Source organism: Phalacrocorax aristotelis, chromosome Z (genome assembly GCF_949628215.1).
Source record: "Phalacrocorax aristotelis chromosome Z, bGulAri2.1, whole genome shotgun sequence".
In the NCBI taxonomy this organism is placed as follows: domain Eukaryota; kingdom Metazoa; phylum Chordata; class Aves; order Suliformes; family Phalacrocoracidae; genus Phalacrocorax; species Phalacrocorax aristotelis.
The window spans coordinates 64,205,244-64,277,332 of NC_134311.1; the positions used below are offsets into that span (position 1 = coordinate 64,205,244).

Genomic DNA, 72,089 nt, shown 5'->3' on the forward strand with positions numbered 1-72,089 from the left:
CAGCAAATGTCCTTCACTTGTTTACCCCTAAAGACCTGTGCTCTGCGCAATTAACTAATGAAGCATTATGGGTTTTTTTTTACCCTTCCCTGCTATTTCAATATATCAATGCAGATTGTCTAAAGGCAAAATATATTTTGTTTTCTTTTGGCAAATGAGTATTTATGGGGAAGCTGTAGACTTGTCTCGTGTTTCACCTTTGTGAATAAAGAGAAAATAATAAGATGCTAAAGAAGGAAATTATTATCATTTAATTTTTCTTAATGATTTGTGCAGGACGTGTAAGAAGACATGCATAAAGAAGACAGAAAAAATATGAAGTTAGGTTCAGTATTATGTCAACTGAGAAACACTGAATATGTAGTTCAACACTTTATGCTACCTTTGTGCTGGCTGGACTCTGGATAGCTGCAAGAATCAAGAGAGGATTGTGTTAAAACTGTAAAAAGGAAGTATTTATTAAATCACTTAGGGATAAATAATGGCCTTAGAGTATACATATGAGGTGAATATCAGTATTGCACAGTATATTTTAATCCAGTATATAGATCAAAGCAGCCAAAATGTATTAAATGTGTTTGTTAGAAAGAGAAGAAGACAGAAAATGTCTAAAGATAAATAATAACATTTAAAGAGAAAGCTACAAGAGGACCTATTTTTGTTGGTCATTTCATTGCACTGAAGTTTCTATTCCATTGCAGCTATTATTAGTGCCACTCTCAGTACAGGGCAAATGTGGGTATTCACAAATAAATACACAAGAGAATCTTCCAAATTGCTAGCAGATTTTCCTGTAATGTGTAGTTAAATGTATCATAAAGGCAATTTTAAAACTAAATTTTCTCCAGAAGAAAAGTTTGGTCTCACTCTAAATTTCTTTCTTCTTTAATGTCTATGGTTCCTCACCGGTACCTGCCAATTCTCTCTACACCTTAATTCTTCTCATTCTTCCTTTCCATGACACATTCCCTCTGCTTTGTTCTGTGTTATAACCCTTAGTTCATTAGTTTCTGAGTATGCCTTTCTTTTTTACCCATATTCTTATTCTGATGTGTGCAGGATTAATGCAGTTATCACAGAGCTGCTTTGGCTGACATGGCCCACAGCTGCCTAAGGAATTTTTGTGTGAGATTTTACAGTATACACAGCATCAGTAAAATTTTTTATAACAAAGGAGGAAATGCAGTTGCAAGCCTGAACTGAATTCTGTCATGGAAATTTATTAGTACTAACTGTTTCTTTTCTACACTTTAAAAGAGATTGTGTTCTATGGAGACATAATTTTGTGATATTTTCTGAAGTTTTATGGGTTCTACTTTTTTTTAAACATAAATGTTAATATTGGAAATTAAATATGACAACATTCCTATTCTCTGTTCTGTAAAATAGTTTTAACTTTCTGTTCAAATCTGTTCATTTATTCACTCCCATAAGGGACACCAGCTCTTCTGAGCTTATGTGAAAACATATAACTTCTTGCTGTGCTAAATAAGCTTTGTTTCTCATCCTATTTCTCAGGCCACTTTCTCCACTTTACACTAAACTGCCTTTGGATGAAAAATGTCCTACCTTGGCTGGTATACTGCCGGAATGGATCAGGGGATATAACTAGGTATAGTGGGCTGCACAGGAGGGTCCAGTCTGTTTCAATTACACAAACTCCTTTCTGCTCAGGGTGCAAAGAACCAGGAGAAAAGATTATATACCCTTCCCTGTACCCTGATTTTTCTGCCTATCACTAGCATTAAAATTATACAAATGGTCTCTGTAGTATCCCAAGCAGATCTGCTCTCCATTTCTTTTGATCTACTAATCTGATCAATGAGAAGTCATAGAGCCAGAGGAAAGCAGATGAGATGGACTCCGGGGAATGAAGCAACCAGTCCCTGGCAACAGGAAGAAAAGGGGGCTTATCCTGCTTCTGGGGATGATCTGACACACAAGTCCTACACTTTTCAGGGAGCTGTCATTAAGCAGGATTAGCAAATTAAATTTTGTGATGTTTTCATGTGCCCTAGCAATAAGAACTGCGCAAAAGGTAGAAAAACATTCCAGTTTTTCCTTATTTACTCCAAGTTTTGAATGCATATCTATACTGATCCTGTATTTATTCTGCTTAGTCTTCAAAAAACCACAATTTTTCAGAATATTTTTTCATTTATATTATTCACAATTATAAAAGAATCTTCTCTGTTTCTGCTAAAGAAATACAGTAACAGTCCACTAGAAATACTTATTCTAAGAAACAATGGAGAGTTTGTTACTGCTGACACAAAGTGCTCATGTGGGAGAAATACATAAATGTTTGCAAGTGCTAGGCATTAATAACACAATTGATGAGAAAATATGCAAATAAACATGTTCATATGAAGTTTCCTATTTCCGTATCAAATCATGTTTAGGAGTACATGGCCTTGGGTACCACTTTCAAAAGCCTGATTAAGGTTTTAATATGTAATTGAAAACAAATATTTAGAAATTCAACATTCTTCTATTTTTATAAGAAAAGTTTGTTTCAGTGAAACTTTTCTGCCTTCTATTAAACAATCTTTATTCTTGAAATGCAGCATACCGTGGCAGGCAGATAGTAATAACAAGACATGGGACACAGGGGACTAAGAAAAAAACCAAACAATTTTCATTTAAAACAAGGTTTATATGGATGTACTCTGCTCTGTATTGTGCCAAACAATGGTATTAGCACTCCCTTAGGCCTCATGGTAAGCACTGGACATGTGGCTTTAGATAAAAGAAACTTCTCTCATCCCACTTTCTCCCAGTGGTGCTTTGTTTGTTCACAGCAAGGGTCTGACTTCATGTCCTGATCCCACTTTAACAGGAAGTCCAGCTCAATTCAATTTACCTCTCCACCTTTTAGTAATGAGACAACATGCATGTGAGCAAGCCCCATGATAATGCAGAACAGATGGGCAGATTTTTGTCTTATTAGATTCTGGACAGCTAGTTTGCTTGTAGTAAATGTGTGTGTATTTAGAGATTTCACACTTATTATAGAGACAACAGATTAGTCAAAGACAAGGACAGAATGCTTTTGGGTTTTTTCTGCTTAGTATAGGTGTAGGTCTACTGAAGAGAGCTGGTTGATAAAACCAAGTGTAACTGAATTGTTCTTGGCTATCATACTCTTCATGGATCAAATATTGTGCACTTTGATCCTGGAAGACAATGCACTGTATATGAATTCTTCTTTTTTAATAGACCACTAGGAAAATAATGGTGTCCAATATTTGTGTCACTTATATTTTGCAATATTTTGCCAATCTGTTCCAATTACTGTACAAAGACAATATCTCCAAAGAACATTTCATTAGTCATTTAATTTTTAAATACATATTTAGCAGTCTGCATTTTTAAATGTTTCCATTAATATCCTCAAAGCATTTTGAAAGTTTGCTAGCAAAACATTAAAATGTTCTTGGGCAAAAATCATCATTATCTGTGGTGTTATATTGCCTTATGAACAGAGTGCTCAAAATGTATTAACTGCAAAATAATATTGCAAGACATAGAATACGCTGTATCCAAGGAAATACATGGTACCAGCATTCCCATTGAACCTAATAAGGTTTCTGTACTTGTTAGTTATTCACCTAGAATACATCTTCTATTCACATTAAAATCTAATTTAAGACAAAAAAAAAAGTTATTGCTACTTCTTAATATAACTTGAGTTAACATATGCTATATATCAGCCTATTCTCTATTCCTTATCTGTCTACAACTGACTTTGCTTTTATATATATATTTAGATAGATAATTAATTATATATTTAAAAGAGGAATTCAAGGAATAGTGTGTACAGAAGCCCATCATCCTCATGAGTCAACTCTTAGAGCATCTTAAATGAATTCATCCTATTTTCCCTTCACTTCATGATCTAGGCATGGATTGGTGATGAAATGACACTAGCCACCTTAACATGGATATAGTGATGACATTCTTTTGGGTATCTTTTTTTTTCATAGGTGTGACTAACTCTACTGCAGGGATCAAAGTGTCCAGTTAGCAACAACTGATATGACACCCACCACCTTATTTCCGATTAGCTCAGATTTAAACTGTGGAAAACTGAAGTAATGCTGGTTAGAAGGGAAGGGTACTTTGAAGTCTGAATTCTCTTCCTTTACCATTTCTCTCACTCTTATATATTAGTCTGCTCCAAAAGAATTGATGGCTAATACTGAATTTTTGTGGAATTAAGATACTCCCCCCTAGAGATGGAGGTGCCTAAAGTCAGGATCTGCAACATTCAGCCCATGTTCCTTCCGTTTGTATGAAGCAACTTTTCAGATTGTTAATGGAGCAGATTCCACTTCCATCAGTTACTGAGTCTGCATCTATGACCCACCTAGACTGCTGCACTAGTTTAGAGAAGACAGTTTGCAAAACCCCAAAACAGGGTGAAGTCTAAAGGATGGTGCAGGTTTGAAGTGGAAGACATTTGATTTACCCAGAATTTAACCTTTACTAGGGGTTATTCCTATAGTGTTTTGACAAGACTTTCTCATTTTTAATGACATAATAGTGAAAATAGAAAGAAAATACAGCAAGATTTATTCACTCCTCAAAAATCCCACCTCTAAATGACTTATTCTGTATTCTTCTTCACTGACTCTGTAAAGTCACAGAGCTCCCTTTACGTAGGGTTCACGTTTTCACCAGGTTAGGGAAACATGATTAGTTTATGCCACTGTTTTATGGAATTAAATACTCATTGGATTTTTCAAAAAGGAGCTAAAAGTCACTTTTATCCCATTTTCAGTGTTAAAAAAAATTTATTCTAAATGTTTTAAACTCTGGTCCCTGTTTTCCACCATTCTTTGTGTTACAGTTCAGAATTTAGTGAAGTGCTTTCTCCAGTCAAGGTTTCCTGTATGTTTATAGCAGAAAATGTCCTGTAGGAAGTACAAAAATATTGTTCTTCTTCCTGTAGCATATGCTGGTTCCAGATATGTGACTGTATGCTTACCCTATAATTTATCAACAGCTAAGTCTCACAGGAAGAGCTGCTTTTCCTTATTATGTGACAAAGTGAGTTTAAAGAAATATTCATTATAATAGTAGTCTTGCTGAGCCTATGCTTTTCTTTTCCCTTTACTCATTTAATACTGTGGACCGTTTTCCTGTAAGTGTCCACTTTCTTCTGAAATACGCATAAGAAATACTCACCCACATGGTCTTTTTGTTGCCTCCTAATGCCATAGTACTGTCTTCATAAGCCCAAAGTCTTCCTCTGTAAATTCTGTTAAAGCATCTCAGTAGAAGCAAGCCAAGTGGATAGGCCATCTGACTCCTGCCAGTTTATCTGTTAACCTCAGAACATTTCTGCTTTCCTGGCACCCATGGACTTCCCAGCTCCCTTCCTCCTGCCAGCTTGCTCATCCTTCTCTATCTTGCCCACCCCCTATGCCAAGTATATTCTGGGTAGGCAGTAGGGAGAGGGTTCTGGCTGGCACTTGGATTACAGCTTTCTTGTTGTCCTGGCCCTCAGGGCTTCCTCAGTGAAGGACCTTCACAGGCCAAGTGGGCAACTGCTTGTTCCTAATCTCCTAAATCCTGTAACAGACAGCTGGTGAGTCTTCTGATCATCTTTGGAACTAGCCAGGGGGCTTATGCACCATTTCCAAAGCACTGTAAACATAGCTTTTTATCCTAATTTGTAATTTCTTCTTTTAAAGGAGAATTTTTCTACACAATGGAAATATTTCTCTCACAATTATACTATTGTTCTTTATTGTTCCAAAGAAGGTAATTTTACTCAAGCACTGAAAGAAAAGACACTCCTCACAGCTGAAATCTGATTGCAGATGTATCATAGATTAGACCTGGAAGCTATGCTCAGAATGGCAAACACTCCTGAACCACGGTGGTGTTAGAGAATTCAATAGCAAAAATACTTGATTGTGTGATTGTGTGGTCTTACCACTAAACAAAGCAGGAACTTTTACTAAATTGTGAAAAGTTATTATCTTCAAGATAGGGATCACTCTAGATTACCTTATAAAGCTGTAGAACAGATCTGATTTATACCCTGTGTGAATAGTCCAGCTTGAACAAAATCACTCGTGACTTATGATTGAAGTGTATTTTTTAATCACTTTTCTTTTTTGAGTGGGTCGTCAAACAAACTTTCTAACCTTTTTTGCTTTTTATTTTTTATGTATTTCAGCTACTATACTTGCTTTTCTATTACATTTTGAGTTTAATACCGTTTGATTTGGATAGGTCACATGGGAAAACTCTTATGGTACTTTGTATACATCCTGATTTTCTGCTTTAGCCACATGTGACAAAATAGGTTACACTAACTGGCTTCCCAGAACCTAGAGATTTAATTTTGTTTGAGCTTTTTATTCTATTGGGATGGTGTTATTCATGCTTGAGAGACCTGAACATATTACTGCCCAACTTTTAAATTTTAGACTATATTTATTAATTGCTTGCTTTTATATCATTGAACATTTCAGTCTAATGCAGTGGCTCTCCCAAGTAGTCAGGACATGACCCTTTCTTCCCACTGTAACTGGTTTGGGACTTCACTAAACCTGATACAATATAGGTAGGAGGTATCTTGTGCTGCTGCAATCATTATCATACTGCCTTTGTGGAAGAAAAGCATAATTCAGGAATTAACACAGCCTAGCACTGAGCTTGGGGATAATACAAACTGCTCCGAAGCAACTGTGTGAGCATGAGCTAAACGAATCGAAAAGTGCTGGAGAGGGGAAGAAATCAGCAGGAGCTGAATTATAGGATCTTTAATGGAGCAGTCTCAGTAACAACTAATGTTGTTTGTGAAAAGGTGCTAAAACTTTGAATGCTTGGGAAACTCTGAACAAACCTCACAGTCAATTAATTAACACTAACCAAAAACCAGGTTGTGATACACTGTGAATGATTCTGTGTTGCTCCATCACAGAATTAGTCTGGTTCTGATTGGAATATGAATGAGCCCTGGTCTTAACATAAGAAAGCCTGATATAAAATAAACTCATTTACAATGGCAGGCTCTGGAGTTTCTTTTCAAAATAAGCACCCCCATTTTTAACAACCAACACAGTATTAGTCCTCTGGATCCTATGATAATTAAAGTCTTGGGAAATAGTATAGAGTTAGAGGAGCAGAGAGACAAAAGAAAAAGTATGATATTTGTTGACTATACTACTGGTGAACATGTAGTCAAATACAGAGGGCTGGCAGTTGCCTCTGAATGGTGAAGCTTTATATAATTGTATCTCACATTAATCTTATTTTATTTTACTGTTCACATTTAGGAATTTTGCAGCCTTAAACATGTGAAATTAAAACCATGGATGATTTCTTAATTGTGCAACTCCTCAGTACTCAATTAGCATCGTTCTCCTTTCCCCTAACAACGATGTAATATTGTACTAATGAAAAACAGGGCTTCTTTATTTGCTATGGCCTTGGGGTCAATTATCAATTTATCATTGTGTCCTGCAGGTTTAAAATAAAATACTCTGTGCAGTGTAACCATTGTACAAAATTGACATTAAGTAGATTCTGCAAGTATGGACTTAATAAAAAATACAAAGACTGCTGCCTAAAAGGGTTCTACTCCTATAAATTCTATTAGGTTGCCTTTAATATAGGACAGTAGGAAACTGAAAAAACTAATATAAAGGGGGTGGGGGTTCTTTATTATCTTTGTGTGTTCTGTATAAGAATAATCAAGAAAGAGTTAAATTAAAAATATCTTCAGTTGTATTTTAATGATTTCTTATGACTTCAAACTTAGATTTGGTAATAAAAATGTTGCTTTTATTCTTAGCAAATTATTAATTTAGATCCTCTGTCTTATGACTGTCAAATACTGCTATATATTAATGTATTCATAAGTCAATGAGAAATTACTTAAATCTATGAAGAATTAAAAACATCCTATTTAAATTAGACAAGCAGAAAGCAATTAATTAGAAATTCTTATTGAAGCAAGCACCTGGTTAGGAAGTTCATTTGTAGGTCACTTACTGTACAAATTCCATCCCTATAAGGCCCAGAATTGCCCTTTCTTTGTTCAGCTCTGGTCTGGGAAGGTGGATTGATGTGCTACTACAAGAACTTGGGAAAAGAAACTGAAAAATTCAGCATGTTCCTCATTTCTGTCACTTGGGTGTTTCTTCCACCAAAAACTGTTCCCATAAATAGGTCTTAGTGTTGTAGGCCAATGCTGAATCTTTGTGGGACTCTTCTCACAACTGTGACATTATGCCTGGGACACTGTATTTCAACATCTAGCTTGTTACTGTATATCTTCATCCAAATTTCTGCTCACCTTTGCTTGCTCTGGGAAGAAGAACCTAATTTCTGGCCTCTTAAATCTCAGGACAACGCATATTCCTTTTTATTTCATAAGACAGCAGCAAAACCTGATCATCACCTTAGAGAAGAGAAGCACCAGAGAGTTTGGCTCAGGACTAAACCTTTAGACCTGACCCTGTTATCAGTTTCCCTCTACTCTTTCCTGTTATTGACAAGCCCGTGCCATACCATTCAGCTTGTCTTCACACAGTTGCATAAAATACTCAGGTAGTCATGCTTAGATAACCGGTGAAATATGAGCCCAGCTATGACACCAGTGTGGGTGTCACTGTCTTACTCTCCACTGCACACTGAGTCATTTATGGGTGACAGTGGTTTTGTGTGTGTCAGGAATGCTTTCCCAACTGTGTCAGAGCTGAAAGACAGAAAGCAATAAGACTTTGTCACGCCTTTCTTTTCCCCTTTCCTATTTTTAATCTTGGAGCCAGTGTTAATTAATCCTGCTTTCCTCCTAGTCTCCCGGGATGCTTTTCTGCTCCTTCATTATGCTATGGCTAACTCTCAATAAACTCAACAACAGCCCCACATGTACAAATAGGTGGTGGAAGACAGACAATACTAAGAAGTAGTTTTTCACACCAGACAGTTTTTCCCACCGTAGTCTCATGCATCTAATTCAAGCCTCTTGTGGCAACAAGAGCTTGAAGTGTATATCAATATTTTCACTCCTGAAACTAAACCAGCAAATATTGCAAGGGGAGAGTAATTTTTCAGCTGGCGCCTTCTTCTGTGGCAGCACAGAGGGTGGCATGACTGAGATACGGCCTGTTTAATTGATTAGTGCACTTGAGAGAGGGCTGGGTATGGTCCAGTACAGATCATTCTAAACATTGATAAATTACCACCTTTGTGTGAAATGGTTGAGGTGGGACCACTGCCCTTTGACAAACCAGAAAATGAAATGATTACTATTGGATTCTATTGACTTGTCTGGTTAGAGCAGTTGTGCTTCTTCCCAAAGGTTAATTGGACTTGAACTCAAGAAATTAAGAGGTCAGCTGGGGTCACAGTGACAGCAGGCAAACTTTTAACTTACCACTAATATTTGTCAGGGAAAGGACATGCTGGAGTTCTTTAGCCTGTCTCTGCTCAAGGATTTACTATATTAAAAAAAAATTGTATGTCTACGTTATTATATAAGCTGTAAGTGTATGTAGTAAATATGCTCATTAACATTCTGATTATCATCAGATACTGTACCTTAAAGATCAAGAATAGGACTGGGCTCAAGACAATTTGTTCTGATAACTTGCATGGACGTATCAATGTGTATCATGAAAACTTCCTTTTAGAAATGTGAAGAAATTCACTGCAAAACGGCCTGAAAAAAAATTTCAGTGGATATAGTATCTGTGGCACAATTTTAAAGGTCTTTACTTTTGCAATACTTATATTAACTTTGATATTGTCTTGATTTTTTGTGTTTGATTCTTTCTGATTTTAAAAATGCAGAGTAGGAGTAATTCTAGTAATTCCCTGGTGTTTCATTGGTAAAAAAACACAGCATTATTTAGGAGAGGATTGACCTCTATATCATGTAAGAAGGAAAGAACCTCAAAATATCTTCTTGGATTTCCTTCTTCTAGTTATTGCAAAGATTGGACCTTATTTTTGTTTCTCATGTATTTTCACAGTTTTAAAGTAATATCGTATTATTCACATATACTTCTACATCTACGTCTTTAATTGTCTGTGTATATATATGGGATTTGGCATGTATATACATACACTTCTTTTTCAAAAGATATTATATATTGTTTATATTTCAAGATAACTGAGCATTAATACTATTTAGTGAAAGGTCAGAATTATATCCTGATGCATTTATTTTAATTTATCAGATAAATGGGCCAGATTTTTTACTTCATCAGTTTATGCTTAGTACAAGAAGAGAAGAATATAACTAAGTTTTGTTGACTTCACATGCTGGATTTTGTTGTGAACTGGAATAATTGTAAGACTTTTGGCTTGTATGTGTTCTACATATAACTGTAGAATATTTTCTTTGTATATTAGGCTGAACTAGAGAATGGGGTAAAGATTATGACTGAGACAGTAAATGAGTATGTTTATTGTCAGAAAAATCAAATTTATAATGTACTTGAATATGGATTTCATTGCTTTTAAGTATGAAGATTTCATAAATGGCAAGGCATGGAACTATATTCTATTGCTTAGAAACTAACATAATACTGTGCTGACTTATTTTCCTGGATATACATGTATTATAGGCAATGAAACAGTGAGTTAAATCTGGTGCAATCTGACACCATTCCATTGAGAAAATTGACTCAGAGATTTTCAGATAATTCTCTGAAGAGGCAAAAATGTCATAAGATTGTTAATTAAGAGAGAGTATGATGCTCACCTGCATAGATTGCTTCATTGTATATACAGCTCAGGAGACACCTGCATTTTGAGTGCTCGTTGATTTTTTTTTCGTATCACAAGCCTTTTTCTCTGTGACAGATATAGGCAGACGTTACTAAAACCAACAAGAGGTGGGGACAAAACAGGTGGAGATGGTAACAAAGAGCTACTCAATCTCCTTTCAAATTGAATATTAAATCATATCCACAGTTTTACTTTCTACATACCTCCAGAAATGTTGTAAATCAAGGCAGGGGAAGAAAATAAAAAGTTGAAAAAATAAATCTGATAACTAGAAAGGTGTAGATTAAATTTGGACACTAGTAGTGACTGCTGCGGTACTGCTGTGGTACTGATTATAATCGACTTTTCTGGAAATCTAAAGGCACCAGAAGAATTTGTTAACACTTGGCCTTTACTTATTTACTGAAAAACCTAAGGAAAATATTTGTTTTCAATTAATGGTTTTAATGCCTTTTTCAGCAAAGGTCTTTCAAATGTGAGAACATAAGGACCTGCAAAACAGGCAGAGGCAATCAAGTCTGAAGATACTTGTTGGAGTGGCAGTTGCAGGCCGATCACACACCTACACTTAAGTCAATGAACTGCAGACTAAATGGAAACAACTGATTTGGTGAAAAGGCCTTCATGTCAAAATAAAACATGTGTGTCTGTTTCCTCAAGTATATAGACACAGTGGAGCAGACCACATGCAATAATTACAAAAACAGAGATAGATGGAGCAAGAGAAAATTTTTACACATTGTGAGACAGGTTCACATAAGACCAACATTCCTTGGAAAAAGATTTTAAAGAAAAAACAGAAAAAATCCACTTCAAAAGCTGTGCTCACAGACCAGAAGAAGATTGGCTTCAACGTGAAAAAAAAGAGCCTTACCAAATCATTTATACAGAGACAATTTTTATATCATTTTCTTCACAGACACAAAACTAACAAATGATCAGATAATTATCATAATACAGCAAATATTTTTAGTCAGTGAGTAGGTACCAAATGGATAAATCCTTTGGTTTTTAACCTAAAATTTCTTCTGGCATTATTTAATAGTTAGAAAACTTGAATTAAAAAATTCAGTTTAAAAAGTCTTTGTAACTGCAATAATCCTATCGGAGTACCCAATGTCACTCACATTATAAAACATATCATAAGAAATCATAATGGGAAACATCTAATACCACTTCAAATGAATCCCTTGTATGACCAGAACCACAAATAAATTATCTGTGTCTTGAATTTTGCCGTTCATAATTATGCACCACTTATTTAATAAAGAAGGCTTTTTTGAGCATATCCAATATTGTCAAACTTTCAGCACCTACTATTTACCTCTGTTTCTGATATCATGAATGTAATCTCTTCAAAGTATCACACAAAGCACCTAACTGGCACTTCTCTTCATTGCTCAGAATGAAGCTTTAAAGCTGTCTTATATTGTCTCCACAATATTTACGATGAGATGACCTATTCTCAGTTTGAATTCTAAAGTAGGAAATGGGAATATTCCTCTCTTTTTTCACATAGGAAGGTGCCAAACATCAAGAGAAAAAGTGGGTAATATATACCTTTTGCTAGCTCTACACAGTAACATTAAATTTGAAAAAAAAAAAAAGTCTGTTAAAAGGGTTAGTACTTCAGTTCCTGAGTTATAACCTTGGTTTCTCTGTGTTTAGAGAAAAATCAGGTTATGGCTACATGGGGAAAAAGTTACAAAAGTATTCTTATTATATCAAATTGTCTCTGGGTCAGCACTTAATGTAATTTACCTTTGGAAAGAAGTAGAGTTCCTTTAACCTAATTTTCTATTTGGGAAGCGCAGTAAAACAGCCCTGCTGGAGCTGATGCATTAAAGAGTGGAAGAAGATAGTGGAACAGCTGTGAAAGAGAGTAAAAAATAGGATTTTTCCATTTAGACAGCATAGGAAATTTTACTGTATTTGGTGCTGGCATTGCTGGGTCTTATATTAGAAGGAGTTCAGCATCTTCAAGTAAAAATAATGGCTGAATTAATTGTTCTTGTATTTTAGGCACTTTGTAAGTCTTGATATTAATAGAAACAACAAAATTCTGTCACATTTCCTAAATAAATACTAAGATTAGAGAGGTCCAAGGTCTGCCTATCAGAAATGTGTTCTGTTTTCTTAAAACACATCCAAAGTCTTACTCTCATATTTTGCTGAGTAATATTTTTCTACAGAAATTTGGGTAAGGCTTTAATTTGTCAATGTAAAACACAGCCTGTTGCATCATACAAATGGCAGTTAGTGACCAAATTATGTCTCCTGATGGTGATCTAGGAGATAAGATTAGTTTGCACACACAGAGAAAAAAAAAAATCTGTTTATATACAATTTAGTTTTGCAAATCTGACACAAGCAGCAAGAAAAAAAATAGTTCGTTTTAAGCTTTGTACAATTTAATTGTAAAAGCATGCCTGAATTAACGAAAGATAAAACAATCATAGCAGATTGTGAGTATTCTGCTCATGTGTAACAGGATTTTTTTCTGACTGAAACAACATTGTTAGCGATGAATAGTGGTGAATTATTTATGTATTTAATGTGACTTCTGCTACTGTAATTTTTTGATAAAAAATAGAAGCCTTCACTGTAAAAGAATTTTTCTTCATTCTTTCATGAAGAAATTTGGAGATATTTCTTGAAGAAGTTACTTCCTTATTTACATCTTTTCCCTTTTCACATCCTGTCTTCTTTAAATTCCTGTTACCTCAGACTTTCCTGAATGTTGGTCTCATGTCCAAACTCAGGTTTAGGCACATGAAAACTGGGTTGTTCCACCTGGTTTCAGTTTGTCCATTCCCAAAAAAAACATTTCTTACTGCACTTAAACTAAATGAAACTGTTATATCAGGGATTGTGCTGTGAATGGTGGAAGTGTAGTCAGAAAGGAAAGCTAAATCAAGGTCTTAACCCTGCTATTCTTGTCATCTCCCTGGACATCTTTTATAATTTTGACTTTGCAAATCGTATTTCCAAGTTATAGCTTTAGGATTGTTTTCATAGCCAAATTCCATGAACACTTATAAGATGCTGGGATGCAATGCTGACACACAGGAAAGAAATTACTAAAATTATTAATAAATATAGCAACAGCCATGGGCCTACTGTCCAGCTTAGAGCAGTAGGACAGGTATATTTGTTCACCAAACCTATGCATTGCAAATGTTTCATGAAATATTTTAAAATATAAAGTTACATTAACAGTACTCTATAGAAGTTAAAATACAGCTGTGTTGTCATTTAAAAACTGCGATGAAAGACTACATCTGTGTGCCTTTGGTGGGTCAGGTTCTCCCAGCATGCTGGTCCTAGCCTATCCACATCTCCAGTGACATAGTATGCTGTTTGCTTCCTGCTGCAAACCACAGGACTAGCTGGAGCACACAAAATGGGCAGGCCTGTGCCACATCCTGGTAATGATTTTGATTTGATATATGTAGCAAATATTATTTCAGTGATATCATGAACATATGCCAATGAAACAAGGAGAGTAATAAGCCTCATAACTGAGCCTATTCTTGTATTTGTAGGGTTATTCTTTCATGTAGTTGAAGAGTAGATTTAAGAATGGACGTTATTACCCCAATTCAAAAAAGAAAAAAAAAATGAAAGCAGTAAGGATGTGCTTCTCTTTAGGTACATATAAAAATTCATTGGTCCCCATAGTTTACTCAGGCAAAAAGACAAACCCTTGCTTAAATGTTTTGCTGTAGTCAAGACATTAGTGACAATTTGTAAGGTAGCCTTAACAAGATTAAAAATATTCTTACTGGTGAATTTCAATCAGCCTGATAGAGCATATGTAATTGTATAATTTGTCTTATTCTTTCAATGATTTCTTTACTGGTTTAGTTGGATAGTTTCCCTCTCTACCTAGAGCTAAAATTCAGTATTTGGAGCAGTTATTTTTATACAGAGCAGTAAATATTTTAGTGCCCTTGCATAACATCCATCTGAATGAGTTATTTCTAATTAGGTTTAAAACATAAAAGCATTTCAGGCTGAATTTTTTAAAAGCCTCTAGATGCTAGATGTATGTGCCATGTGTAATGCAACTGAACTCCAGCCTGGAGTAGGGCTTCTTATGAGCCTGTGAAATGTTAATATTAAAGGCAAAAACACAAGTATGGCTATACTGATTCAGACCATAGGTTCATGTGGTCCAGTATGCTCCAAAACTGGATGGGCGGATCTGGTGTCTATGACAGTAGCTAGCAGGTAGCTGTGTGAGGGGTGACCTTTGGAGGACACTAAATGGGGTCTCTGGCACTTGAATGTTATGCTGCTCTGGCTTATGCTGGTTGGAAGTGGTACCCTGGAGTCTATTTGTCTGCTGGAACATAATGTGGCCGGATATTCCCCTCTTTTTCATTTATTCCTAGTCCTGACTCTGGGACCCTTTTGGAGGTAGACAGAGCAGCAGTTCCTGGTTGAATCCCTCTTGTCCCTCACCAAAAAATCTCAAATGGGAGAAATTCCTCAATGTTTGCTCCTTTTGCCCTGCTAAGAGGCAGAGTAAAGAAACAAGGTTTTGTGTGTGTCTTCTCAAACAATGCATTCAGTTGAAACTGCAAATTTTTACAAATTTTCAAGCAATATATTTTCATATTCCAATTTTCCATCATCAGAATACTTTTTGAAAACTACATGGAAAGTGAAAACTGTTTTTAGAATACATCTAGACACTTGTGTTTTTTAAATATCATACCTGTCTTGGACCAAGTTAGATCAATTTTTTGAAATATGGGTGATGGAACCCATATATAGATTCATAAATATCTGAGCAAAGCACTGGTACTAGACACCAATAAAAGGTAGACACCATCACTGCTCAAAGTATTTTCTGAAGGATTGAACACTTAGTAAAGCCCACCAAAAAATTAGTGGGTAGCACTGCAGTCAGAACTTTTCTGAATATCTTGTCACTTATTAGAAGATCAGTGTACGTTTTGGAAATCTTGGCTTAGAATGTAGGAAATACAAACTGAGTTCACTGACTCAAATGAAGCCTACTCCAGACTTTTCTTTTTAGAGTAAAAATTTCTCTAGCCTATAAATCTCCATTCCCTGTTGCAGCAAAATGTGTAACAGTCTTCTGGAAAGGTTATACACAATTCGCTGGCATTAATGGTTGTTATTCATGAGAAAGCACTTCCAAATCTGGATATTGCATATATTTCTGAGTATTATCTCTGGCAAAATTTGTGGGGTTTAATCCATTCTCACTCTAAGAAGAGGTTTATTGCCTTTCCCATTCCCAAGACAGATATATTTAAAAATTAAGAGGTATATTAAATTTTTTCCTCTTTTTGCATTGGCACTTCTGCACTTCCTTGGCAAAGTGTTTCTTGCAGTGCTACCTGTCCTGGTGTCAGGCATATCATTCTTTTCTCAGGACAGGGAGAGGCAGTCAGAGCTCTGGCAGGAGGATCAGGGGGTATTTCTTTTTTGCTCAAATCTTCCTCCAGTGCCATGTGCAATCAGACTGGGGGCATGTCATTTCAATCTGTCAACATATACCAAGTGCTACTCAGTCAGCTGTAAGGAAATACCTTGTGTGTTGGCAGAGGATGTCCTTTAACAACACCCAGTCACTCAGTCAAGCAACCTAAATGGGGCAGCAGACAGCACCTTCACACCAGTGTATGCTAACTGAGCTCTCTGTCGATGTGTCTTGACCTCATAAGAAGACAGAGCAAAAAGACCAGAGTGAAGAGCAGAGAAAGGCTAACCTTGCCATGGCTGCTAAAAATGGCAGCTTCCTTTACTCCACTCAGTCAGAAACAAACATCTTTTATACACGTGTGTGTATTTGTGAGTGTATATATATATCTAACTAAAAGTACACACACAATTTCCTTTTTGCAGTATGGGAATGTAACCACTAGATGACACCAAGAGATAGTTCCTATAGACCTGATTTTTTATTCTTTATTCATCTGCCTGTTCAAAAGGTGACATTCTTGCTGAGATTGTAATTAAGATTACAGAGGTACGCAAATTAAGTATCTGGCAAGTATTAATAGGTACCTTACTTTAATATTAACAATTACTGTCCTAGAGTGCAAAGAGCTTGGAATTTATGATCGTTTGGACAGTGGATCTCAAACATTACCTCTCCTTCCCTGCTGTGCATATCTTTAATTGTCTGTTACAGAAGTATCATTTGTATTGTTACAGCCAAGAGTCCGCCAGTGCTCCTATAACAAACTTCCCGCTTGTGATGGCTTACAATTCATGTCTGAGAATCCATCCAAGGTGAAAACTTGGTATCGTCAAACCTCGGTGCAAGACCACATATTTATACCAGGCCAGAATTAATGGTTTTGCCCTTCTCTGCTACTTTCATCGTTCTCTCAAAACGTGCTAAAGCTACAGGGTTTGATAATAAAAACTAAGAAATGGTTTTCCTTGCTTGAAGGAATGTCAAAATTGATAATTTGATATGAATTTCTGAGAATTAGGTTTTGGTAATGGAAAAGAAGAGGCAGGTTTGAAATTATCCTCTTATGTTATTTTAATAATTGACAGTTACACTACCGTTTCAACAGAAAAAATGTATAAGTATCCAAGGCTGACAGGTCTGCATGGATGTTACATTAGCACAAAATGGCCTAAATTTCTAAGTGGTGGACAGAAATTTAGTCCCATGTGTCTGTGCATAAATTCATAAAAGCAACATAATATGACTAATGTCACCCATTAATGTCACTTAGAGATGCAGAGCCTGCTTGATAATACAGAGAGTTGGTTCGGTCATACAAAAATGTGCAAGTCTTAGGGAAACAACGCTCTTCAAATCTTTTTAGCAACTCCTTCTACTTCCTTCTCCCACCTCCAAGTACTAATATAACTAAGCAATAACCTTTCACTGAAAGCATTCATAAACATTCACTGGCTTAAAACAACAACAAAAAAACTGGAATAGAGTAGTTTTTCTCATATGAGCATGTTTTAAGTACGGCTACAGGTTTCATACACCCCAATATTGTCACTGAGAAATTTTAATTAAGTGTGATTGTCATTAAAACTGTAGCAGTTTCCCACTGTGCATAATGTGGTCATCACAGTAGTGATAATAATGGGAAGACAGTACATATGAAGATCTTACCAGCGAACTATACACATGTATGCTGTGTAAGTGAACTATACACAGAGAATCCAACGTAAACCCCTATTAGGCACAGTGACAGTAATTGGGATTTTTAACCTTAAGTGGCATTTTTAAGTGTATTTGCAGTGAGGCAACAAATTTAAATCTCACCGATGCAACCTCTCATCCACAGCTTGTCTGAGTGGCTCAAAGCAGTTGCTCGCATCCCTGCTTTGTGGCCAAGTGTGAGATGGTGGACGTACAAGCATCCACCCAGTGCATTGCCCCCACACAGGAAACAACAACAACTGCCATGGAGGCAGTCCCAAGAGCTGGGTGCTGGAAAGGAACCCACTGCCTGGCCTGGACCAGGAGCTACAGGAAGACAGCTGTTCCCTGTAGGTGCATGGCCCGATAGAAATTCTGGTGCCAACCATGCCATGGGTGTAGGTGCTGGTGTGAGCTGAGCAGCCTGACCAGTTGGCTACTGTACTGTGGTCACCAGCCCAGGCCTAAATAAAGGGTAAGTGGAAGTAATAAATCAGTGAGCATGTGAAAAGAAGAGAAAGAAAACCAAGTCATTGTGCAAGGAAATTATAAAGGTTATAAGGAGGGAGCACATGGCTCTTGGATGCCATTGAAGAAATAAAGTCTTGTTGGCCAGGATGAGGCCCTCCTGTAAGACAAGGACCTTACTTTGGGACCATGATTTCTGAGAACACATGAAATAGACTATCAATCAGCTTTGGTGCTACTCTTAAGAAAGGCTTTATTTTTCAATGACTTTATGAAAGTACGGCTTGCAAAAATCTTAAGATTCTTCAGAATAAAGTGGAGAATGCATGTGAAATAACATTCCATGTGATTGCTATAGCTATGATTACAGGGACCCTGCAACTATTAGTTTGTGAGTACCTGAATAGAAAAATTGACACTTTCATTCATTTCTTATCTATAAGACAGACTTGACCTGAACTTTTTTCTTTTTTTTTTCTTGCGAAAACCACATTGAAATACTTCCTGGAAAAAAGTAATGGAAATCACAATTTTCATACAAATAGAATAAATGTCATATTTGTTTGATGTTTGCTTTTGTTTTCACTTCTGGAAATCAGGTCCCACTTTTATGTGGAACAATAACAATTTTCAGTGAAAACACCACATACCCTGTTTGACTCTAAGTTGTTAAAAATCCAACTAGTTTTGCCCCCATCAGTTTTACAGGCAGTTCAAATTGCCTCATAAAACTCTAATGGTTTTCCTCATACACAAAATGTATTGTGTGGCAAGCACTGAGAACACAGTTTCTGCTAGGCAAAACGTATATCTAATTGGATTGCTGTTCCACCTTTAACAATTTTTATTGTAAAAAAGCTGTGAGCAATACACTATCAAGTAAGATGCACTTTTTAATTGTTGCCCTTTTAAAGTAAATCACAGCAATTATTTTAAACTTAAAGTTTTCTTTTTTCTGGGGGAAAATCTTGATGCATATTAAAACTTTTTTAACATCTATAATATTGTTAGATGTGAAAATTTTGACAGCCTGAAAAATCACACAAGATTTGTCTTAATTTTCAGAGGTCTCATTTTGGCAGAGAAATAAAGGTCATTATTTTGGGGAGATTTAGGCATAAGCACCACCATTAACAGACTTCTAATGGTGTCCTATTGGCTATATTCAGGAGGGATGCATAGGCCATGACATTTTCTAACACCTTGCAATAAATGTAGGAGAGTGGCATAGATGAGAATTCTCCCAAACCTTTAATTTTTTGTTTTCTAAGTATGATAGATAAATAAATACTGGTATGAACAACATAAAGTGTTCAAAATCTGAAAGTTTTTTCTCAGAAATCAGGGCATCTGCCTAGAAGTCATGAAGTTTCTGGTGGTATTTGTTTAAATTATCATATTTGGCAAGTTATTCTCATCTGCTGTCTACATTCTCCATTTTAAAGGACACTCATTCCACAGTTTCAATATTTTTGCAGAACTGTGAAGTTTAAGCATCTACATGTTTTTAAATCTTGAGTTTTTATTAAATCTTATCAGTCCAGTAGTTACAACTGTTAAATATATAATCTAAAATACAAATTCCTGATACAAGTACAAGAGTTGGCTCACTGTAATAAGAAACATTTTTAGAAGTTTGTGTGTGAGCTGAGACATCTGGGTAGGATTAATCAGTCTTGGAAGGTTGAGGAGGTTTTATTTTAGTTTTGTCTTTTAATTCCATTAAATTGCCTTCATGTGTTACAGAGTTGTTCACTCACGTCATCTCCACCCTGCCTGGGGTTGGCTGCTCCCTCTTCTTGTCTAAGAAAAAAACTACAACTATGAATGTACAGTTGCTTACACAAAGTATGTAGCTCCAAAACTGACACTTCAGGCTCACCCCTCTGTGTTTAATCAGAGTTGGTTCCCTAAAACCATGTATGTTGAACATGAACAGTGTTCAGCTAAATGTTTTTAGGTGTAGTTGTAACATTAATTATGTTAGAGATTATCATTAATAATTATTATTAGTATAGCTGCTGATAGTCTAAGAATATAAACAAGAATATAAGCAAGATTTATGGAAGAAATATCTTTTTTTATGAACCATCTAATACAGTTGGAAAAATAAGCCCTTATTAGACCCAAAATAGAAGCAACAAACTTCAAAGCTAACCTGAGTTTATCTTGACCATATTTTGTATTAGCACCTGCAGACAGGCCTAATGGAGATCCATTGAACAAAGCATTGTACAAACAGAAAATAAGAGACGGTCCTGCTCCACTGAGTTCACAAGCCAAACACTGAGCAGTGGAAGAGCAGAAGGGCAAACAGGCACACAAAGGTGAAGCTTTAACAGCTCAATAACAGAGCCAGAGACAAACTCACATCTCCTGGTCTGCAATCTAGGACCAAATTGCCTAGATCACATTTGAAACACAAATGACATGTTACATTTCCTCTCTCATAACCCTTAACAGGAGAGACTTACATGTATGAAGGTCAAGGTGGACCCTATGTACGTCACTGTGTGGGGCCCAGTTCTGCAAATCACTTGTCCGAGCTGCAAAATTAATCCCCTGCAAACTTGTGGTGGAAATCTACTGGTGGAAACACAGTGACCTCCATGGAAAAGAAACAATTGACGTGATGAAGCCCTTAATCTGGAGCTTCTCATTTTTACTTGTTATATAAACACATATCATAGTTCTCAAAGATGCTCAGCCAGCATTTTTACTTGTTGATTATTAATAGATCATTTAAAATTAGCGATTTGTGGGACTTGATATGTCAGAAAGTAGGTTAAAAATAATGTAATCATCTAATTTCCTTTTTTCCCCATTTTCTGATAGAGATATTTCTTAATTTTTTTTCTCCATTTACAGGTGCAGAATTAAAGAACGTGTTCACTCGCTATATTATTGATGCACTTAAGTGGAGTGTTCCAAAGCATATAATTACCGTGTAGGCTTATGGCCCTGAAGTAGATTGGGATAGTGGTGCTGCATATCCATGATTTGAAGGACATACAGTGATGATTATAGAGGCAGTACTCTACATCCATTCCAGCCCTTTTGTGTTTAGCTGGTTGCCATGGCAAATAATTGGATAGAATTTAAGCCACTTTCTTCCAAGTGGGAAATTCATAATTTTACCCTTCACCTAATTTTGAACATACTTTTAAAGAATCTTAAAGTTTCTGCAGGAATGGAATATAGACCTAGTAGGAAAAAAAATAGATTTCTGCATATGGAAAAACACTTCAACTGGAGGTTTCTTTTTTTTTTTTAATCCTAAAGAATCAGGTTTTTAAACAACATGATAGAGCAAAATGTGAGCCTGAGGAAAGCTCAAAAATGTTTGACCCCAGAAGGATAGGAAATCTGAAAGTGAACAATCAAATACAGCTTGCCCTAGCAGTTGGTGTCAATTAGAAACAGAGGGATAATTTTACCCACTCCAATTTTCCAAAGTTATTTAGCCCAACCCTTTTTTAAGCTTTGAAAATATTTATCATGTTTTGTTAGTGCTCATGGTAATCATCTATCATTTTTTTAGTTTGTTTATTTTTCTGAAGGCATGCATAACTTCCTAGAAGATACTTGCCATTTCACATCAGTGCCCAATATATATAGTCCTAGTTCTATTAGGGGTTTATTATTTTATAGGCTGTGCTTCTCAGCTATAAAAGCTCAGCAACACATGCTGCACAACACATGGCAATCCAGAAAAATCCAAAGCTCCTCTGCTTACTGTAACATTTTACAGTGGAGTCCTCTGGTGGAACACAGAATACAAGTTGGTCTTGTCCCATTACATCCGAGCCTGGCTTGAGCTATCGTTGCCTTCTAGCCTTTAAAGCAAGCAGGACTCTAATGAGTCAAGAAAGTGCACCTGTCCCTGTAACATGCACATAGGGAAGGCCATGGCTAGATTCACCCCATTTTCCTTAAGCAGTTAATTTGCACCAACTTTTTTAAAGAAGCAGCACTCCTAAAATAAGCAATTACTTGGACATTAAAAAAGTAGATTACTTTGATGCCTCTGGAAAGGGTCATACCTGCCTACATTTTCCATGCCTAAAATAGATGGACAGGTAGCTCCAGAGGTCTTCAGAATGACACCTACATCTTAATTGGTTAGAAAGGAAACTTAAGCTCTTGTTTACTTTGTTATATGTTTAAACATTAAACATAACCATTTTCCTTAGCAGTATTGAGTGAGCTGGACTGTAATTTGCTTGTGGTGTGGGGCCAGGATAGTATGCTTGACCCTTCCGGCTTTCCAGTTCTTATCACCTTTCATAATGATAACTCTGTGTCTTGTCTTCACAAAAATTATAAAATTACTTTCATGCTTTTGATTTGTATTCCCACATTTCAAATTTCCTAACAAACTAGATTGTGGTTTTGTTACTCCTTTAGCAGAACTATTATATCCAAGATTAGAAAATTAAACTTTGATACTGACACTAAGTAAGCCTGGTTAATAATTGAAGGATTTAAGATTTCAGGCTAGTTCTGATCAGCAAGGTTATGTCTTCAATTTTCTTTTACAGTCTTCATTCTGCACATTCAGTGTTGAAACTCAGTCCCATGGTTATTTTTTTTTGTTTGTGGTTTGTTTTATTTTTAATTCACTAATATTGAACACCTACAGCAGGATAAAAAGGAAATATGATTTTTAAATAAAAAATGTTCCAAATGTGTTTGCTGTAACCTTCTTCTTTTTTTTCTGATTTTTGCATTTTTTTCCTGAAAGGTTTATCCTTTTCTGAAAGCGTCAGCATTGAATCACTGAGTTATTATTAGTATTGTCTTACTATTTACAAGTAGTTAACAGTAGGCATAGTTTTTCAGTCTTTTTAATAATTTTTAGAATTATGGCCTGCCTAGAATCTAAAATAAGGGGAGCTTTTAGCTGATATGTGAACTAATCAGTTCTTGGGGTTGTACTTTGAGGTTCTTGTGTGTGCTGAAGTCAGTCCACAGTTTCTTTTCTTCCACCTAGCCCATAATACATGGCAACAAATTTGTGTACCTGTATGTCTTTGATAAGGACACTTCACTGCTTTTAAATTTGCTATATGGGGATATCAAGAGAGAAAATGAGGAGTACTCTTGGGCCCCTTAGTAAAAAAAAATTCAAAACTTCTTAAATTAGTTTGGAATTCATACATTGCTGCCTTTCTGATGATGTATTGCAGTTTCAGTGGGGCAGAGGCATTAGTAGCCTGTTTTTGTTGAGCAGGAAAATGATGACTGTATTCTGTAAGCAGATGTTGTTTCATCTTTAACCACATATTGAAACAGCTTGAAATGAATTTTAAGTTAACAGCCGTTTCATTAATCAGAGACAGTGGTGGCTAAAGGATATTATCTTAGGTGAACAAGGTCACTGATATTCTTCCTAAAGAAATGTGGAAGCGATAGAAAGTGTGTTATTCTGGTAAAAAAAATATATTTACAAGAAGTAAGTGTCTGTAAGGAGAGTCATTCTTAACATTAAATTTTAGATAGTGGGAGAGGTGGAAGACTAACACACTGAAAAGGGAAAGAGCGTACAGTATGAGAGAGAGAAAAGGAAATATAAATACCATTACTAGTAACATATTAAACTTCTCTGTGAATGACAAAGCACAAGGCGTGGGACGGATGGAACAACTAGACTAGCAGTGCCTCATCATATTATGCATCTCTCTCTTTCTTCTGAGTAGGTTAGGAAAGGTCATTTCATTTCTTACCTCTTGAGTCAGCCTCTGCATTGAATGCTGCCACAGATTAAGAGAAAAGGCCAAAGGAGGGCAGCTGTATCCATGCCACAGAAAACTAATCTAAATGTTCTCAGTGTTTTCAGTACCGTAATGCCAAGCAAATAATTGCAATTAGCAGTGTTCATGACGAGACGAAAATCTGGCAGACAGGAGCAGAAGGCTCACTGTGGCAAATATATGTGTATACGTGAAAGAGAAATAGAAGAAAAAAGCTACTGATGAGTGATACCTACATAAACTCTACATAATGGACAGCTTCAGAATTGAACTGGAAGGCAGATGTAGACTGGAAAAGGAATTGCTGAGGAATGTCACTGAGTTTCCTAGCAGCATAAAACTGTAAGTGTAACTGTAATGCTGCCAATTCTCCCTTGTCAAAGTTTAGAAAAAATTATGACATCTGGTCATAGTGACTTCTTAGGTCAGTGTAGCATTTTCTTCCATATGCCCCAGAAAACAACAGCTGCACTGATTCACCCCACCCACTTCAACAACAGCCAAATAGCTTCTCCTGCTGCAGCTCTCTGTCTTCCTTCCCATTTTAAGTCTGGACAGACCTCACCTACATCTTCTGTTGGTTTGGTTTGTTTTTTTTGTTAAATGAGGAATCAATGTGATCTTCAAGCACCTTAAAGCCCAAATCAGATACAGCTGACCTGAATTTCCTCTCAGATACCTCTTGCTTGGGTTTGGTTCCCCAGGACTGTTGTATTGCAGCTGTGAGATGTGGAAATATTGACCACTGTATCTATTTTGCAAAGATTAGAAAAGATACTTAGGTATATGTGGGCTTAAATTTTGAACAATTTGATTTTGAAATGCCCAGTAAGGAAGTAATTTTCTGCCTCTCCTTTCATAGGATTTCTTCAAATTGGGGGATTATCTAATTTTTGCAGTGTAAATTAGTCTCCAAAAATCAAAGGGAACCATTATAAACTCTTCATTTTCTACAGAAGTTATTATCTTTGGCATGTGAGCTGGGAGTCCTTAGTAGGCTCAGTGGTATCTAATATCAGTTTATTTCAGGGTAATAACATGGCATAAGATTTTCTGATTTAAAAAAAAAAAAACTTGATTCATAGTATAAAGATATTTTGCTTTACATAATAAAATTATATTTTATCACATTTACTTGACAAAAAACTCCTATTGTTTAATTGAGCCATTGGTTTTATTTTATTTTAAAGGATTTGGGATGACATTGGGTTTTCTTATGACAGTCAAAATCTACAGAGGCTTCAGCACTTGGCTGAATGTATCTGGGCTGTCTGTTAGAGCAAGCCTGGAAATGAATGGGTTGTTGGTGTTGTCTCAAAGCACTGAAAAAACCCCTTTCATTTCACACAATATTTACATCTTTCACTGATACACTTCTATTTCTGTTGTCATCCTCAATGCAAAGCAAAACCAAGACATTCCTCAGTGGAAATGGGCATGAGTTTTGTTGTACACTGTATGAGTCCCAGTGGACAGCAGGAAAGTTACATCTACTATATTTAATCCTGGCCAACAGGAGATTTTTTGTGTCTTTATATTCCAGAATGCTTCTTATGGAACAAGATTTCTCAATAAACACATCTATTAAACCACTGGCTACTCTTAATAAAAGTCACTCCACACTTACAAGTCTCCACCAACCAGGTTTGTTGACATAGGCTGCAGAACAAAGAGCTGGATTGCACCTACATGTATTGCCTGTTTATCCTCAGCTGTGTTAGAGAGTCTGAGAGGTGGCATAAAGACAGTAGTGCTGGCCTGAGGTTCTGGAGACTCCATCCAGTTTCCACAGACACAAAATTACAGATATGAAATTTTCTTTGGATAAAACTCCCTGAGAGTAATGCAAGGCTTCTGAAGGAGCCTTGTCCTACTCCTGGACAGTACGTCAAATTGAGGCCAGATACCCCATGGCTCTGGGGTGACAAATCCTGGACAGGCACCCCATAGTATCTCAGGGCTCAGCATAGACCAGTGGAGAATGGACGTGCTTGTCTTGGGCTCCACAGATGAAACCTGAGCACCCTCAATGAAGATACCAGCTTTGTTGAAACACAGGCTGAAAGCCCTTGTGCAGCCTGTAAATGTAAATTAATCTGCACATTGATCCAAGGAGCACATTTTGCTTCAGAAGTGCCATGTTTCTGTGGCTTTGGATATTTTTTTTTCCACAATTTCATGTAGATTGAGAACTCTTATTTAGCCTCTGAAATATAAGAGCGAGATTTTCATTAGTTTCCAAGAGGCGCTTACTGAGGCAGTCTCTGAGAAAATTATCTCCTGAGCCTCCTCGTGGGGTAGTGTAACTTGTCCATCATTCCTTGCTTCAGCCTTTGCTCACAGAGAAAATACCTGTAGCAAATTTTTGCTCTGCTGCCTGCTGGTGAAAGTCAGAGAAAGCATTGCTTCAGGAGATTATAGGGGTGTTGAGCTAGTCGTTTATGCTTTGTTTTCCTAGCATGAAATAGACAGAGAGAATTAAATATTTTTTTAATTACAAGTACATATTTTGTAAGTACTGAAGGATCCTTTAAATTATTCTGTAACAGACTAGAAGATAGGCAAATAAACTCATTACAACCTGATGCTAAATAAACCATAATATATATGTACATGAAAACAATTACATAAATTACATACATTGAAAATCTATTTCAATTCAGTTTAATTAAATATTACTAACTTGCAGATTTTAGGACATAAATAGTTAAGCCAATTACATAAAATTAAAGAAGGAATTCCTTTTTCATTGGGGAAGTTTTCCTTCTTAGCAAATCATTACACAATTAATGTGAAGTGCCAATATCTGGCCTAATTACCTATCAATCTTGAATCATAAATGGGGGTATTAATGACTAAAACCAACTTAAAGACAGGTATATATGCTGTGCTGGGTTCTTCTTGGTTGTTTTTTTTTTTAAACTATAGGTATTTCTTCTATTCTTTGATATACATGCAAAGAAGCAGGATTATTAATTCAGTACACGGTTTCTGCAAATATCTAGAGTCATGCTTTACTTTGATAATTCACAGGACTCAATAACTTTGAAGTCACTGCTGTTTTGCAGAATTCCTGACCAACTAGGTCCAAACCTAGAGATTATTAAGTTGCATGTGTTGAATTTTGAAATAAGATGGCATAGCAAGACAAGAGCATTATCACTGTAACCAAGTTCCTGATGAAACATATATGTGTATCAGATAACATTATCCCAGCAAGTAAGCTAGATTTGGAGCCTTCAAGATGCATGAGGAAGGTTTCTTGGCCATGCTAGTACAAATGGAGTAGAAAGCACTTGCCATCCAATGCATCCAATGATGGCATGTGGAACTCCAGTGTCATGAGGAAAATGCCTACAAGTACATACATACAGTTGGCATAGCTTACTGCTCCAGAAGCGAGCCCCATCCCATCTACCTGTTCCCATCACTGCACTTGAGGGGGTCTATGGGGAGGAATGCAGGGCAAGGGCATGCTGTACTTTGATTGTGTCCATCTTTGTACAAATTCAGACTGCAGGCTGTTCCAAGTACAGCCTGTTGTCTGTGGACTGGAAGTACGGGGGGCTGGAACTATGTACTGGGTAGGGTGCCTGTTACACTGTGCTTGAGCACTAAGAAGTAGACATAAGTCTTATTGTAGGCTCTTTTGTCTTCTTTCTTTCAGATGATGACAAGATTATAACAAACATTTCAGGAATTCTAGATGTCATCAGCCTGTTACTTCTCCTGTTGGCTTAGTTTCATTATGCATGTACCCTTACCAGAGAACTGCACATGATGAGCATGGATCCAATCCTGATGCAGTCTTCAGGGCAAGACACCCTGCCCTGCCTGTCTAAGCTGGAAAACATCACATAAAACTGGGTTTCTATTTCCATCTCACTGCAATTCTATATCCTTTCTGCCTGAGGTTGAGGAAACTCTGAGCAGATTAGGAGGCCAAAAAGCAATGTCATAAGCAACAGGTCACAAACATTTTTTCACATTCAGTTGTTCACATTGGTGCTGATATCCTGAATATACTTGAAATTCCTGTCAGCGTCCAGAGTGCCATTATAGCCGTGATCTTTCTCTTGAAGGGAGTAGTGCCTTTAATCCAGAAGCAGAGGTTCTTTTACCAGACTTTATGTCTGTACATATATTGAAGTAAAAGTCACACTTTGCAGGACCTGTTTGCTGGGTGGACTGTGTGCCTGCCTGCCCTAGCCCATGGCAGGGGAGGCAGCTGCCTGCGGGTCCTGCTTGTGGAGCATAGGCATGGAGACTCACTTCTGATGTGACAACTAATCTTCATCCAGCTGGTGGCTTCTCCTCAACAATGAAGGTTAGGGGAGGCCCCTTGGTAGCTTGAGGAGCTGAGCAGGCACCCTGTGCTCCTTCAGGCTCCATATGTTTGGCCTTTAACCCTCCTCATATGCCTCCATCTGCTCCTGCCTTGTTCCGCTGTGCGGGCATGCAGAATGGGCCCATTGTTCCTACCAGCTTCACGGCATTTGGCACCCCCTCGGTGTCACCATGGCAGATCTGGGTGCATGGTACATTACAGGCATGGAGCTCAGTGCTGTTAGCCCATCCTCAGTATGAACCTCTGTCTTCTGCAGCCAAAAAACAAACAAAAAACAAAACCCCTTAGACATTATTAATTTATATCAAACATCAGAGGTGTGACGTAATAGTGAGGCAAGGTCAGAGGAGAAAAAGGAGAATCCATTGTTTTCCTCAGGCTCACAAGTAGTGACACATTGGACACCATTAGGGGTATCTTCCATGCTTTAACTGGTAATTTGGTAACCACATTATCTTGTCTTAAGCTGCTTTTCATAAATGTATCAGTTTGGATGAAGCTTGAAGACCCATCATTGAGGACAGGAACGTTATTTTGAAAGCTTTTTGCTGCAGATATCAGAGTGTTGTGAGGCCTTAGCTGGGCTGGGGATGGAAAAACGGCATCTATAAAAATATTATGATAATCTCAGATGCACTAACTTCAGTGGGTCCTAAGCTGAATTTCTTCTTACCTGGCAAAGAAATATATTGGCTGAATATATTAGTTCATGACTTTTGAACTGTGTGAGGGTGAAGTCAGCTAGTTTGATCCCTCTCACCATTGCACCCAGCCCACTAAGGTCTGTGTTTTATCAGACCTCTGGTGTGGAATTACAGTTGTAGGTCTTTCTTTTGCTAGAAATAATGCAGATTTAATTTGGAATTGTAAGGGTTTTCATTACATGCTATATCATGAATATCACCTTAATTCCAGTTAGCACCATGCAGAAATCAGTGTGAATGAACACTAAGGAAGAACAGAAAGCTATGTTGTGCAGCCTAAATATCATTTTTGTTAGGCACTTCTGTGAACAGCTGTTTGTTAATATATATATGATCAGTTAGGAAGTACTTCAGATACTTCTAATGAATTCCTACAAATGTGACTAACTCCAGAACATTAAAATGATAAATAAATAGACAGTTAGAGAAAATAAAATATGCTGTAGAAATGTAATGTGCACAATAGGGTCTAACTCGTTTTCCATCTACAACAGTACAACTCTTAAAAGAGCTCCACTTCTTGTTTTAAAATCTGGTCTGAAAAGATTTCCTGTTCTTTTATGTTATTTCCTTTAGCACTCCAGTATTCTAAGTCACACTTTAATTTTACAGCATTTAAAACATTGCAGGTTTTTATGTTTTAATATATGGACCAAATGCATTTACCTGCTTTAAGAGTTCTCTCCATGTGAAAGAGAAAAGAATACACATCCCTTAAATTTTACCATTGGCCTTACTACAATAAATGTGAGAAACAGGTTTTATGTTAATTAGCATGTATAAATCCTTTAAGTGAACATAGGAGCTGGTGTGCCGTTATGGTGTCATTTGTATAAGCCTTGAGTACAGTAGGGGTATGAGGTTGACAATGCACACCCTGGAGTGTATTACTGCTTTTATAAAAATCATACTTCTTTCAATTACTTCAGTAATGGACTCCAACCTCTGCAGATGTGGTTGTGCAATTACACATCTAAGAATCCTCATTAACCAATCGGAGTTGTCACTGCTCAGCAAGTCATGCATGTTGGGCAATTAATCCGATCAGGAATAGCTCTCCTTGGGCAATCCATAGGATCTCCAAGAGCTTATTATCGAAATTATTCTAAAATATATGACTGAGAGAAAAAAACAAACCTAAAACACAAGAAAAATAAAATCAATTCTCACATAAAACGTGCATTACATTTGTCTGTTTCATTCCTTCTTTCTGTGTATTTCATTGTCTTGATAATGGGAGATGCTCTCAATGAAAGCACCACAGTGTTCAGGAGCAGCTGACAAATTAGCCACTAACAGTCTGTCCAAACCTTGTAAAATAAGGAGGGAAAAGCTTTGATTCAAAGAAGTTACAAAGACATTGCTTTTTTCTTCATCTTCTGCCTGTATTTGATATTTCTTTTCCAAACACAAGCTGTAGTAATATTTTCTTGTCATTTGTCTTCCTGCACCAAAGGATTTTATGTTCTAACTGCTGATGGAAAAAAATAATAAAAAGTGTGGTTAAAGCAGGTGCTGTTTGTAGTGTTTATATAAACACATTAGCACTCTTTTGACACAGCATGACCTGAACAAGTAGTTCATCCTACTAGTAGCAGGGAAACAATAACTGAGCGTGCCAGAGCCGAGTTCATTCAGACACTGCAAAATTAACACCAGATTATGAATACGCTTGCCACTGGTAATTAATCGTGAAAATTGCTGGAGGAGTTCCCCTACTGTGAGGGATATTGGCAGAAGTATTTACTGCTAATAGGCCTTGTTTAAGCTTTTTTTTTCCATCCACCCCCTTAGAGATAAAACTTACAATAGACGGCACAGGAACTAGTAGATTATTACATATTCCTTTGGCCTGTTTTCTTATTAGCATTTCTGAATAACCCCAGTGTTTTTCCCTCTATTATTAGAAATGTGCATTGTGTGATCACATTCAGACCATTAAACTGTCCCTTACAGATGAGGATAATTTCACAACCTGGATACTGGTTTTCTATATTCCACAGTGATCTAACATTATCCCATATTTTGCAGCAGTAATTTGAGGACATCATAAGAACAGTTTGTGTATTTCAAATAATACACAAGCTTTTATAACCTTAGGTAGCAGTTACATGATCTACAAGATCTTTGATGTGCCTCTTTTAACCAATAACCAATTTTCTTTATATATGCCTTTTATTATGTGCTTTTAAATTGTAAAAAAAAGACCAAGATGTTTTCAATCTACCATGTTTGTAAAGATGATAAAGATATACAAGCAAGACTATATTAACTAATTAAAAATAAAAATTGAATAAATTACCTTATGGTAGGTCACATACTCTCCTCTACATTTTCCTAAAATATAATATGTAATATAGCATAATCATATTGTATGTTTCCTCCTTTAAAATAAAAGAAAAAAAATCCATCATGACTGTTTTTAACAGGTGTGTTAGTGGATAAAAACAAAGGCCTGTTTCTTAGTGAAATTAATGAAAGACTTGCTACTGAGTGTAATGAAAGTGGGGTTGAGTCCCTTACCTGTTAAAATTTTATTATTGTATAATATGGGGATTACGGAGGCATTTATTGCTGATTTTATGATGAACAGTAATGATTCCTGGCCTGTATACGCCAATATTTGATTAAGTCTCTACATAGCATATTCTTCAGGCAATTTAGTCAATAATTACAACTGTTTGACTTTTATAAGACTTTTGAGATTGATCTTTTTCCAGAAATGTTCAACTATTTCTTTTGAGAACTTGTTCATTATTTTCCCATTGATTTTAATCAGAATGAAACTTTACTCCTTAAATATTTAGTAGTCAAGCACTATATCATGTATTTTTTTATTAAAGATTGGTGGTTTTGTCTTTTCAAAACTACTCAGAATCTCAACTTCATTTCTTTAGGTTTTTTTTTCCCCCTTATAAAACACATACTTACTTTTCATCTTTCTCTCTTCCTGAGAAAAAGAGTACTGTCAGCCCAAACTCAATCACAGCTTTATATTTATCTGTGAGTTAGGTGTATATTTTATGGCCCATTCTTAAGCCCAATGCAGACAATGGAGACAATGTGAACAATGGACACACCACCATTGAATTCAATCATTCAGACTGAGAATGTTGTTAAGCAACTAACATTTGAAAATATACTCTGTTTATTGAATTTTTACTCCTTGTGGCTTTGATAGTTACAAATAAATGGAGGTGCTCTCATTAACATTGTTTTTATATTTTGTACATCTGAACAGAGGGGCTTTTGTCTAGCTGGCATAATTTAGTGTGAAAGATCACAGAGTCAAAAGTAGGCTACATTGCTCTAAACAGATATGCTTTATAGTGAAGATGCCTTGCAAATATTTATTCACGATAGCACACTGTGTAACCTTCCCTCTGTCTTCCCAACAAATTCTCTAAGGTTTTTTTTTTCTTTAGCTGATCCCTCAGGCAACAAAAGAACAACAGCTAACAATTAGTAGCTGTCGCACTGTTCTGACACAGAATAATAAAACATTGCAGAGGTTAAACTGTCTCTGGTTTATGTTAAGAGTAATGATCCTGGTCATTTATATGCCTCTAGCATGAAAGTTTTATAAAATTTAATTTTTTTATATTAAATTAGTTGTAGTACCAAAGCATGTTATGTTTCATTTATATAAAGAAGTCAAGCCACCATTCAACAAATGGCTTTTGTTTTGAGTGGGATTGCAATTGTAGTTTTATGTACCTGAAGGTTGGATTCAAAAAAAGAAAAAGGTCCTCAAAGAAGAGCTCCTTTCCTAGGTATCACAGCTGTCTAGTATTAGCATTTTGTTGCTCTGAGAAAGGAAATGTTCAAGGCTCTACACACTGCATATATAAAGACAGTCATATGCTGAATTATTCAGGGTGCCCTTTGTATCTTTCCAACTTCATTACCCATTTAATGTAGTATTTTTTGTTTTAATGAATGTTTACAAAATGCATTCTATATTATTCAAATAATAATGAATTTAAAAAAAACTAGACCTTGTGTTGCAAAGGACATCTGAGGTCAGGTACCCTAATTCACGATGAATAGTAATTTATCCATGTTACTTCTGGTTCTACATAGCATGAAGAGGCATGTCTGACTGCTGTTAATACAAAAATATGAGTGTTTGTAGAGGTAATAGATGTTATTAACCATTTATATTCCTATGACTCCTAATGTCTTCCTTTCTCAAATATCTTATAGCCTTTATAAAGTGACGTTCCCTATAATTTTATTTTGTTTTTTAATCTTAAAAATGTGTCTATTTGTATGACAAGGAAGCTCTGATTTTTGTCAAGCAAATAATGTTGCTGTAATTTAATTAACTGATAATTCTAATTTTCCCCGTCAAACTACTTAACTTCAACATAGCTCACTTAAAGATTGCTTATGTGTTGTGGAAATTAAATACTAAAAAGAAAAGCAATAATAAAATAGATGTCTCCACATATTCGGTGTAGGAACCAAAAACTTGTTTGGCTTACATAAACAAATTATCCTTGATTTATAAAGAAAATGATAGAGTCAAGTGTATTCCTGCAAGGCTGTGGCCAAATTCACTGTGAAGAGATCTGCGTCCACAGCAGCAGGATGCCACAAAAAAAAAAAAAGAAAATAACTAAAATTGATTATGTTTGTGTAACAAAATTGCACACATCCAAACCCAAAACATTCACATACCCGTATCAGCTGGACCATAGAGGGTTTCCCCTTCACCAGAAGGAGTCACTTCTATTTGTGAAGCTCTCCTTTGAAGAGAGAAAACAAAAGGTAATTTAGTCATATATTCTGTATGTACTGTGAAGAACGCTGGAGATCTTCAGAAGTATTTCCTTCTCCCCATTGACAATTTAACAGCCTCCTGTGGGGCAAATAGTTCTGCACATCTAAAATGCTGGTGTACCCACATACAAGTAAACTAGGTGAGTTAATCAGCTGGATCAAATTCTCAGGACCCTTCAGGAAGCTCTCTGCACTGGCCATTTTGCTAACACTTTGCACAAGGACATATGCCACCCTTGAATACAAAGTCAGTATTTAATGCACAAGCAGTTTGGCACTTCCTCACAGATATATCATACTTATTCCTAGTACCACTTGCTCACAGTTTTGCCTTTTATGATCTAATCTCTAAAATCCAAAGTCGACTAAGCATTCCTAGCACCCCCAAACAACAAATAAGTAAAAGCAGCTGATTGTGATTGATTTATCATTTAAGTACTTTCTTTATGTGACAGACGTAAGGACTTTGAAGGAACTGTTATGAACCATCTTGACAAAAACCCATGTAAGAAGTGTGCCTTTCTATACATATATACAATAGACTATAATTACAACATATGGGGTAAGTAGCATATGTTTTTAAAATTAGTATGCATGCCAAAACACATGTTTACCTTAAAGACTGTAGCAGCTTTAAGGCAGTTATTTTAGTCCATCAGGTAAATAGCACACATTTCCTAAATGCTTCACAAATGTATGTTATTATGCAGTATGTGTGTTATTATATAATAAACTGCAGTGGCTTTGAAAAAGATAAACTGTTGTGTCAATACTTCTAAAAATTCATTACATCATATTTTTACTTCCCTATGATGGGAATAAAATAATAAAAAGTAAAACAAATAAATGAACAAAGGCAGCTCTGAATAATTTAATCCCACACTTCTATGACTGCCCAAGCAATCATTAGGGGTTTCATTTTTAACTTTCACCATTTCAGAGCATTTTCAGGTGGGACAGAAGACTCTGCCTGGTGTGGTAGGAAAGGGAGAAAGAGGTATAATTCTGCATATTACTGATGCCCTATTTCTTTTTTGCTGGAGTAAAAGAATAGGATTCATTTATCTTTGATATCAAACTTTATTCTGCAAATATTCTCTGCTATGATACATATTCTGTTTTCTTACACTTGTATGCTGTTTGTGCTGGAATTATCAGAGTTGTTGTTCTGTCTATGGACCATGCAGAACTGAAATAGCATTTGAAGATGGAAAGATGAAATGCATAGGACAAATAGAAAAGGTTTCAGAAAAAAAGAATAACAAAAGCAATGAAAGGATTGAAAATAAATGGCTTATAAGGAGAAATAAGAAAAGAACAAACCAAAATCAACAAGTGGGTTCTGACATTATGAGGGTATTTGTTAGGGTGTAATTGACCAAAAGAATGAAGGTCAAAGATCCTCTTCCCCTTCTCACTGATCATATGCCTTGTTAATAGATCAGGTATTCTCAGAATCTATGCTCACAAATAGTACGGAAAAAAGGTATAAAATCATGGATCTATACTAGTATGAGAGAAAAGAAGGAGGCAAGACCAAGGCTGAAATCCTAAAGCAAAGTCATCCAGTCTTGGCAGTCATGGATAAAAAAATAAGTTTGGGACCCTGCAGTCTTCTTTGTGGATCAGTCATTCCTGTTCTTTCCCCCTGCAAAAGGCATAAATTGCCTCCTATCATCCCTGTCCCATGCAGTCACCCTATGCCCTATTGCCAAGGCTACCTCCATGCTTGGGGAAGTATGAAAACAAAATGTGGTTCCAGAAGTTTTGGATGAATCAGGGTTTACTTCACTACAGGAATTTCTATTTCTAGAGCTGATAGAGGGAAAAAGCTGAAATAATCTATCCAACCCAATTCATTTTTCAAAGGCATAATAATCTCTCTTTGGAAGGATCTAGACTAATATGTCACACAGGACTATCATTATAGTGTTGACAGTAGATGACAATTTCAGCAGAAGTTCCATGAGTTCACAGAACACAACTGCCTTTTTCTCCCTAAAGGTAATCCCTCTGGACGGGGTCAAAATTTCATTTGATAGGTAACCTGGTTTATACTTTCTAACCTGGAGCAAGGTGGCAGTTGCTCCAGAAATTATATTCTTATATTTCTTTTTTGAGGTACAAAGTGTCAGGCATGAGCCAATATATTTAGTATATTACTAAAAAGGGACACGTTAATGTAATTAACATTTCATTCAGGAGCAAATTTGAAAATGTAATTGATTAAACAAAATTTAATTACCTAATTTATATCATTTTCAGGTTGAAAATTCTCACTTGTGTGACATAATTAGATTGCTCCAAATTACCAGAATGAGGCATTTTAGTTGACAGAGGTGGGAGGAAGAAGTTCAGGATAGTTCTCACAATTTTGGTATCTTCTTCTGATTTCAGAGGAGTTACAAAATTTTAGTGGACTGGGAAAACTATTTTGCTCTGTTTTTGAGAGATTCCACCCAATGTATTGCTGAATTACCCATGCCACTGCCTTCCACCCAGTGATTTCACAGGCAAGAGCATGGCTAGATACAAAGTTTTACTTTCATGAAAGTGTACTTCAGCTTCAAGGATTAAATTTGTTAACAAATATTTTTACCCTAAGGATAAAGACACTGTGTTTCACATTTGTATGTTTTAATGTGAAAGTTGGAATTTTGAGAACAATCACCAAAAGTGTTCTTCCCAGAGAAGCTCAAGGAAACTAATGCCCTGCAATTTTCAGTGGTGAACAAAGTATTTTCCTTTTGAACTGAAAAGATTCTTTGGCTCTTCCAGCATAATGAGTCTGAACAAAGAAGCCCATTTATTGCATTTATATATGTGGAAGATTTTTCCCTATACTTTCACATTTATTTTTATTTAAAGCCATATTTATTTCTTTGACTTGCACAAAGAGGGGATCCAATGAAAACACAACACATTTTTGCAGGCAGCAATTCCTTTGCTTGTAGGAATCCTTTGGTATTTTAGCCCCAATGATGGAGAAAAAGCAGTTTGTTGTGAGTGCTGAATTGCTTTTTCTTTTCACATGTAGTAGCACTTAAGTGTCATGTTAAGCCCGAGGCAGGAAAGGTTTATATGACCTGTTCTGACTGGAATTGTGTTTACTGTACTTTTTTCAAAATGCGGTGAAGGATCCCTTCCCTTATCAGTATCTAGAGCCTAACAGCTTGCAGACTCAAATTTCCCCTTCCAGGCAATGTTGGCTTTGTCTGTTGTTTTCCCAGATAAAGGGTTTAATGAATTCTGCAGTTTGGATTTCTGCCTTGTATTACCTACTGTCACCCTCTAGGCTAGGAATCAGCAGTTTTCAGCTCCCAGGAATTGCCCAAAAGGCTGCTAGAAGCATTGCACATCAAGATGTGTAAGTACACAACTTTCTAACTGTTTGCATCGGGAATTCTGGCAGAGAACTTGTAGACGTACTCTCTGTGGGACTAATCCATTGAACAATTAACCAGTGTCTGTAGGGGGTGATTGCCCTTGGCGTTTGTGACTGCAGGTGTGCCATGAAGGGCTTACTCATTCAAACCTTCAGTGAATCCATATGGCAGACGACCGTTATAAACATAATGAATGTGGGAAAATCTCCCACTGGAGTTGACACTGCTGCTCTCCCCCGTATCGCATGGTGTTCTGCTCTGGTTCTCCTTCATCCAGGCTGAACCTTCTGTTTCTCCCTACTCTGTCTTACAGCTGGAACAACCATGCAATGCTGGCCCATCCAGTCTCCTTCATAAACATAAACCTGCCAGAACTGAATCATTCCTTGAAGCAACCCTCCCTTACTCCTTCTGCCATCTCTTATGCACATCTCATGGGTTTGTATTTGCATTGTCCCTTCACTGCCTATAGGCTGTAAATTCCTGAGGAAGAAAGTTTTATGTTGCCTTATTTCATGCTACGTACATTGCTAGGTATACTGGGAATGTTAGTGGCATGCTGACACATGCCATGCTTGTTGGAGAATAAAATGCAAAACATAGAAGTCACTGGGGTTATTTTTACCTCTATAGCAGTAACTTTCTTGGCTCAGTACACATGTATGTACAAGCAGTTTGGTTTCTTGTTGGCTGTCACCAAAGGCCTCTGTGGCCTCAGCGTCCCTCCATGAAAAGAGGAAGGACAGTATCTCCATGGGGTTTTATACAGTTTTTTAGCAAAGGGCCTGGGGTGCAACAGGAACTCTCTCAAAAATTCACATTCCCAACATATTAACTCCAAAGGAGCCTAAAACTAGCCATTCCTCAAGTTTCCTTTCTTCTTCCTTCTTCTTGTTATCTATATATTGCACATTCTCCACGGAAGATAGCAGGACTGCACTGAGAAGGATGTGTGAATTACAGAGTTAATATCTAATAGAAATGTCACGGACTGAAGGACAGAAGAAGGAGAAGAGCAGCCCAGCAGGAGGAGACCTCAGGCTCCTCAGAGGTTTTGCTGATTGTAGCTGGTGTAAAACAAACGCTAGTGCATGTACAGAGACTGCTGGCCATTCTGTTACAGTGTGGTGAGATCCAAAGATATGTGGGGGGCTGGTAAGAATAAGAATCTACTTCCAAGACTGGAAAAAAAATGGGTATGCCGTAAGTGTGACTTTCCAAGACTCAGTTTTGTCTGTGCTGGTATGTGTTGCCTCTAGATAAATCAAATGTGTAGCTTTGTAGCTCTACAGTAATGCAGAATACAGTAGTGGTTGAAGGCCAGGCTGGTTTCCTTGGTTAGGCAAAGGGCATCTCCAACCAAAAAAATGGTTAATTAAATTCATCCTGAAATTTTTTGTTTGCAGTCTTGTTAAAAATAAAATCAAACTAAAAAAAAAGAGTTAAAAAATCACTAATTAATCACAAAACATAAGGCTGGCTGAATCACATTAGCTATGATACTGGAATTGCTGCTCAGTTTCAGTGTTGCTCAATGAAAGTTTGTTCTTTTTGAAGACAAAATTAGTTTTTCTGATTCTTTTAAGAATCCAACAGTGTGCCTTAAAAAAAAAATCAAAAGCCTATAATCAAAACTAATAATAGTGAAAGGCTTAAAATACTATCTTTCTATTATTGCAGGGTAATTGAGCAGTATGCTGTCAATTTTGCAAATAATTTTAATATTAAATCATCAAATTTCAAACAAAACAACAAACTTTTAAATCAAGGATCATGAGCATTACTCTTCTGAAAAATTCACATCATTAGAAAATAATTTATTGTGTAAATCCTCTTAAAGATGATTAACCCACCCTATTTTGTTTAAATATATACCAACAATTATTTTCATGTTATAAATCCTAAAAAATTAAATTAGAACCATGAAAAATAGCAAAATGACCAGGTAGTATTAGACCAGCTTTAAATTAATTCTGTTTTCCTGGATGCTTTAATGCAGGAAAGGAAATTATTTCAGCCAAATTTCATGCATTTTTAAAGTCAGTCTGTAAGAATCTTCCTTTCAAGTTGAATACCTGCATGCATTCTCCCAAAGGAAATGCCCCCCAAAACACCAGAATTAAGTTATAGAATAAGATAAAATACATTACTACTTTAAAGAAAAAAAAAAAAATTGACCGACCTGAGAAGGTATCAGAGGCACACAAGAAAAAGTCTCCTATCCAATAAATTACTTATGAGGTTCAAAAAACATTTAGAAGAAACAATAGATTGCACTCTAAAATAAAATTAATTAATTGTGCGTATTTAGGATGCAATCTTGAAATATTCACCTGTATATTTACTTTAACATTTTGAAAATAATTCCAGACCTTGGTATATACAAAGGCAAGTAAGCACATATGTCTTTGAATTATTAGCTGCTCTGTTATAGAAGCAGGGATGAATGAACCAAATATAAATTCTTTTTTTATCTCTTTCTTTTAGCTGCTGCTGAAGACAAAACTGCAGGACTTTATGAAGTGCTATGTGTTTTTGAAAATACATGCCAAATGTGACAGGTCAATGAGATCAAATTTTGAAAAAGATGAGAATATCACTGTTGTTCCAGTATCATTCCTGCTGTCTTGCTTTCCACAAAAACCAGACACAACTGGAGAAAATCAAGAAGATGGAAGAAAACATTGGAGAATAAGGCAGTCTGCTGAAGCTTTGTTACAGTTTGGATTCATTCATAAGAATCACCACCAGACGTACTAGGAAGATTATATATATATATAAAACTCACAAGGGGAAAAATAAAAAAAAAAACCATACTGTGGCTTTGATTCATTGCAGCACTAATTCCTGTGTTACAATGATATTCTATTGCTGTCAAAGTTACACTACTGTAAAGCTAATGGAATACAAAGATGAATCGGGTTATTTTTCTGTGATATATATACATAAAGTACCTGATATCTAAGTCATACAACTCTGTCTCTCTTCTGTACTAGGAATTAGCTTCAGAAGTGTGAAAGGAATTGCAGAATGTTAACGAAGTTTCCAACTGAGCTTTCTCCATCTTTTTTTTTGTGGGAGATTATGTATAAGAGCTTTTGATCTTCATTATAACATCAACTAATATTTACTTCTTAGACTTGGGTATTTCCCTCCCCCATATGGTTCCAATTCATTGCAGTACATGCTTTGTTTCCAGAAGTCTTCAGATACTCAATCCTTACTTTTACAAAGCAAGGTGATTCAGTATTGTCTTCTTGATCTTTCATCAACAGTGCAATGTTAATCCTTCTGTAAGACTTCTAGTTGCATAGAGATTTTGAAGCAGTAGCAAATAAATCCAATAAAAACGTGCTTGCTTTTGTATGTTGAGTGTCTGTATTCCCTTATTAATTACACCTCATCCAAAAGGTGTTTTCCTTCAAGTTCAAAAGATTATTTATTCTGTTTCAGTCCACTTATATTTTTTTCATTTTCAGCTGAGCTAGACTACATACTCAATCACAATCAGAAAAAAGAGTTATTGGTTTGAAGGTGGTGAGGAAAAGGAAAGAGAAAAACTGCAGTTTAATACCTTTCAGAGAGCCAACTTTCATGATCTCTTTTAGTTTAAAAGTTTTGTTCTTGTATTTTAGGGATATGATCCAATGACAGAAATCATGATACATTTAATATCTTAAAACTGAATTGGATGATCTCCCTGCTAGCTGAATCATCTGTAAGTTCATCAGTTTTCCAGCATAAACTATTAAAAAAGGGAACTGTGACTCTTTAATTTAAAAATTCTATAGTAAGACATGGTCATTAAAAAGTGCATGAGCATCCTAAAAAAACCATACACTAGAAATGAGGAAATACCAAAGTACCAGATACAAATGTTCCCTCCATTTGAGTACACCCAATAAGACTTGTATTCCAATATTTTCAAAAATCTTTATTTATGAAGGGCTAAATCTAAAATCTGAACTCCTCATAGAATTTAGATTCTCAGGATTGAAATTGGAATTTTTCTTTGTTGCACCTTCTCATCAATGGAAGCATTGCACCTGAATCTCTATTACTTAAGTTTAAGAAAAATTAAAACCCAGCATTTTTTATTCTTCCCTTGAGAAACCTCCCTACAGCCCACAGGGCTAGTAAGCAGAAGCTGGTGCTGCAGGTACAGAAGCTCAGTTCAGTACAGCCTCACACAGATTTTCTAATTCAAAAGGTAAAAACAGCTATTATTTATTTTAAAAATGTTGCCGTGAAATTCATTCACTGCAAAATTCAGACACATACTGCAGTTAAATACATTCTAAAAGGTAGGGAGTGTCAAAACCCCAGAGGTACAGAGTAGTCCTAATTTTAAGTATAGACTTCCCAACATGGAGAAAAGAAAAATCTGAATTCCTGGTTAGCTGGCACCCATCTATCCTGAGTACAACATAAGTACAAATTTAATTCTTCTTATAGGTTTACATTCACTGTTTTTGGGACCTAACTCTCATGAGTTATTCCAGTTGTGATTCAGCTCTCAGTTATGTCGTTGCATCCTACGCTTTGGCTCTAACCTGAAAGAAATGTCTTGCAATAGAAAACAAAATACACAATGAAACCCAACTCCCTGAATTACCCTCCTTCTGGCTTTCTCAGGGTGATCCAATCTTACTGTTAATGGTCCTTTGGCTTAAAACTTGTTGGTAATGGACTTTTGTGTTATATGCAGAACTGATCATAAGTGCAATACTAAGCAGATAAGTAGTAGATACAAATATATTTTAAGGTTATGACAACTTTTCTCAACTACAGTGAGACTTCAGACACTTTATGCAGGTATCTGGTATCTGTTTCTTCAAGTAAGCTGAGAATACTTCCAGTATCTCCGAGGAAAATTTAAATAAATGTCAAGGGCATTTCGTTTTTTTAATAGCTGAGAAAAGAAAGGCACAAAAGCATTCTCAGTGGATCATATCAAGTAAGAGAATTCAGAATTAAGTATCAAATATGCCTTCCAAACAGAATCAGTGATCATTTAATAGTGAAAGCATTTTTAAAATATTGCAATTATTAAAAGCAGAATGTGAAGAAAATAATATTTATTGGAAAAATTTTCATTCCTAGGCAGATTATCTCTGGTCATGAAACAGTGCTGGAAAGTGAAGTTCTTTGTTTCATGAAGAGCAGTGTGTTTCAAAGCAAAATTAGTGCCTTTTCTGTCCTACTATTGACCTCGACTTTGACCTGGTTGGACCACCCTTACTAGGATGGGAGGTAATAAAGTCCCCGGGCTGTCTCAGCTCTAGGTCTCAGTTAAGCAGAGACTATCAATCATGCAAAATTAAGTGTAGTGGTTTTGTGATGTGGACATTTACTAGAAACTGAACTGAGATCACCAACACTATTCAGTTGCATTTCCACAGAATACTTAAATGAATGTGAAGCTATTAAAGTAATATTTCTGAAATTTTTAACAATCGTTGGATGATACATCAATCTAAGAAATTAGTGAAAGTGTATGTTATAGAAATTTTACTGTTTAAAAGATAAAAAAATGCCTTGCTTTAAAACAAGCTTCACTATCCGGTATGAAATAATAAAATACAATTACAAGAGAAACTCAGTCACTTACTATTTATATTATTTACATTTAAATTAGCATGATTATTGTAGAAAAAGAAAATCCAAAACATATGCAAAGTGAGACTTCTAAAATTCAATTTTTGAAACTTTTAATGCTTAGATTCCAAGTACAATACAGCAAAATACAGCAGACTATTCTCACATCATCCAACATTATTCCACTCAGTCTTGATTTTTTGCCCATCAAAATCTCTGAGGATGACAAGCTCTGTAGAAGTCAAGAAGTGGAAGAATGCTTTTTTATTATTATTAATGTAGTCCCCCAGTGATGCAGATCCTATTGCTTCCAGTACTATTTATAGTTTGAGGCTTTGTCCATCTCAAAGAGTTTATCTTTCCACATAGAAAATAAAACTTACAAAGTGAGGGGGTTTGGGGGAAGAAACAAGGAAAGTGAAATGTGGTCACTTTGCGGAGCTGGTGATGCAGTGCTCTCACTGTCAGGTGGCATTTCTTCCCCTAAGAGAGGCAGATATAGAATGTTTTACTGTAAGATGGCACTCGTTAACCCATGTCTAAAGCAAGTGTGCTGGTATGCCTGGACATGTCATGATCCTCCCACATTGGCAGGTCAGCAGAGGACTGGGAGAAGCTTTTGGCATTTTGAAGGGAAGCCCTAGTTACACAGAATATTTGATTTTACTGACAGAGTACCCCTCACAGGTCTGCTCTGTTGGCCAGAGTGGGAGCAAAAGGAAGAACATTCATTAGTCAGGGAAACAGTTCCTGGAGCTTATCTTCTCAGTCAGAAAGTCTATAAACAGATTTAAATAGATGCTCAGTTTCTGAAAGAAACTTTCGCGTTCCCCAGAAAATAGCCTCACTATCCACTGTGAGGTCATGACCCACAGGTTGGGAATCAGCGATACCGAAGATATCCTGTGTCAGTCCCATGTGGCTCAACACTGCTGAAGGCTTCTGTGTTCTTATTCCAACACCTCCAGTGGAGAGATGGATGAGTCCCCTAATATTGACTGCCATGCCTCACTTCACTGCTGGGTTTCCTAAACTCTATTTGCAGGGAAGTTTTGAATAGCTGAAGTGCAGATGAGGCTGCATGTAAGGATTCCTTCTCAGAGGTACCACGCAGAGACATCTTTTTCACCATGAATGAAACAAAGTTTTATTAATGATGGAAGTCAGATCGTTCTCTCTCTGCCCTAAAAACAACTGACTTGATCCCATGCTGTCCTGTTTAACCCTAAAAATACTGTTTTTCCTCAAGTTTTGATTCTTGTTCAAGTTTAATCAAAAAAGAAAACAATCAAGCAACACTTCCCCAATACCTAACATTCCCCATTTAACATTTTCAGGTATTCAAGCCAAAAGAATAAAATTACAACATAGTTTCTTTCTTTTGAGAAAGAAGTGGGTGAGGGAGGCTGCTCTTGAATTTAACAAAGCAGTGTGTGATTTGGCAGCCAAAAGGCTGATGCCATCAGGAGCTTTTCAAACTTGTTTGCTGAGAAATCAAGATGATACCCCTTTGGCAGGCTGCCTTCCTGACAGTGAATGCACAACTTGATTTCAGGGCTTGGTCAGCTTTTTTGCACTAGTACCTTCGTTCTGTGTTTTCTAATGCTCTGTTGACACAAGAAAAATCATGTTATAGATTCCTAGTTTTGTTAAAACATATTCAAATCTGTTAACTCCATTGACTGTCAATATTCTTGTGTAATTATCCTGCTGTTTTTCCTTAACATTTGGCCATTTGATTAGCTGTGTTCAAGCTGATACTGAGTCAGTTAAAACAACAGTAGTAGTAACAACAATGAGCATTGAATTTTACTAACTTAGTTTCCTTTTAATATTTTCTGTGTGTAATTTCACACACTCTTAAAAAGCAAGCCAAACACCTAAACAGATGGATTGCACAGCCCTGTGCTTCATAAGCAAGGCAGGAAAACTCAGATCCACTGGGCCAATTATGGATGTCATTTGACTGGATAGGTCTGTCCGGATGTGACCATGTTGCAGGAATGGGGAGTATTCATTTCATTGATTGATGCTGATGGGAAGGGGGAAAGGAGATTAAAACCCCTCCAATACCCTCTCATCAAAACTGTATCCAATCCACACTATAGGCAGACTTAAATCTCTCAGATTAAGGAAATAACTAACAACCTTTAAGTGGCCCAATCACTGTAGGTGGATGAAGGAGCAAATTTTCTCAATGGGTTCCAGAGATCTTTCTTGACAGCAGCATAATGCAGAGCTAGAAATCTTGGATTTCTTTCCATCCTGTAAGTCTGAACCACTGATGCCGAGCCTTGTCTAGCCTATATAATTAATTTTTCTCTTTCCCTCTTGGTTAACCATCATACCTGCCTCCCCCCCACTCACAATCCAGACATTCTTATTCCACTTGTGCTGTGGGTCTGATCTTCATCCCAGTACTACCTAAATAAAATAGAAAGATAAAAAGGAATATATTATGTCCTGATACATGAATGTTAAATGCATTTACTAAAGACAGGAAGTCTTGGTAGCTCAGCCAGAAACTAAAGTTTTAAATCTGGGTATTTTGAGACTATACATCTAGATTAATGGTGTTTATCATGGGTAATTCTTAATTGTTCCCATATAATAACCTAACAAAAGTTGAAAGCACTGTCTGAGTTTGGCAGTGAGAAGGGAGAGGAATCAGCGCTTGAAAAGTACCCCCACACCTTTCAGCTCTGAATTGAAAAGTGACACATCATATAACCAATGTTGTCTTATAAATTCTTTCTACACTAGATATTAAATTAGAAGGAAATAAAATTGTTTTCATAAGGTTTATAATGTTTAATTTAGATTTGAATAGTTTATTCTAGAGCTAGCTGTATTCTTCCATTTTTCGTATTCTCATTTGCAAATACCAGTCCTTCCGCTGTCTCAAAGATGAACCTACTAACAGATGACAATAGATAGGAACGCATATTTCATTCATATGACTTCACTATAATCAACAGTAAAGACTCATCATGGCTCTCCCCCTTCCCCATTTATTTCAATACAGAAAAGTATTATAAATTCTAGATTATTCTGCCCGCATTCCCTCCCCACCCTGCTCTGGTGCAGTATCTACACACGCCTACAATAGAACTTAGAGGCAATGTAAACAGAGAGTAACTTTTCTTTACAATCTACATAAAGGCATTCAGCATTTCATGAGTCCAATATCATAAAATGCTTGATTTTCAGATAGGTCGATAGAGTGTTCACCAGAATCATGTAATTGATAGACATGGAAGTCATCAAGTGCAATCGGCAATCTTAGACTGACTCCAGGATATTAAAGTTAAAAAAAAAGAATCAGGCAATCTATTTTCAAGCATTTTCTGCTTTACCACCGTTCTGTATATGGGAGTGAAAGTGTCACCCATTGCACATACCTTATACATTCAGTGTGCTCATCAGGTCTTTCTTCTCAGGGAACAATGGGAAAAATACCACAATAGGAAACCCTCTAAAGTAAAACTACGCTCAATAACATCAAGCTGAGATACAGCACTTTCACTGCTTTTATTTTCCTTCATGCTTAGTAATGTAATAACACTAGGCATTACAGAACTCACATGTTACAGAGCGTGATTGAAAAGCTCTGGATATATGAAAATTAATCTTCTTTTATCATGACAGACTAGCATATTAAAAATGGTCCCACTTGTATAACTACTGAAAATTGCTTTTGGAATTCAGTCAAGTGAAAGAGGTTCAAAAAATTCTTTTCGAAAAATGCATGAGAACAGAAAACCTGAAATGTATGTAAAGTACCACAAGAAAGATATTTCAAATGTATTTTGAGTATCAGGAATAGATTCTGTGGCAAAGATGTGGCAAAGTAAATGTGGTACTGCAGTACATCTAAATGGGTGGTTACCAACTTATCTAGTAAAATAAATACATGTGGCAAATGACACATACCTATTTAATGACACTTTGAGTTCATGTGAAGTTTGACAGTGTAATAAAAGTCTTATCTCTTGCCTCCACTGTTATTGCACAGATTTAAACTGCTGTCTCAGAGGCAGTTTTACTATCTTTTTCAATCTCTCCCATAAAAGTGAGACTTGATTTGCTCAGCATGAGAACAGATCAATAAAAGCTGAGTTACACAGCAGATTAGATCACTAACTCGGAGATCAAAGATGTTAAATACAAGTTGTATAGGAACAATTAGATCAAAAGTTCAGTTCAAATATACTGTACTTGTTTGTAAGGCTCAAAAGAAATATCACACTTGTATGAAAAAATAATTGAAGGATTGTCAGTTCTATTTGTTTTATCTAGAAAAAAGAGAGAACATTGTTTCTGAAAAGCCAAAGACATGCATTATAATTGCAGAATAAGACTATTTTAGGGTTTGATTATTCTAGGTCAGTTTTGCTATTATACCGGAAATCTATCTGCAGCTAATCTCCTATATTCTAAAAAGACATTCAAATTAAAAGGTAACTGTGCTTAATGAAGCAAAAATATCAATGATTTCTGACACATTTTTGAGGTACTGACAATATCCTCAACAAGGATGTCTAGATTTCTATAGGCTTTAAATATACCTTTTTTTAAATGAGGACTCAGTTTTAAAAAATTGTTTGTAATTCAGCAAGGAGGTATTAGTTTTCTTATATGGGTAAGGTTCACAAGCAGTTAATTAATAGAGAAGTTAATGTTAGTAACTAGAAAACAAATTCATCCATAGTTTACACACAGAGAAATGAAATGGGTGGTATGTTACCCATAACACAATTTCATGTCAACAAATGTTCTCGATTTAACAGTTCTATTTATCTATATCAAGGAGGTATAAATTTTGTGAAATGACTCATATTGTAATGGTCCTTTTAGTTCAAAGATTTGCCACAGTATTATAGAAGTCAATTCTTTTCTTGATAAACTTATGTAATTTCAACTCATGCTAATGTAAGGTTCATTTAGGGAAAAACAGCTCTTCTTATTTACAGTACAGTGAAAAATGAAAAAAATCTTTTCTTCTTTGTTTGGATATTTTTGTTGATTTTTAAAAAACTAAGTGGCTGTGTCAGGTAATTCTCTAAAACTAAAGATTTAGAGTGTGTGATTCAAATACTGATTCTGAGTACTACTGTCAGAAAACACAGGAAAACGGTAATTAAAAATAAAAAAAAAAAAACAAACTGATCTATCAAGCTAAAATAAAATGGTCACTAGAAGCCAGGGTCCTGGGGCCAATCTGCAGTTTCTGTTGTCACAATCATACTGCAGAAGTTTGAAAAGCAGGACTAGAGCATCATGATTTTTGAGACTTTAAAATTCTTAGACATGGTGTAGACAAAAAAATACTTCAATAGAAAAAATTATAATAGTCACTTTAAGATAAGGAACTTATATATACATTCTTTTCTATAATTATTGTTAATCAGACAGCTAATTGACTTATACTAATATTTCTCAATCGCTCAACATAAAAATCAGAAAGATGGCATTTTCTTAGGAAGAATAAGTTTCATGATTGTATTAGTTAATATCTCACTAAATATAACACACACTATTCAGTTTATGAGTTAAATCATAGAGAAAACATTCCTTGGATTGTTTTGTTTGACTCCTGTGAGTATTTTTCCATACTTCTTAGTTTTTGCCCGCTGTTGTTCACTTTCAGAATTATACAAGCACTTAATGGACCCGCTTCTAGAAAGATTCTTCCAATGTAACAGAAAAATATTTTATCACACTCTTTCTGGTATAATGGCAGGTGATGAATGCCAGGGCACAACTGAAAATGAAGTAGTTTCTGAATAACCTACATTAGTCTGTTTTTTAGAAACTACATTTGTTTTATTTAATTCCTGTGTGTTCTCTGTTTGGCATGAAACAATCTCCCCACTAACCCACTTTTCCCCAAGATAATTGAAGATGGAGGTACTCCTTCAATTCTCTCACATAGTATATGTCCATTCTACTGCTGCCCTCATGGCAAGTCAAGGTCACTAAAAAAATAGTGAGTGCCTTGCATGGGAAGATTGCAACCTCTCTTTTACAAGTGCTAATCTCCCTATTGTTTTTAGGGAAACAGAGAAGCCACCAGAGGATGCTGGAAATCTTTTAGATGTTGATCAGCTTTCACTATTCTAGCATTTATAGGTAAAGTTTCCAGTGATAAAATAATTTGCTTTCTGGGTGCTACCTGTTGTCTCCCTGTTTTTGCCTGCATTCTTCTTCAACCAGAATATGAAACAGACAGAGATCAAGCTGATAAATTTGGTTAATTTCTTCCTGTTGGTAGATGAAGATTCAAAGCCCATTCTATAATTCTTAGACTTGTCAGTTGTTTTCAATACTGTAAATCACACCTTGCTGATGGATTCCATAAAAACACAGGACAGTGCTGTTTTTCGATATCTGAGTAAAACTTGGTAAGAATGAGGTTACTGTAGATTTTGGGGAACTGCCCTGTGTCATAGTGGAGGTAAGTATATATTGAAAGCGAATATCCACCATTAAACATCTGAGGGTGAATTAAAGAATATAGCAGTATCTGAGTCAGTTTTCTGCTGTCTGCATCTGTCCAGAGGTTTGTTGAATGTCCTACAGGAAATTCTTTCTACAGGTGGATCTTGCCATTACTGCTTATGATTTTTCACATCCAATGAACTTAAATACCCTGTATAAGGGGCTGCAACTTCAAATCTTGTAGAATAAGATGCTATAACACCTAGCAAACTATTGAAAGAGGTAGCTTGCTGAGAGTATACAAAAATCGATGCTTCCTAACCTACATGATTAGCCTATATTAGCCTAATAGGCTAGATGGAGTTTAGTGAAGGACATTTCTTTCCTCAACCAGTCAGGAAGGTAAAACTTTTGCCTACTTTTATCACCAGCAAGATTTTTCAGGACTGCTTAACGCCCAGGTTTTACAGCACTGTGCTCAGCTAAAACTACCACAGACCTCCTTTCTCCAGCCAAGAAATATGTAGCATCAGTACTCAATTTCATCAGATACCAGGTGGTATCCCAGTTGCACAAATAAACTTACTTCACAGAATTCACAACACAATTTTACCTCCTGGAAGGCTGGCTAGTCATCCCTGGTTTCAACAACTGTGGAACATTATGCTCATTATAAACTTTTTTGGGCTTGACTGACCAAGTTACTGAAGAAGAGTTAAAAAGGGTCTGTTTCCCACTGATGGAGGGATAGGTGACTGGCTTGCCATTTGAACACCTGTGACAGTGATTACAGTTCTTCTGAGGATTAACCAAATTGTACTTACTTAATGATCAATTAGGGTAATTACATTAAATCTAATTTTTTTATTGAAACATTTATATTGAAATAAGCAGAATATTGTAAAAAATAGTTAGGATGCAAGAATTGTCAACAGATCATAGTAAATAGAATATGAATGTACATAAGCACCCACAAAATACAAGAAGAATGCGATGACTGAGATCATCCTATTGTTCCTCCCTGCAGAAGAAATTTTGTACTGACATGTTTCCATGTTTTTTTACCTAGGTGGAGGATAATGGTATTTCACAGTTTCACTGACTAGATAAAACTGAGACATGGTCGTGGTAGGTACGGTGATAGAGAGGATATTCATTTAAGCAATGGCAAACTGAAAGGGGGTTATTGTCCCAAAGGAAACAGCTGGAGGCAGTGCTTTGGGTATCCCACCTTCTTCTGCCAGAATGCTGAATGCTCTTAATTGAATCCAGTGTGAAAGCAGATGAAGAGAAACAACTCTCATGATAGAAAAGGTGCTATGATGTCAGTTTTCTAGAAGTCTTGTGCAAAAGAAATGGAAATGCAAATTCTCAGCTACTTTGCTAACTAATTACATAACACATGTACATTTGAAGTGAATTGCTGAAAATGCATCTTGAATTGATAAAAGAAAGTGAAACTGATGCAGCTTATACAGAGAAATAAGAGTCAAAATAACTGTTTACAAAACATAAATTAAGTCACAAGTGTACATAAATAAGGTCATTGAATATTGAGTTAATTGCCATGAAAGAAAATTTCATACTGTGATATTTGCCAAATGTAGAGAATTTAGTTATGTAATTAGAACTGACAGAAAATGACTGAACTAATTAAACTAGAGCTCCGTAAGCAATTTACCTCATTAAATTTTTTACAGTTCTACATCTGCATCAAAGTTATTTTGTGTTCAGTTTAAATAATAATAAAGGAGGGAAAATCAAGGTTAATTGTCATTATAATAATGAGTATCTCAATTAAAATTATCTTATCTACAGAAAAGACTTCCCCTGTAAATAATTACAATATGTTCTCTATTTATTCTCTAGTTTGAAGAACAGAATGAAACCAAATTTGATAGATTACTTCAGTGTGAGTTCCACCATGTGTATTGATGGAAGTATACAATCCACATTTGTTATTAACCTCTTATCACCTCAATAATTGTTATTAGTGGAGAAGTCTGTTCTCATGCAATTATTTATAAAGACAGCTGTGTGATTCTGGATGGATATTCAACCAGATGGGAGAAAAATCTAGTATCCCTGCGTGAACACTGGATGAAAATGGTAAAATGTAAAGCTATAGATGGCCAGAACCGCTTCCCAAACCTGCTTAAACAGATGAGTTCACTGTCTTTGTCTTGCGACTTTCTACAACAATTGTCAAAATGTTTTGGGTCAGATGTAGAATGCACATTTTGATATCTTTATATTTTCTGTGAAAGACAACGCTTACTTTTCAGTATCTTCTGGTTGGCCATGGATTATAGACAGTAACACAGACATAAGACAGTTGCTCTGCTTTGCCTATCAGGGACAGGGGAACCTACCTCAGCAATTTGCCAAGCAAATTTCCATTGTTTCATACAGTTAACATCAACTGTGGAAAAAAAATTAATCATAATTCAGATATATAAAATAGACTCAGATTTCCATTCATGTCATGTCTGCTAGTAGCTGGTAATTTCATTTCTATGTGTTTTCCCCTCTACTGTTATATTTTACAAATGTACCTTCTCAAGCCCTTTTCTAAATACAGCTATGGGGATGGGGTAGGGAATCCTTCTAAATTTCCCTTTTTCACTCAGGAACTTCTCACCCTAAAAAGTACAGTAAAGTAAATTGTTCAACACACAAAAACTAATGAAAAGGTAATGTCCCATCAATTGTCTGTCTTTCTAGTTTGCTGCCAATTCCTCTCATACTTTGTTAAATTGCCTTGCTCTTTAAAGCCAAGACTGCATCTTCATATATATATATATACACACACAGAACACCATTAGGAAACTAGTGTAAAGGAAGCTAAACATTTGTGTGCAGCTACTTATCTGTAAATGCATTGGCTAAATGTCCAGTTTAATGGAGACCTTAATTTATAGATACTGTTCAAGCACATTCCTCTATAGATCAGAAGAAAAAGGATATTGGAAATGAAGACTTAAAGATTCCAGGTTTTCCTTCCATTCATCATTTTTCTTCTATTGAATGCTGGCTTTCTAGCATTTTCTTAAAGCAAGTTTCCCTTCTTTAAATACAAAGCATAAACACAAAATGTAGCAGTGACTTAATTCATGTTTAATATAAGGCATGTAAATAAGTGCAATGGTCACTCTTAATGGAAGAATATTTCTATGTGTGAAAACAAAACATGGCAGGCTTTTTTAAAAAAAGAATATTGATACCACCTGCAATCACCCATAAACCAGATAATCTGGTCTTGCTTCTTAAGGATGCTGCTATGTAGATTGAAGATGTCCCTGCTCATTGGAGAGGTGTTGGACTAGATGACCTTCAAAGGTGCCTTCCAACCTTAGCTATTCTATGATTCTATTATTCTATAGACCTAACTGGAATGAAATAAACGGGAAGGATTTAATGTGCTCAAGAATCTTTGACCTTTGTTCATTATTTGAAAAAGCTTTCTTCAAGGTAAGAAGCAACAGATTTATTCAGAGGAATTTCTCTATTTATTGAAAAATTGATAAATTTCAAAGACACCTTTTATTATTTTTAGTTTTGACACTAGTCATTTTTTATATTTTTAAAAAAATCTATTAAATATAAGAAATAACTGAATGTTCAACGTTCCGTTTTATGTTATGGCACTGTAATCTGCTTCTTTAGAAAAAAGAAATAGAAACAGCATAAATGTAGCTATTTTCCACAAGATATTCAGACCAGATCTTTCAGAAATGTTGAAAACCTTCTGAGTGTCAGTCCTGCTTTTAAGTGTATTGACTGCATCCCAAGCTCAGGGTTATTCATAGATTTGCTGAAAGTGTACTTTCTCTCCTCCTCCCGGTCATTGATAAAGGTATTAAAGTGGCTAGGTGATAGAATAAGTCCTGAGGCACTCCACTGTGGCTGGCCACCATGGAGAGTAGATACTGTTAACCCCTGCCCTGGAGCTTGATGAACCAGTCAGTTATTCACGCGTCAAGTAGTCTACCTGACTGAACGCAAGTTTTATTAAGAATCACGCTAAGACAAAGTGACTCCTGGAGCAACAGAATAGATATGTATATTAAACAGGCAGGTTAATATACTTGGACTGAGCTTGGACGGAACCGCATACAATTCCTAATTCCTGTCTCCATTAAGAGGCAGGTTCTTGCCTTCATTATTCTCACAATTCAGTAATTTTAAGCAATATCCTGCATTGTAAAGGAATATGTATATAAATGATATATAATATATACTGCAATAAATATATATATATTATAATCTCTTTCATTCACTTCCAAATCTTGGCTTTGACTTTTCCTTCTATCAGAAACCCCCTTCCCCACATGTCTTTCACGATGATCCCAACATCTGTACTGGAAGTCTTTTCCTTTTCCTAAATGCCCTAAGTGTACCCATGGAGTTGTGATTAATCTCTTTATTTTGGAGTAAATATCTACTTAACAGTTTTTTTCATATCTTGATGCAAATAATGGCAAAATTCCTACCACAAGTACTGTGATGAATTCCAGGTGACCTGTGCGTAGGTCTGGATCTGTGTTTGGACATGAAGGTAATGATAATAAAGACAAGTTAAATGTTCTGTTTGCTAAGTGAGCTTAAATTTTGACTTTAGAAAGACTGCTGCTAGGCCTAGCTTGGTGGCTTAGTTAGTATTTAGCTTCTGCTATGAGTCAGAAAACACAGGATGAATAGGCAATCTCTGTTCATTACGCATTTGTGCTGGTAAGAGAAAAGCTGTTAATTAGTGAAAACTCCACAGGAAGGTACTGTTTCACTAGGCTGTAGGACTGACTCTAGGACTGTCTGAAAGCAAATACAGTACCTGGTCAGTTATATACCTTCCATGGGATGAAACCCTGGGGAGAGCTTGTAATTGTCTTTCTCTCCTGCTGTTCCCCCACACCAAGTATTTTGGGAGCACTAGAAGGACAATCTCTCTCTAGGCAGGCTGGTGGCAAGAGAAAGTCTCTATTTTTTAATGAAATTCCTATTGCTTAATGAATACTTGGAAAGAAGAGTAGTTCCTAAAGGTGTGGCATTTAGATCAGCTGCCTCACAAGTGGCTAATATCATGTACTCCACTTGGGGAAAAAACCCGAAAGCATCAAGGTTTCTGCTTTCCAGTATCTGTTCCTGGAAGGGGAAACTACTCTTGGAGCCATGTTCCCAGGTTTTGCTGAACAGCTCTCAAAGGAAATTAGGGCTATGTTTAAAGGACAAACTGAGACTGTGTAGTCACTGACACACAAACATGCATACATGCATGCAGAATTACATAAATATAGTAGAGTAGAAGTATATTAATAATTGCAGGAAATAAAATCAAATGCTTGGTGGCAAAAATAAAGCAAGTTTTTTCTGATTTGTTTTCTGAAGCAGTGCTCTTTTTTGTTGAGGAAAAACCAGGACCTGCTCCCCCCACTCCCAGTCATAGCAGGGATCTCTCCAGCTTGCCATCACCCACAGTCCTGTGACCTCTCATTGACAAATCTGCAGAGCTTTTAATTCACTGTGAATGGGGGGAGATGCTATTGCTAGAACCCAAATTTCTCATGAAAGAAACTTTCCACACACCGAAGCAGATGGGTGTGAGCAGTCTGCTGTGCAAAACTAACCACAGCTACTTCAGACATTTTATGTAAAAAGCACTTTGCAAAAAAACTATAAAGTTTAAGTAATCTGATTTTGAACTGAAATCTGTATTAATGTATGGTGAAAATTATAATATATAAATACTCTTTTACAAACACAAACAGTAATCTTTTAATCTACTAATTTTCCCTATCACTAGAGAAGAGTGATTTTGATATGTGATCTTAAAGCAAATCAGTGTAATGTTAAATCAAAACAGACATAGCTAAGATTCCCTCTCCATGTCTTCCATTTTCTTGTCTTACTTTCTGAGAAGTATGTTCATCTTCTAGGTTATTCATGATACCAAAATGTAATTGAGAGAAATTATTATATACAACAAATTAAAACATATCAGCTGTGCTTATCTGCTTTACGGGCATCTATTCATGAGTGTGTGTACACAGAAAAAAACGTTGGCATGTTAAGACTTGGTACTACTTAACTAAAATCAAGCTGGCTTGAGGGAAACAGGTTCTAGTCCTCAGATGAACATAACCTGTGTAAATAGGAAGAAAGTGGCAGTTTCAAGGATTTTAAATATTGGTTCCATTTGACTGGAGTGGGGTTCTGCTTCTGGCAGGTTTGTCTGTAAGCTCTGTGTGGAAACAAGTAAATGCTTTTTGAACTTTGCAGTACTGGTAAATATTCATGTTAAAGCAGATGAAATTTTCTGAAGACATACTTCAGAAAATCAGTTCCAACAGTTTGCTTTATAGAGATTTAAATATAAATAAACGCACACTAAAAAAGTTGCCACTTCTATAAGCAAAATGATGCCCATACCTAATTATGTCTTGTGCTTTAAGAATACGCAGCTGGTTTTGATAATATTTTTCAGTATTATAGGGGTAGTAGTATATAACAAGAATAACTTTCTAGCAGCAGATTCAGTAGAACTGGTGGCATTTGCTTAATTAAACCTTCAGACCGTATATGGACTAGTGAGATAAAGAGTATCTGATGGCATCCAGGGAGCTGGAATGCAAACACCTGTGTTTCCAAACTCTTAAGAGAAGTTTGCAATCTGCTGTTGGCCTTGGCCAGGTGACACTCTCCCAAACAAGGTACAGGCTGGGTTACTCCAGGAACCACTCTAAATATCTAAATATGGGCTGTATGTGATCATCTTATTTTAGTGAATAGAAGGGCTAGCTAGCATAGACATGGGCTCTTCTGTGTCTAAAATATCCCTGTGTAAATGCAGACTATGTTCTGCTTCAGTTTACAAGTGAATTGCTCTTAAAGCAATAAAAAAATTAAAATTCTTTGAATAGAAAGCAAGTATCAAACTTTGCCAGTCTTCTCTCTGCTAAATCTCTTTGTCCATTGATTGCGTTGGCATTATGCGCTACAGACCTGTCACAGTGCGGTATTCCAGCAGACCAGCATGCTGGTGACATACTGTTGTCAAAGGATAAATTTTAAGCAAGTAAATATTCAGATTAAAAATACATAGAATGAAAACCTATTAAGAAAGCAAGGAGACATTGAGTTGTTCCCTCTGGCTAAAAAGATATAAAAAGCATCCAAGTTAGCAAGCTGTTGATTATGCCATGGGTGAATTACTTTCTCCCACTTTGAGACTATGGACTCCGTTGAACAGTACATTGGTTACTGTGACAAACGACCAAAATGGATGCCAGATTACACAGTCTAATAGTTTACACATTTCTGAATGCAGGGGAGAAACTTCATTCCAGACGGGTTCCCAGCTAGTTCTGGTTTTGCATTTTAAATGAAACAGATCAAAAGGCAAAAGAAACTTTGAAGTGCAATGGCATTCGTGTTGCGACATATTTGCTGTGATTATGAAGATAAGTTATGTCTCATTGCTCTGCAAGAGCTGTGTTGCTTGTCCAGTATGAAAAAGCTTGCATTGCTGACATCCAGCTTGCCTTCCTCTGATCTCCTGAGCTATGACTTGCTACAATCAGAATATATAAATATACATAAAAAATCAAAAATATAAAAATGTACATGCATACAAGTATTTTCTACTTACTCCAGCTTCACCTTTTGATCCATTTCGCTAACCAAAATTCTGGTTTCTGTGAGTTTTCCCTGTTAGGAGATAAAGTTGCAGTAGCTAGCTTTTTCTTTGATGAGATGCTTGTGAAGACACTCGCGGCACACTGGAGAAACAAAGCACAAAGCTAATTAATATCTGCTTCTGAAGGAACATTCTGTGCAAAAATCTCTTTTCTCTTTTAACAAGTGTTCTTTAGAGGCACGTCCTACCTGGGAATGTGCCTAATGTTTTTCACTGCCTTTGTCATTTTCTCCACAATATAGTTTGGACATGCAAGCCATTGCTGAACCATAGCCAATAGGAAATGGTGAACTTCCACAAGCTCTTGTTTTGGGCAACAGGATGTTCCTTTGTTTCCTAAAAGGGTGTAATTCATCGACCAGATGAAAAGCTGTGCTGATGCACCTCGCTCTTTCCAGAGGTGCTTTGTGCAATCTGTAGCAATATCACCTTGAGAGGGGACAGAAAAAAAAGTAAACAGGAAACAAATGAAACTTGATGTCCCGTGGTTTCTGTGGCTTTGGGTTAAGCTTCTATGTGGGTTTTCTGCTGTCTGTTAAGGGTGCCGTTTCTGCAGAAGGAGTGTGCCTCTAACAAACATTATAAAACTCTAATACCTCGATCTGTGTCTAATAAAATTTTAGGCAGCCAAGCAATATCTCAAGTAAACATGTCTTGATTTGTGAGGAAACCCTACTTGAAACAAATGAGATTAAAAATGCCCTGTCAAGTGATAAATATTCAAATAATCTCCTTTTAGCGTTGCCTTTAAGAATATTTGAACAGATATCTGCCAGCATATCTGATAGTGATAAAAATGCAGCACTATAAAAAAAAGTACATCGTCTTCAAGAAACGACAATTGCCTACAAGAGGAGTCAGACTTGCTCTGGTTCACTGGAGGGGAAAAAAAAGGCAGAGAAACATCATCAAGCTTGTTAACGTCTTTCCATAAGAAACACTAAAAATGCTTTTGCTTTTGCCCTTGTCCCCTCTGTGGAATTGTGCACTGTTCATGTACACCACTGAGGAAAAATATGTTAACGTAAAGAGGGCTGGTGAATCACAAAGGGGAATTCTTTATGTAGCTTGTTTCCATATGAAAGTAGCAACATTTGTGCATAAATGGCTTGCAGCATTTTTTATGAATTGGGTCCTAAGTGCTCATGATTGTCCTTGGTATTCAGTTTTCAGTCATTAGGTAGCATTGAAACAACAGGAGGAAAAAAAGGAAACATTTTGTACCTGTGGTACTCACTTGGACAACACAGTTTTAGTAAAATAGCTACACTCTTTTTCCTTTTTGTTATAAATTATGCAGGGACGAAACGATGTGTGAATGAATGAAAAGGCAAATAATATATTTCTGAAACATTAATAGTCAGTGCCATACTCCAGATAAGGGGGAAAAAATTGTTAAGCTGATTTTTCTATCTGATTTAAATTCAGTATCCCATCTTCACTAATCTGGCTGCTGCCTTGACAGAATCAGGTTGTGTATGGAAAAAGAGACGATGTTTCTCTCATCTCCAGGTTAATAGTGCTTTTCTCTCTTTCTCTCTTTCTCTCTTTCTCTCTCTCTCTCTCTCTCTCTCTTTCTCTCTTTCTCTCTTTCTCTCTTTCTCTCTCTCTTCCTTTCTCTCTATCTCTTTCTCTCTCTCTCTCTCTCTTTCTCCTCCTTTCTCTCTATCTCTCTCCCTTTCTCCCTCTCTCATTCCTCCCTCCCTCCCTCCCTTCCTTCCTCCATTCCTTCCTCCATTCCTTCTCACCTTCTCTCCTTCCTTTTCTCTTTCTCTCTCATCAGTCTTGGTTTTTATTTCCTTTAATTTTTCTAATTTTCCTTTCTGCTTTGTTAAAAGGAACATAGCGAAAATAGAAATGAATCACTTATATTTCTAAACTATGCTTGGTACCTACTGCAAGCCTGTGGAATCATAGCAGTTAATGATCAAACATTATCTTTAGCATTAAACTAGACTCTTCAGGTAGAGGTAGCTAGATATCTCTGGTTGTTATAGCAGGACAAATTTGTCTCTAATGGAGGCAGTGGTTCCTACTGAATCATTAATATTAAAATGTGAAGTTTCTCTGGGGGACATGCATCCAAGTACTGATAATGGTAATCTGATCTTAACTAAGAACATGCGATGAGATCAAAGATAGCATCACTTACTTGTGTATTTGTGTAACAGCCAACACTCCTTGAGGTTTGAGCATTCAATAAACGGGTGTTAGTAGCATCCCACAAGAAGAGGAGTTTTTTGAAGAATGTGCTTACAAAAAAGAGGTGCCTATAGTAAATGTTTTTTAGGTTGAAGGAAAAAAATTATGGTGAAAGCTATCACTAGCAGATACAAGTACTAAAAATCTTAAACTTTAAGCAGTTGCCTTCAGATTTACATTGTATCCTAGACTGAGGTTAATCCAGTGGTTAAAGACTACCTGTGTAATGATCCTTGCCTATAAACTTTCAAATTAATATAAGGAATAAATTTCTGACTTGTTTTTAGTGGCAGAAGTCACAGATTGTCATATGTGTGTCCCTCGGCCTGTTGCCAGCATGTCTAGTACTGAGAGTGAACCTGACTGGTAGGTAATATAGTTGGCTTTGTAATCAAACTGAACAAAAGAAATCCTGTCCCACAGCTAACCATCCTCCTGAGTGTATGAGAACAAGAAGGATATTTCAAGGTTGTTTCTTTTTCTTTGCCTTACTTTCTCTCCCAGTCCAGACAACTTACTAGCAGTCCATCAATAAGAGATTCTCCAGCAGGTTTGGGAGACCATCACATGTAAAATCAAACAATCAGCCTCATGTTCTGGGCTTCCAGCCCAGGTGTGATAGTGGGGCTTAGAGCAGATTAATGTTTCCTTGGTTATCTCAGGGGGCTGTGCAGCATTGTACCCTCTACCTTTCCATGTGGCATTACCAGTAACCCCTGTTTGGAGCTGGGCTGAGTAACTGGTGTTATTTAGCCTGATCTTGCTAACAAACCTGATCACTAAAGTGTTCTGAAACTCAGTGCCACAGGCTCCTGCTCCGAAACGGCTGCTTGGTGGAAGGGGAGGAGGACGTGGTGGCAAGCAAATGACAGACACAACTGTAGATCAATGTGGTGATTGTATCAATTTCAGATTCTCTACTAACAATAGGTGTCTGATTGGACACCACTGACTTTATTGGGAAGTAGATGGGATATAATACACCTTCCAGTGCATTAGTTGTTTCTGCTGATTGGATGAAGGATAAATTTCACATGGAGGACAGTTTGAGTCCCATCATTCTCACAATTACGTTGAACACCAGCTAAAAGTGTCCTGTTGCTGCTGCACTTTACAGCAGCAAATTAGAAGGATTTTCCTAATGCATTTCCTCACCATAGTCTGTGCAGCATCACTCTTCAATAAACTGAGATCTGGGTCAAAATGTCTTACTGTTCTTAATTTCAATAATTCCATTTAAAGGGTAATTACTTTCTCCAGAAAAGGAAACAGACAATAGAAAGAATAAACAGAACAGTGGGACTCATGGAAATGGAACAAATAAATTGAATGTTAAGACGATTTTATTACAGTAAATCTTGATTTATTCCAAAAGACAGAAATGTAAAGTATGTAGTGAAAATAGCCATAAAACAAATCATCACCCTCTTAATCCCATAACCCTACCCCACATATGAATTTTAACAGCACTAGACTATCTGACCACCTCCCTTTGTTTGAACCACTGACCTAACTCTATGCAGAAACTAACGGGTGAGATTTTTCATTACTGTTTTGAAGATTCAGCTCTGTAAAATGTTGAAGTCCCTTCTAATGATCCAGTAAAGGAAAAGGATAGCGGCGGGGGGGGTGGAATCCCACAGTTTGCTGAAGAACATGTTATTTGTCTGCCACAGACTTAAAGCTTTGCAAGTTAGCACTGCTGGCTCAGGGCCAGACTGCATAGTAGCTTTTAGAGTCACACCCTAAGACCCCAGTTCATCAAGGTACTTAAGCATTTGTCTGATGTTCAGTATATGAGGAATACAAGTTAAATTGGAGTTTAATTATGTGATTAACTCAATTTATTTAACATTCTGAAGCAGAGCATATAAACAGACCATGTAAATAAAGGGCGGAAGAGTTACTTTCAAGAGTAATTCAATAGCTGTTAAATATTTTCTATATGGTTCATGAATTGTGTGGCCTGATGTATTTACCTTTTAATTGTTCAAGACTATTGGGATTCTAAAAACAAACAACTGAGAACTAATCTGATCTAAGGAGCTTTCCAAGGAACATTTTTATCATTTATCAAGCCCCCTTTGCTCTGTTAGACTTCACCAAATGACAAGGCTATTTTCAAGCCGTAAACCCCCATGCCCCATGCAGTTATGGCATGCAACCAAAGTAGTCTGGAGGAGAAAATGAAGTCATAATTAACAACAGCTGCTCACGCCTAGCTTTTCCAAATAAGATCCAAATATTTTTTTTCTTTCTTCCCCCCCACCCCCATCCAGAATCAACTGAGACCCTCATGATTTATCTTCAGGATAAAAAGAGGAAGCCTCACACAACTCTCTGGGGGTCTCTTTGTTGTCCAAGCCGCGCAGGAACCTCTCATCCCAGTCCATTTGATAGAGGTTTCACTGTTGTTTGCCTGTAATATTCAGTGACTCAAACCAAAGCAAAATGGCAGTTATTTCCTTTACTCACATATTGTTATTAGTTTGGTGCAAGGCTCTGTCATCAAAGCACATGGGGGTGTTCTGTCCTTTAGCACTAATATTAAAATATAGAATGGAACGATCATGTTTTATTGGCTTAGCCTTTCCCTGCACTGCTTATAAAAACAGACAGTGCTTTAAAATGTCTCACTAATGCTCATTTTCCTGAGGGTGGAGTTGACCTCAAGTAGTTTACAACTTGGCTGTTAGTTAAGACTAATTAACTTTGACTTTGTTGTTAGAATAGCCTAATCTACAGTTTCATCTTAAAGAAGTCAAAGAAATAGTACATTCAAACGAAACAATGGAAATAGTGAGTGTTTATATGTTGGCTACATAAGGAGGTCTTTCCTCTGCAGTCTTCATCTCCATCTTCCTAAAAAAGTTTGTGGATTCACACACTTTTACAATTCTTTTTAACCTGGTCCAGAACTCTTCAACAATGAAAAAAACTCTGTGTAACTTGCATGCCGTATCTGCTTGTTTCCAGTCCTTGTAAGCAATACAGCTTCATTTTTAAACAGCCTGACTCACATGAAATAGTTATTTTTCTTAAAATGGTATAGCTTTATGCTTCTAAAGAAAAAAGCATTGTGCTAAGGACTAAATTTGCAATACTTTTTAATTGTAGCATTAATCCTTGACATACTCTCTCTGTGAGGCTTTCCTTATAACATTATCACTTCATAAGAGTAAGACAAACTTTATTTGTGGGAAGCATTACTCTAATTTAAGCTGGAGAGGTGGAGAATCTCATGTTTTAATTATGCTAAAATTAGAAAAGTAACCTTATCATACCACTTTTACAAAGAAATAATTTGCATTAGACAATAACTTTTGAGTAAACGCATGGCTTTAATAGCAAAAATAACATGGGCTGAGTTTGTTTAATAACCATGAAAGTGGTCTTAATGTAATGTTTGGCTTAAATATATCAATTAAATCAATACATTAAACATTACTTTAAGTTAAGTAAAAGTTAAATAATCCAGTTTTAGAGAAGTAATGGCAGCAAAGTCTAAATTGCTCTCTTTAAAGCTTTGTTTTATTTGAATTTGCATCTTTACAATTAAAATAAAGTGGAAAACAATTTAAGAATTTATTGCCATGACATTAGTATTCAAAATTAATTCTTTCTCTTTTGTTGCAGTGAAAACCACAAAAAATGAAACTTCTAAGGTTCCGGGTCCCACAAAGACTTGGGGACAAGCTGACAAACATTGTGAAGTACAAAGAGTATCTTCACGGACCTTGAAACTGTCATGAGTAATGTCACATTTTATTAAGGTAACATTAAATAGTACAAAAATTGTATTAAAATAACTATTTTAAAGCTGTTTTATAAAAACTTGGGTTGGATTAAAACCACAGACTATATAGACTGTGAATGAAGCTATACTAATATGGTCTAGCAAACCTCCCCCACTGAATGAATCATGTTTGCAAGTTTTACTGTCTGATAAACGCTACAGCAGTACCCACAAAACAACACAGGAGAAGTCAGCTATAATTTCAGCGTCACAGTGGCTTGATCATTGTCCTCAAACTTGTTGATTTGTGCATCAGCCTTTCATCCAACCAACTCTCTCCCTGCACACACACTGATGCTCGAAAACCCTCCCCTTTTCTGCCTAGCTGCTGCAGCTACTGCACTTAGTCTCCCTAGGATCTCTATCTCTACCCAGCTGAGGTTAAGTGCATACTTTAATGTCTTTGTGCATATTTGTGAAGTAGGACCATATATCTTCTGACCCTAAAGTAAGGGGAGTAAAGGTAATGCCAGCAGTGGGGTGAGAGGTATGTACAATCAGGCAAATATGGTCAAGTCACCCTGGCTGCTACTCTGCCATTAACAGGGAGCTAAAAAAGGAGGTCTGGGAAGGAGGGGCTCACCATGGCTCTCCTCATTCCCTGTAGGTTGCTCTGAAGCTGCAGTGACATTACTCTGATTCAGTGCACAGGGGCACTGGTTCTCTATGCTGCTCTAAACTACAGCTAACCTCAGCTTGACAGAGAGAGGTGGTCTCTTTCATCTGCTCTCTTTGAGGCAGGCAAACCTAAAAGAGCCTCTGTTTGTTGTGCAGACTTAATAAAATGCTCTGGCTTAATCGCTGCTCTCAAGAGGAAATTCAGTCTGATTCACCTAATGAATATCAAGTAAATCCTAAGACTTTGACCTATGGCATAAATGGGATTTTAGTGTACGGGACAAGATGCTTGCTAATGCTTTTGCATAAATCTGCATTGCATTTTTTGCAGTAAGACACCCCGTGCAACATTTCTGATCCATGCATGTTATTCTTTACTATCTTTGCCTACTTGGAGGATGACATGTAGATGTGCTTAAACCTATCTAATTTAACACTCTTGTGGTTTAATTTTTCACTTTGTCTTATTGTCTGCCTTTGTTTTTTCTTGACAGTGTACCTGCAGGAAATATTTTCCTGTTGCATGCATTTTGTCATCCCCAGCAACCTGTTGTACAAACTGTCAGCAGCTGGAACTCCTCATAATTTTTTTTTTCTCATTGCTGTTCTTCAGGTAGTCTTTTCTGCTTGTAACACATTTCGCAGCAAGTATGATCAGGCCTTCAGTAAAAGAAGGTGCAATGCCTGCTTTCCAAAGCCAAATTCTTCTCATTTAAACAACTGAAACTCTGTGGATCTGTTGAATTTTATGGAGTCCTTTCTTTGGGTTTTTTTTCTTGTTGTTTTGGTTTTTTGTTTTGTTTTTTTTTACTAGAACAAAACAGAACTTACACTGTAGTAAATGCAATAATAAACCATGTTGCATGGGAAAGTATCTCTGCTCTATTTCAGCTTCCTATTTAAACAGCTGTAACCGTGTTTTACAGAAGGGCACTAACCACCTTCTTAGTGAGGACAGGCAGGCCTTACAAAGAGGAGATGTTGTGGTTGTTCCAATTTCCTGAGAAAGTTTAGTGGCAACATCGGTGATCAGTGGAAAAAAAGTTTCCCATCCAAATGAACAGAGATAAATGCCCCACACTGAAATTCAGGGAGACTGAATGACATCATGGACATCTCTAATTCAGGTATTGCAGAGTTTAAAAAAAAAAAAAAAAAAGTATTGTGATTCAAGGAAATAAATTCAGGGAGTATACGTTTGGGAGCCAAATGTGACTTGGTGTGTTTGAGATTCCCTTTTTTCTCTTTCAAAGAAGAAAGTACTGCTATTAGGTAACTTAGGCTCCGACTGGATTTTTAGGTGCTTTGTTCTAAATTTCCACTGGAGAATGAGAAATATAAGCTATTTTCTTATACCTGGGCACTCCAGTCTGCCTAGGCACCAAAACGAGCTGTCTGGATATACCCCAGTTTTAACCACTGAAGCTGCTCCACCTTTCTGAACACTGTATTTCAGGGGAAAAAAACAAAAAGTTGCTTTTCTGAAGTAGACTCTAGCCTGGAACTGCATTGCAGAGAGGAAACTAGAACTGTTTGTGTATGGTTAATTTGCAAGTGGTATAGAAGAAGAATTACAGAATCCTATTTGCTAAATATACCTTCAGGTCTGCTGAATAGACTAAAGCTGTTTCTGCAACCATGCTAACTTTCTGCTGAGTATGTGAAAAGGGTTCCTGCTCCTTAGTCCTGAATCAAAGTCAGAGAAATGAGGCTTACTGTCTGCCAACAACATAGAATAAAGGTTTTCAGTTTACTACTTTAATGTGGCCAGCGGCCAGTCAGCCACCAAATTTTGCTTGTTATTTTAATATTAACATTATTTTAACAAAGCACTCATAACAGTAACTATTGTTGTATGTTTCAGTGAAGAAATCTTTTAGAGACTGTCTTCCAAAATAGTCTTATATAACAGGAGATTAATCTCTTCCAAAATTTCAATATTTACTGAGGTCTTAATGCTTCACAGTGAAACTCCTAGTGAGTCTTACCCTGGTAGCTTCATAGAATACTGTGACTTGGAAAAAAACTTAGTTATGATATGTCATCTGCAACACCTGGCAGGGAAAAATTTATTTCAAAGTCTTGGTAGTTTTGCCATTTTGCAAGGCACTCTTTGCTGATTCTGGAGCAAGTATTCAACTTCCATTATTTTTTCATATCAGCTCTGGAAGGTAACAATAAATTAAAATCTACAGATATTTTTTTTCTCTTAGCCCATTTAAACACGTGAGGCTGTTCCCAGTTTGTAGTTTTTAAGTGATCTTTTAGCATTGTACTAATAAAAAAAAATAGACTGTAACCCTTTCCTGAACTTTTAAATAAAGTTGCCTTTAAACTTATCTTAAATAAACTTAGCTTAAACTAAACTTGAATACCCTTCCAATTGCAGTCACAGTCAACAGAAACAATTGACTATAGTGACTAGAATAAAGAGGAAATAATATCAACAACTCACATGTATTTAACTATAAAACTACCTTGAAGATAAATTTTCAGAAAGAATCTTGCATATATCTTATTAAAAACCCCAAATAGTCACATAAAATTCCTATCTAAAAGGAAGACCCTATACTTTAACTGTTCTCTGTTTTTGTGTTCAATAATTAGTTTCTTTTCATCCAAGGATATGAAATTACACTTAAGGACAGTGTAGGGATCGCACAGAAAGCAGCCATTGCTGTGAGAACAATGTTTTCCTTTACCCATGAAAAAGAATCACAACCCATAACTGTGCATGCAGGTTATGATCTAGTCCACACTAGAGGCAGAAATACCAATATACTCCTGAATATTGCCTATTTAAAATGTTTTTGTTGTAAATGTAACTGGAAGTTGACAATGGTCCCCAGTCCCAGTATAAGTGACCTGCATTATATTATTTGTGTTATAGTCAAGTGTGCTAAGGTACAGCTGTATGGGCAACTGTCCTCTGAGGCCTTCTTGGAGACAAGATGTGTATCTCTTGAGCCTACCCTACTGAGGAAATTTTTAAAGAAATAAATATTGTATGTGCCAAAAGTGCTTTTTGTAGGCAAGTTTATTTATCCATTGGTTGGGGAAACCCACCCTGAGGGTGAATAGGAGGAATAGCCATGTGAGACCACTGTAGCAGGTCCAGGGACAGAAAACAGTCCCAAGCCTGTATTTGATGTTAAACTTTGTAAAGTGATCAGTTAAAATGCTCAGTGAGCACAGAATTGGGCTTTAACTTAGAAATATTTGTGAAAGTAAGCAGTCTCTTCCAGGGCTGCACAGTTCTCCCTGTTGCACATTTATAGCCAGCCTATCTCTTTCTTGTGAAAAATGGTAAAATTAAACAGGTAGAAAACTGTTTAAGAGAACCCAAAAGGATGTCGCTTAGGTGCAAAGGAGAAAATCTGACTGATTAAATTCTAAACACAGTGGACTTGGAGAGGTTTTTTAACTGATTACATTAAGTTTTAGGATTTCTCAGTGTCCACAGATCAGACTCGAGATTACAGGGAAAGAGAGTAAGGACTTTGAGCCAAGTGACTCACAATGTGTTTCTCTGTGGTGATACAGCATCACAAAAGAGCAGTGAAACTACTAATCATCAAAGATATTAAAAAAGCAGCATATCTTTTCATAAACTTGTTTTACTGTTTGATTCTTAAGCAAGCTACTGTGCACGCTAATTAAATTCACTTAAAGATATATAACAAGTTCTTTACATGAACATGGCAGAGCTTAGAGGGATGTGACAGTGCTATAAACTGGCCAACAAACTCCTTTAAAACAAATGAAAACAATAACTTGGAAAATTAAATTTAACATGAATTTTCATCTACAGTGAGGAGACAAATGGAAAGTCTGGATAGGGATTACTAGCAAACTTCAGTGCAAGACGTAAAGGGCATCCAGTTAGTTTAACAGAAGGTAGGCTCAGAACAAATTATCAGTTTTTTTCATGCAGTGTATTGGGACTCCTTGCTTACAGCTGTTATGGATACTAAAATTCTGTGTAGTCTCAGAGGAGTGTAGGAGGACTGATGGACAAGCAACAGAATACAATGTTGTGGAAGGGATGTAACATCTGACCCGATCCCTAACCCACTTGGGTTTGAAAGATGCTTAGGCAAAATGTTGTGTATGTTTGCACTCTTACATTCTTTTCTAGGTATCCCTAAACAAATGCTACAGGCTTAGGTGGTTCCTTAGACTGAAAACACACACTAGTTTCATGTTTTATAATGTCTCAAATATGATTAGGAAAATGCAAGTTAAGATTTACCTTATCATGCATGTGAGGCACGAGCAGCTAGGCCTTTTAAAAAATAAACAAGCAAAAGCCTTGCATCCATAATAACGCCAAAGATTCCCTTATCACAACCATCTTTGATAGAAATGAGATCATGCTTTTTTTATAGGTACTTCATTTTTATGCCCTATAATTTTTCTAGAAGGAAAATAATACTGGCTACTTTTTATACAAGATTCTTCTTTCTTTGTAGGGAAGAAGGACTGGGGCCTGGAGTTTTCCTTGAAAGGATACAACGTTACCTCCCTGCTACCTGTTACTTCATAAACTGGGTAGTTTTCCTCAGAGGCATATGGAACTGAAATGCCTTCAACGAGTGGTCTAATCCATATTAGATATTCCCTTAGTTCAGTATAAAGAGTCAGTATCTACTATTAGATGCCAGCTATACACTCAGAGTCAAGCACAACAAGCTATCTTTTCTGGATGCACCTGGTGATGCAAATAACATGGCTGAGCCCAGAATGCCCAGCACAGAAGTAGAGAGGTCAGCACAAGAGGTACTGTCTTGGTGCTCAGGCTTCTTCAGCAGATCAGGAGGCATGTAAAAGGGAACAACCTCTCTCCCTGCTCCCCCTATCTCTAAACTTTAAAGTAAGGTACTGCAGTTACCTATGCAAGCATTGTAGTGCTAGAAAAAAAAACCAGGCAAGAACATTTACATTCCAGTGAGGGCTCTCAGTTGGCCAGGTGGACAGATAGGCACTACAGCATTTGGTACGGCTGAGATATCTGCTTAGCCCTATGTTCTCTGTTCTGTGTTGCTGCAAGGTTTGGGATCAGAACCTTCTATACATGTTTAGGGATTTATTTTTTGTGTGTGGGTCTCCTTTCATAAAATAGTTAATATAACTGAAACAGTTTTCAGTTTAGGTTTATACTCTAACTTCTTAAAACTGAAGAAATGAAGAGACCCTGGACAACATTTAGTGGCATTCATAATTATGTTTAAAGTCATAGAATTATTCCTAATATGGAAAGACATCATAGCTATAAACCAAGTCTTACAATTATGCATTAATGTTTTCAATGGGTTTGCCTCCAGAGAATGTTAATTTTTTCATGATTAACCAGCAAAGAACAGTACTGTTTCTTTGAGAAGAAATACCAAATATATCCTCCAAGACACCTTATTTCTGAAGCAAAATCAGCAGTAGCCTGATACATCTGATACATTTCAGAGAGGAAATGTGAAAGCTGCATACTGTTAAAGAAGCCCTCTTCTTCCAGAAACCTTGACACCCTCACATCCTACTCGTGTAAAGCATTATAGAGAAGGTTTCTACTTTATCCTCATGGCCAGTCCTGGTGACAGTATGCCCTTTCTGTGGCCCTGTAAAACATGGGAGAGTCTTCCCACACCTGATCCATAGGAGGAGGTCATTGCCCTTGAAAATCATTCCTCTGGTTACCCTTTTTTTGTAAAATGCTCTAACAGAAGAACAGCACTTTGGAACAGAAAGATTTCTGTGTTTTCTGTGTCTGGATATCCAGTATACAAGATATGAGAAAGCAGCAGCAGAAACTCATCATGATCTCAGATAACACCAAATATAAATGGTACAGTTTTAAATATTTCTGAATCCAAAGAAACTCGGCCATTGTTACCCAAGTTTCCAGATACTAATTCCAATGGTATACATGCTAGTTTTGGCTGGGGTAGAGTTAGTTTTCTTCATAGTATCTAGTATGGAGCCATGGTTTGGATTTGAGCTGGAAACAGCGTTTGTAATACAGGGATGTTTTAGTTATTACTGAGCAGGGCTTACACAGAGTCAAGGCCTTTTCTGCTCCTCATCCCACCCCACCAGCGAGTAGCTGGGGGTGCACAAGGAGCTGGGAGGGGACACAGCCGGGACAGCTGACCCCAACTGGCCAACGGGACATTCCATACCATATGGCATCATGCTCAGCATATAAAGCTGGGGGAAGAAAGAGGAAGGGGGGGACATTCAGAGTGATGGCCTTTGTATTCTCAAGTAACCGGTATGCTTGATGGACCCCTGCTTTCCTGGAGATGGCTGAATGCCTGCCTGCCCATGGGAAGGAGTGAAGGAATTCCTTATTTTGTTTTGCTTGCATGTGCAGCTTTTGCTTTACCTGTTAAACTGTATTTATCTCAACTCACAAGTTTTCTCATTTTCTCTTCCAATTCTCTCTCTCATCCTACCAAAGGGGGAGTGAGTAGGCAGCTATGTGGTGCTTAGTTGCCAGCTGGGGTTAAACCACAACAGTGTAATTTCTAATTTTATTGCAATATCTAATAGCCAGTACAACTGCAGTTCAGTTTAATGAGGTTCTTGAAGGACATATCAAAACTCTGACAAATAGAATAATATGAGCTCGTCAAAAATGTCTCTCAGTGTATAAACCAGTATCCCATAAGAAACCAAACACTTTCCCTGTCTTATTTCTACAAGATGCATCATAAGTCATACACTATCTTTAAGTGTCTGATGTAGAAAATGGTATGCCTGCCATGATTTTAAGAGAGATTTTTCTGGAGAAATGCAGACTTTGGTTGATTGCCATGTTTAGGGGCTCTTCACTTTTTATTTCTGAGACTGCAATAATCCTTTGTTTCTTACAGGCTGGCTCTAGGGGTCCCCTCCACTCTTCTACATGTATGAAGAAGTTGTCATCCTGTCCATTCAACTGACCTTTCTCTAGCTGCAAGTGACTGACCCCCAAACTATTCAAGGATATCTTTGTCATCGTCACATCTGACAAGAAATGAGGATAGAAAGTCAGTGAAGTGTTCCAGCAATCAGAGGTCTTCACAGCTTGCAGAACAACAAATCCTCTGCTGACGGGATGGCAGGTGTTTGAAGATCAAACTGGAGGCATCACAAACACGGATGCTCAAGCAGCAGCAACTGTCTTACACCGTTGAAAGATCAAGCCGAGGCAAGCAAAGGCTGCTCTCCAGCTGTAAATGGGCATTCATCAAAAAAACACCTTGGTCACCCCAGTGAACCCTGTGACTGGGAGGGGGTTAAACATAAACATTTATAAGATGTAGACATACAGACAGCTTCCATGAGGACTGGAAGATTTGGTCGTTTAGTCTGATTTGTTTCTGATATATTGCTTCAACATCCCGAGTTGCAGAAGCAGAAAGGCTACTTTGAGGCAATGGTAGGTCAACATATTAGCACCTTTCTTGTTCATATGAGTATGTCTTCCTGATGGTTATTTTTCTTATTCCTCAGTAGAGGTTACTCATGCCCTCATTTCCTTAATATTCTTCAAAGAACACCTTGCTTGGACTTCAGGTCTTTTCTCAAGATTTAGGTCTTTCATGGTATTTGTGAATTTTCTTGTAGCAAGTGGTATCATAGTTTAAACATGAGTTTGGTAAAGCACTTGTGCAGTTGTAGTTGGCTTAAAATAAATTTTTTTCACTCATGTCAATAGCTACAGCACTGAAAATATCATCACTTCTATAGTGAATCTACAGTTATCTTACAATAAAATACCTCATAAAATTTATTTGGGATATTGTTTACTACTCTCTCTAGTTAATGAACAGAGCATAGCACAGATTATAATTATCAGATCTGTATGTCTTTACAAAACTAGAAAACTTTTGACTGATTTCTTTAAATGTGAAGAACAGACATCTGTCTGGGACTCATGAATAATATTGAGATTCAAGATGCAGGAATTTACTTATTACTCAACTTTGTTTTGTGAACTTATATTTCTCTACATTATTACAATCAGATGAAGGCATAATCTATCTGTGAAGTAGGATTAATTGTCACTTGTGGCACTAATATGGGGGAAGAGATGTTACAGCTCTCTTACTTCTGGTGTTTAATATGCATTTGATTAAGATTACATTTATACAACTTCTTAAAATCCATTTACTTGTATCAAGACACACTTCCATTTTGGTTAATGTTTTCGGTTTTGTTTTTGTTTTTATAATTTCTTTCCTTTGTGCTCTGTGCCTTGTTTTTATTATGAAATAGTCAAGCTTTGTTTTAAAAAAACCCAAACAATTTCTAGTCACAGATAATGCTGGAGAGGAATCACAGGTTCATGTTAACATCCTACCTTTATGCCAGTACTACTTGAGAGGGGTGGTTAAGATGTATA

General features: G+C 36.6%; 1 long non-coding RNA gene across 1 annotated transcript; it reads right to left on the minus strand.

Moving 5' to 3' along the window:
* Positions 1-43,054: 43,054 nt before the first annotated feature.
* Positions 43,055-57,174, minus strand: LOC142050578 (uncharacterized). Its single transcript, XR_012658071.1, has 4 exons — positions 57,043-57,174; positions 51,770-51,819; positions 45,305-45,380; positions 43,055-44,076 (listed from the first exon to the last, which is right to left on the minus strand). It is a non-coding gene; the product is annotated as an uncharacterized LOC142050578 (long non-coding RNA).
* Positions 57,175-72,089: the final 14,915 nt, after the last annotated feature.